Below are 72089 nucleotides of genomic sequence, written 5' to 3'. Positions count from 1 at the left end.
CCTGATCTACCATAATCGTGAGAAGAAATAGATTCCAACAACCCAAGTTTCGGCTTCCTCCACCACAGGTTTATAGATTTCGGTTTTAATAAATAAGTAAGAGAAGAGAAGTTCGGCTACCACAAGATTCGGCTCTTGGAGAATATGAAAGATGGTAACAATAATGGATGCGACAAGAAAGGGTAAGAGTTCGATTATGAGGAAAAGAGAAGATAGAAGAAGGAAAAGGATGAGAAAAGAGGTAGTATTCGGCTATGGAGAAAATGGCACAGTGAGGGGTTTCTAGGTTTGGCTAAAAGAGAAAGAAAAGATGAGCAGAGAATTCGGTTTTGTGGTTGTGAAGTCAGTACAGGTGTAGTTTTCGGTTTTAGCACAAATAAAAGGAAAGAGAAGAGAAACCTAATTTTCGGCCGAACAAACCAAATAACCTAATCCTGAAATACAAAAGAATTCGGCAGCCCTAGACCAAATGCCAAAATTCCCAACATAAGGTGCCCTAGCTGAATGTGCACTTGCAGAGTCCCCTATACGGCCAACACTGCTCTCTCTAATCAGCTCCTAAATCTTCTCCCTTATCCCCTCTTTACTCAATCTCCTGAGCAGTTCAAACACCTCCTGACAAACTTTTACTTGAGTTCCAAAACTTCCCCTTTCTAATCATAAAAAAATAATTCCCTTAATATGCTGTCATTGTGACTTGAACCTCAGCTCTCCCTAGCATCCACATGCCACTTTTATAGCCTTCCTAGTGGCATCACATGCCACTTTGCCACCTGCTTCTTTGTGTTTTATTCTACCCAATTAATACTTAAAAGCCCAGTTAACCAGAACCCCTTCTTCTTATGGAACTAAAATTAACTAAAGTTACCGAGTTTTAACTTAAGCCTGGGTCTTCTAGAGGCCCACTAACATAATTGAACCTACACCAAACAGACAGAACACAGAAATTTTAAATTTGCCAACATACACAGAATTCCCAAAAATTGGGGCGTTACAAGCTTATTCTGTAGAATGGCTAAGCAAACTGCATTCAGCTCCATATGCGATGCATCATCCAACTTCTTCTTATTTTCTAAAAGCTTCTTTAAAAATTTGATTGCATTCGGCATCTGCGAAAGAGCTTCAATAAACGATAAGTTAATATGTAATTTCTTTAATAGTTTAAGGAATTTACCAAATTGTTCATCTGTGTGGTCTTTCCTTGTCGCATTGGGATATGGCACATGAGGTTTGTACTCTTTACTTACCGGTTTTCGCTCACTGTGTTTCACTTCACCTTTATCTTTACTTACCACGGTTCCTTCCCTCGGTTCTGGATCAGGTTCAACTAACCCTTCCTTATCTTGAACGGTAATTGCATTGAGTTGTTCCATTGGGTTAGATTCAGTATTACTCGACAAGCTAACTTGTGGTCATTCAGAAATTAATTTAGCAAGCTGGCCTATCTGAGTTTCGAGCCCTTAGATCGACGCTTGTTGATTCTTTAGTGCCGTCTCGACATTTTGAAAATGGGTTTTTGACACTAAGATAAAATTTGTAAGCATCTCCTCAAGGTTCGACTTTTCTCTTGCTGGTAAGGTTATTGTTGGAAGCCTGGAAGGGGTGGTGGTCTTTGATTTCCTTAGCCTCCCCATGAAAAATTTGGGTGGTTCCTCTAACCTGTATTATAAGTGTTAGTATAATGATTATTTTGAGGTCGAGGATTATTACCCATATAATTTAGCTGCTCGTTTTCCATGTTGTGGCCATAGGGTGGGTATTCTAAATTGCTCGATCTACCTCCACTTGCTTCACATTGCATTACTGGGTGAACCTGTGAAGAACCAAGTAAACCATCAATTTTCTTATTCAAAAGTTCTACCTGAGTGGAGAGCATCGTGACTGAATCAATGTTAAAAACACCGACTGATTTTTTCGGCTTTGTTCTCATGACTTGGCACTGATAGTTATTCAGTGACATCACTTCAATTAATTCGTAAACCTTTTCAGGTATTTTGTTATTCAAAGTTCCATCAGCGGTTGCATCGATAAGTTGCCTTGTTGAGGGGTTCACACCGTTGTAAAACGTCTAAACCTGCAACCATAAGGGTAATCCATGGTGAGGGAACCTCCTCAATAGGTCATTGTATCTCTCCCATGCATCATAAAGCGTTTTTAGATCCATCTACACCAAAGAAGAGATGCCATTCCTCAACTTATCCGTTTTAGCCGGCGAAAAATATTTAAGTAAAAAAGTTTTTAGTCATTTGTTCCCAAGTAGTGATTGTCCTTTGTGGTAACGAGTTCAACCAGTGTTTAGCTTTATTCCTCAATGAAAAAGGGAATAACCGAAAGCGAATGGCATCATCAGAAATGCCATTGATTTTAAACGTGTCGCAGAGTTCCAGAAAATTCGCCAAATGATTGTTTGGATCCTCATCTTGCAAACCATCAAACTGAACAAATTGTTGTATCATTTTAATCATGTTAGGTTTCAGTTCAAAATTATTTGCAGCAATAGCAGGCCTAACTATACTTGTCTCAATTCCTGTTAAATTAGGTTTAGCATAATCATACATAGTGCGCGGAGTAGGATTCTGATTTATTGGATCAGCAGCAATCGCAGGAGGTAGTGGATTTTCTTGATCGTCAGCCATTCCTCGGTTGTGGTGTGACTATCATCCTCTTGCTCTTCCTCTGTGTATTTTAACCTTTGCCTTATTTCTCTTCGATTTTTGCGAGTTGTTCTGTTGATTTCACTATAAAAAGTAATGGTCCTGACGGGTTTCTTCTAGTCATAAACTATAAAAACATGCCAGAAGAAAAATAAAATTTTAGTAACAAAAACAAAAAATAAAAATTTAAATTGCAATAAAATAAATGGCTAAAGTAATAAAAATTAAGTGTTCCTAATATCTTAGTTCCCCGGCAATTGTGCCAAAAACTTGATCTTTCGTGATCGCAATAAGTTTTATAATTTTTATGATTGACCATTCTTAAAAGCTAACTATTACACGATGAAGGCAAGCTCACCTATCCAACAGTAGTATAGTTTATAGCAAGATCGGAATGTCGAACCCAAAGGAAAGTACTAGTATTAACTCTCTTTTTATTATCTAGCCTAAAACTAAAGGGGTTTGTTTATCTAAACTAATTAATTAAACTAAGAATGCACAGGAAGAGAATTGGGGAAATACTTTTGGAAAAACTGATTGATTTACACAATACCTAAGGGAAAAATCCACCTAGACTTCACTTGTCATTTGACTCTGAATTAGACGATTTAATCACTTGACTTGATCTGTAGAAATCCTTAATTTATATTATTATCTCTCTAGAGACTAACAACGTCTAACCCTAGGTTGATTAATTGACATCTCTTTCTAATTAAAACCCCTAGTGTCGCATTCACACGATCTATAGATTCCTTTATTAAGTTTCACCCTAATCCGGCAAAATTATGTCACTCTATCTCTAGGCGTGCAATCAACTCCGCTTAATTATGCTAGATCTACTCTTAGACAGGGACTTTTGCTCCTTTAAATAAGCACATCAATACTTGAATCGATATCCTTGAATATTAAAGCAAGAATTAAGAACACATAGTTAAGAACAAGTCAAATATTTATCATATAATTCAGAAAATAATAACAAGATCCTTCTTAGGTTTCATTCCCCTTAGGTATTTAGGGGTTTAGTTCATAATTGTAAAATAAAACATCTCAGAAGAATAATGATAACAAAACATAAAGAAAATCCAAAAACTCTTGAAGGGAATTGAAGGGAGATCTTCAGTCTTGAAGGAGGATCCAGCTTTTGAGATGGATCAATAAGCTTTTTTCGAGTAATTCCTTGCCTCCTACTCCGTGTGTGTCTTGAGTGCCTCCTCTAGGATGTTTTAAATAGGTTTTAAAGTGCTTTCAACCCTCAAAAGTGACCCTTTTTGAATAGGCTAAACTTGGGCTCGATAGGGACACGCCCATGTGCGATTGCTTCAAACCGTATTAGAGACTGTTAAATAGACACGGGCATGTGGTCTACCCGTGTGAGGAAGTCCAGGCCATGTTGATTTCCCACGTTGGCCCATTTTCTCCATTTTCAGCCCGTTTCTCACTCTTTTTACTCTCCTGTGGTCACCTAAGTATAATACATGAAATTAAAGGATTAGGAGCATCAAATTCACCAATTCTAAGGATAATTCATCCAAAAATGTGTTAAGCATGGGGTAAAAATATGTATAAATTACGGTTTATCAACTTCATATCCTCTCGTTTATTTACTCTGATCATAGAAGCTAATGTAGCCAAGGCGCCAACCATCTGGTTTTCATCTCGCGGGAGGTAATGAGAAGTGATATCATCAAACTTCTCAATTAATTTGAGAACTAGCTTTCAATAGTTGATCAACTTTAGGTTTCTTGTTTCCCATTCACCTTTGAGATGATAGATTACCAGCGCAGAATCCCCATACACCTCTAGCACCTTGATTCTGCGCTCTATGGCTGCACGGATTCCCATTATACATGCTTCGTATTCTGCCATATTGTTTGTGAAGTCAAAATCAAATTTGCAAGTGAATAAATAATGATCTCCACTTGGGGATATCAGGACTGCCCCAATTCCATTACCAACGATGTTTGATGCTCCGTCAAAATTTAGTTTCCAAGGATGATCTTTTGGAGTTTCTTCTTCGGTAGTTGCCACATACATTAGATCTTCATTAGAGAAATCAAAGTTCAAAGGCTCGTAATCTTCTAGAGTTTTATTGGCTAGAAAATCTACTATTGCACTCTCCTTCACAACTTTCTGGTTCATATAAACTATGTCAAATTCAGAGAGTAGAATTTTCCATTGCGTCATCCTTCCATTCAGAGCGGTTGACTCTATCATGAACTTAAAAGGGTCTAATTTCGAGATTAATCAAGTCGTATGGTACAATATGTACTGTCTTAATCTCTGAGTTATCCAAACCAAAGCGCAACATAGTTTCTCAATTAGCGAGTATATCATTTCACACTCAGTGAATTTCTTACTGAGGTAGTATATAACCCTTTCTTTCCTGCCTATCTTATCATGTTGGCTCAGCACACATCCCATTGAATTGTCAAATACTGTCAAATACAAAATCAGTGGCCTATCAGGACTAGGTGGCATTAGCACTAGAGGATTGGACAAATATTGTTTAACCTTGTCAAAGGTTTTTTGGCACTCATCATCCCACACACCTAGGTTGTGTTTCTTGAGAAGACGAAATATGGGGTCACATTTCTCAGTTAGTTGTGAAATGAATTGGGCGATGTAATTTATTCTTCCCAGGAAACCTCGAACTTCCTTCTGAGTGCACGGCGGAGGTAATTTTTGTATAGCCCTAACTTTGTCGGGGTCGACCTTAATTCCCTTTTTCCTGACTACGAAACCGATCAACTTTCCTGACCTAGTCTCGAAAGTACATTTTGTTAGATTGAGCTTTAGCTGAAACTTTCTCAGCCTTAAGAGCAATTTCCTCAAAACTTGTACATGCTCCTTTTCTGTTTGGGATTTTGAGATCATATCATTGACGTAAACCTCAAATTCCTATGTCGTGAAACAAGGTTACCATGGCTCTTTGATATGTTGCCCCGCATTTTTTATCCTGAATGACATCACCTTATAGCAAAATGTTCACCACAGGGTTATGAATGTAGTCTTTTCCATATCTTCAGGATGCATCTTTATCTGATTGTATCCAGAGAAACCATCCATGAAGGAGAACAGTGAGGAACCTGCTGTGTTATCCAACAAAGTGTCGATATGAGGCAATGGGAAGTTGTCCTTTGGGCTGGCCTTGTTTAAGTCTCTGTAATCTACGCACATCCGTACTTTTCCATATTTCTTAGGGACGGATACAACGTTGGATACCCATTCTGTGTAATTAACCACTTGTAAGAACCCAGCATCAAATTGCTTCTTGACCTCTTCCCTTATTTTTACTGCAACATCGGGTCTCACCTTTCGGAGCTTCTGTTGAATAGCTTCCACTTTTCTTTTATAGGGACACGATGCACCGCAATATCAGTGCTTAACCCAAGCATGTCTTGATATAACCGTGCGAAGATATCTTTGAAATGTTGCAGTAGTTTAATTAGGTCTTGCCTTGTTTCCTCGGTTATGCAAGTTATAATTTTCACCTCTTTCCCTTCTTCCAAGGTCATACCTTCAATTGTCTCTTTATGGGGTAAAATCTGTTTCTCTTTCCGTTATACCATCCTTAACAAATTCGGAGATAATCCACAGTCTTTGTCATCTTTAAAATCCTGAGATCCCTCTAAACATATGTCTCGTTCAAAAGGCAATTTTGGGTCCATAACACTATCACTTGTGTCATTGATATCTAGAGACCTATTGTAGGCACAAAAGAATATTAAAAAAAACAAATAGATCTAAGAACAACTCATTTGTACGGCATGATTATGAATGAAATGCAAGAATAAAAGAATATTTGCTTAGGATAAAAGAAATATTTGCTCATAATGAGACGTAAAAATGTATTTTTATTGAAATAAAGACGTTTTCAACATGAGCCCATTTCACAAAAGATTCTTATTGTTTCTAGGCTTTAAAGCAACCAGTGTGTTTTGAACATTACTCTGTATTAGCCCTAAAAACTATAGGAATTTCTTCCACAGTCCAGTTGTTCAGAACACTTCTAGACTTACAAGGGCGAATACTTGCTAAGTCTCCTTCCATCAATTTCTCTTCAGATATAACGTTGATGCTCAGATTTCCTATCAAATCTTCATTGGACTCTTTACTTGTCACTTTTCGTTTAGGATGAATAACTCCTCCTAACATGAACATATTGGATATATGGGGAAAAGTCATTGATTCCCACTTGACGTCTGCCCCACTCAATCGTGCCCTTCGTCTCTCTTGCCTCCTCTCCAGCTCTTTCTTCCTCTGTTTGGCGTCTGGCTTATGGCTCAAGCCAAAATGATCCCGCTTGTCAGCCAAGATTGGCACTTTGACCTATCCATGGAGGTATTTCCCGAGTCTCTTTCGAGGCAATGCTCCTTTTCCTACCGTTAGTTGTAGGCTCATCCTTGTAACCTCGGATATTTTGGGCATTGGGATCTTGCTTCTTTCGATGATGAATGTTGCATTTACAAATTCCAACGACCAGAAAGAACATTCTATTACTTCACTATCAGTTTCTACGTATGGCGTATCACTGGTAATGGATGCAATAATGTCCTCTTCCGTGTTTATCATTATCAACCGGCCTTCTATTACCAATTTTAGCTTTTGGTGTAGTGGTGATGGTACTGCCCGTACTGAATGAATCCAAGGTCTCCCCAATAAATAATTATAAGAAGACCTGATGTCTATCACTAGGAAGTCTACCTCGTACGTGTTTGGTCGGATCAGAAGAGGTACCTCAAACCTTCCCATTACTTTTCTTTTGGTGCCGTCGAATGTCCTTACTATGTTCTGGCATGTCTTCATTTGAGAGCTGTCTATAGGCAACCTATTCAATGTGGACAGGGGCAAGACATTCAGTGCCTATCCATTGTCAATTAGTACTCCCGGTAATGTGTACCCATTGCAGCAGGTGGTGATGTACAGAGCCTTAGTGGATCCAATACCCCCTGGTGGTATTTCATCGTCACTGAAAGAGATGAAGTTGTCGGCGCTTATGTTTCTGATAAGATAGTCTAGCTTGTTTACAGAAATGTTATCAGCGACATAGGTTTCGTTCAACACCTTTATTAGCATTACGGTGTACCTCTGAGCTTAAGAGTAATGCCAATACTGATATGCGTGCCGACTGCTTGTGTAATTGTTCCACAACACTATACTCACTGTGTTTTAGGAACTTCAAAAACTCCTTGGCTTCATTCTCCATTATCGGTTCATTAACCAGTAGTTCTAACCTTTCTCCCTCTTGTTCAATCATCAAGGATTTCCTTTTTACAGGTTCAACATTTGTGTTTGGCGTGATGTCCAGACTTTCCTCTCTCGGGGCTGGCATATTACAGTTATAATTTTAGGGCACCCTTTTGCTGTCCTTATAAGGAAAAGCCACGGGTTTCTGAATTACAACTCTTGGTGCCATTTCTGCTCTAGCTTCATTGATTCTTGATCGTGAGATGATCACCACCGGGCGACTAGCCTCACAGACCTTCTCTATCGACCCTCTTCCTGAGGTGCACACGTCCTCTCTTTCAGTGAATTCAAAGAACTTTAGCTCCTTGTTGTCCATTAGACCCTACACCAGGGCCCTAAATTCACTGCATCTTTGAATCTCATGATCCTCCTCCCCATGGAACTCACAATAGTTCTTCATTTCTTGAGATTTGCTCCCCAAGTTTTGCATGATTAACCCTCTTTCCACTATTTTCCCCCAAACCTCTCTCAATAGGGTTTTTACTTCTGTAACATTCAACTTGATTCTCCTTCCCAGATTCTCGACTATCGCATTTACCCTATTATCGGTATGATTGGGTAGTGGATTTCCTATATCATGTACATCATCAAATTTCACAACACCCATTTTGATGAGCCTTTCGACTAACCTTTTGAAAGAGGTACAATTCTCTATCGAATGTCTCGTGATTTTCGCATGGTATTCACATTGAGCGCTTGCATCGTACCACTTGGGGTATGGGGGTTGCATCGGTTTTAAGTAGAAAGGGGATACAACGTGTGCATCAAATAGATTTTTGTACAGCTCCCGATACGTTATTGAAATGGGAGTAAACTGGAGCTTCTCTGTGTTTTACCTTGTATTGGCCTCTTGTCTTGGCGAGGCTTGCTGGCCCGAGGCTACCATTCTCAGTTGGTTTACTGTGATTGGTTTTGCATAACCTGTACTCACATTGCTAACTTCATTTTCTCTTTTCTTCGGGGCCGACCTCTTGGTGCTTTCCTCAGCCTCTATCTTTCCACACCTTATCGTATTCTTTATCATTTCACTGGACATCACTATATCCGTGAAACTCTTAGTTGCACTTCCCAACATGTGATTAATTAAAGGTACTTTCAAGATATTAATGCAAAGCATGGTTGTTTCTTTTTCCAGTAGTGGTGGTTGGACTTGTGTAGCAAGTTCCCTCCACCCCTGAGCATATTGCCTGAAACTTTCACTCGACTTTTTCTCCATGTTCTGCAACGTGATCCTATTAGGCGCTACATCCGTCACATGACCATATTGCTTCATGAAGGCTTATGCTAAATCCTTCCATGATTTAACTTGGGTATGATTCAGCTGATTATACCATTTGGCCGCAGCCCCAGTCAAGCTATCCGAGAAATAGTGAATTAACAACTGATCGTTGTTGACATATCCTGTCATCTTTCGACAAAACATTGTAATGTAAGCTTTAGGGCAGCTGGTCCCATTATATTTTTCAAACTCTGGTATTTTGAACTTTGGAGGGAGTATCAAATCTGGTACCAGGTTGAACTCCTTAGTATCCACTCCACAATTATAATCAGTGCTTTCCAACGCTTTGAATTTCTCCTCCAGCCATTTGCATCGGTCTTCCTGTTGCTTTGGGAGTTCCGCTCCTGCTCTTCCCACTTCCGCTGCATCATCGAGGTCAGGAACTACAAGATTTGCCCAATTATCTTCAGGGTTGGAACTCGATCCCGTTGAGAAATTTATCAGTGTCGAATTACCAGTCTGACATTGGGATCTGACATTGATAGACACCCTTTGTGGTGGTACTTGGGTATTCGTTAGGGTAAAACCTAGAGGGTAAGCAAGGTCCTCGCTGTCGTCCCCAATATTGATCATGGGGCTTTTCCCTTTTTCTGGCCCTCTAATCAGTAACTGGGTCAATTGGTTCATCATATTCCTTTGAGATTCCAGCATCTGATCCCTCATATCCCGTTGGATTTTGGCCCATTGTTCTTGCACCTGTACTTGTAGCTGATTCTGCATTTTATTCTACATTTGTTCCAGTTTTTCTAACCTTTGATCCATAGCTTTGGTTTTTCTCTGTGTGTAATAGTGATTTTCCTGGGTAACTAAAATACGATTTCTAATTAATTCGGGTACTTTTGTGAAATTTAATGTACATGATGTGATATAATGCAAATGCATGAGATGAATGCAAAACTAAAAAGGCGTCGATTCTGATCCAATTCCATTTAGAATAACTTTATTAGAAAACAAAATCCTTTACATAAAACAAATTATATATACGGCTTTGCCCTGATGCTCAAAGTTTTAATTCTCTTAAGAAGCCAAGTTAGCTCTCGACCCCAGTCCGACTCTAACTCGTATTCACACTTAGCATGTCAACCTGAACTGTTAAGGTCTATAAATGATCGACCACCACTCGTATCTAAGCCACAGCCTCACCCATAACGTAATCCCTATCCCTGACCTAGTCTTGCGATCGACGAAGCTGCTCTTTCTGCTGCTCATTATTTAACTTAAGGAATTCATTTTGAAGTTCACAGTTCTGTAGCGCAGTCTCGAGTCCTTCTAATTTTCCTTTCAAATCTTCGATCCCGCTCAGGCTGGCTCTTAATTCAATGTCGGAGTTACGACCACGATACTGATATAGTGCTTTTTCTAACTCCGCTACCCGAGCTCCTAAATCTCCTTCTCATTTTGGCTTTCAACCAAGCTCTTTTTTAAAGCGTTTTCTCGTGCTCGAGTATCATGGAACCTCTTCTCCCACTGATCGACTCTTGCATTTTCCTCTTAGATTTCTTATTTCCACTGTTCTGTCGTCTTTTCCAACCCGACAGCTCTTATCGACATACGCAGTTTTTGTAATCGGCTTTTAAGCTGTCCAAATCCTCCTCGACGTTCCTCTTTCCCTTTCTTAATTTCTCAGCCTCGAGTTTTTGAACATCAGCCTCTAACCTCAAATGTATTTTTTCCTCCTTCAATTGCTCTATCTTTTTTCCTAACTCCGAATTTTTCCTTTTGAAGTCCTGTTTTATGATTTCTAGCTCGGAGGGGACTATTTACAGGTATTCTTCCATCGGTCGAGCGCCTTTTTATCTTAGCCTAGGGATATTATCATAGATTCTTCTTCTCCACCACGCATCATATTCGGGGGTCATTATCAGACCTACAGCAACTCTTTTCATCCGGCGAGTCTGATTCCAAGCATTAGAAATCTCCTTAATCATTTTCTTGTAGTTATCTCATCCATATGAAAATTCACATTGAGCTAGCCCATGCATTGCCGATATGAACTTTCTTGATCTGTATTGCTCAGCACGAGCAAATGAGCATACCCAACTGCTCTCTAAATTTCCAAGAGAGAGACCAGTCAATTTTCTTCTGATATGTCATCTCTCCTAGGCGTGGCTACTATATCCTTTAACGGGGAATAGTTATCGGAGAAAACCCGATAAGAAACTTTATCCACCTTCTAAAAATGGCTGTTCAACTAAGCTAACAATAATTAAGCACACCCTATAAATCTGCCCTCGTTGGCTCTCATGCATGCATTCAAAGATCTAAATGTCTCAGCCAAGATCGCAGGAACAGGTGTGACCCCTTTGTCAAGTCAGTCGAAGAGGTCCGAGACCGCCTCATCTACATACCCTAATGCCCTAGGGAAAATCATTAATCCATAGATGCTCAAAGAAAAAACGTCAACTCTCTTCTTCGTATCAGGATGCACTAGAATCAAATCCCTCAAATTCCTCCATGGGATGTACTTACACTCACCTTTTTGCTTGACCCTTGCCGCAATCCACTGTTTACTCATCCCTGTAATATTTATCAATTTCTTCCAAAAGGTCGGGACATAAGCGGCTCTCGAATAGGCCTTATTGACTTGGATTTTTGGACAACAAAGTAAAGCTGTATATTCTTCTATAGTGGGTACCAAATCTACCTTTCCAAATGTAAAACAACTATAGGCAGGATTCCAATATTGAGCGAGGGCCCGTAATAAATGCTCGTCTACCTTGATGTCAAATAAGTAAGGAAAATCCCCATAATTACAATAAAACAACTGCTTAGTCTCTTCATCCCACTAGTCCCATATCTCTTTTAATTCCTGAAGATTATTTTGTGTCACACTAATACGGGTGTAATCCTATAATTCTGACGTATACCTCTCGGCTAGACTATCCCCTTTCTCTAATTGCGTTTTCTTTGACCATATACGGACAACCGCATTATCTTCCACTTTATCAAGAAATTCATTCTCTATGACAAGCTCTCTAAATTAGTAATCGAACGTGAATCGACAGCTCTTAAATATGAAATGACATACAATCATAGCCAAAATAAAACACAACAAGTTAGTATCATATAAAAGCAATAAATTTTGAAGCAAATGAAAAATAAAATTCTGTACAGGGAGAAATTCGGTTTGTAGTATGCAGGGGTCAAAGTAGTCATACCCTGAAACATGGAATACTTTAACTAATAAACTGTACTAAATGGCTTGACCAAAAATTTTGAAAATTTTATGGAAGAAAGATAAATGAGTCTAATTTCAGGGAAAATTTATGGAACTTAATTCGGAGTTTCATAGCTCCAGATATAAATAATTTAGTGACTATTGTGCAGGAAGACAGCTTGTCGTAAACTTGAGAATATGTTGTAAACATTGATAAAACAAGTTAATGAGTTGCTTATTGTTTTCATATGAACTTACTAAGCGAAAGCTTACCCCCTTCTTTTCCATGTTCTCTAGGGTTTCCAGGTTTGTTCGGGTTGGAGTTCGTCGGAGATATTATCACACTGTCAAGATATTATCACACTGTAAAGCTAACGCTATTGGTGTAGTGATTTCAAGTACTTTGAGTCTATGGCATGTATATGAGTTTAAATATTAGAGTATGTGATATGGCTTTGACCATATGTGTTAGCCTATTTTGATTATGGGATTATAAATTCATTTTAATTATTTGAGATTTCATGGCCCTGTTTAGTATAGAAGTGTTAGTAAAAGTTAGGTAGCACCTCGAACCCCGTCCCGACGTCGGATGCGGGCGAGAGGTGTTACATTTAGTGGTATCAGAGCTACGGTTTAGTCGATTCTAGGACTAACGTAGCACGTGTGAGTCTAGCTATACATGCCATAAAGTGATAAAATGATAGTGTGATGATTTCTGACAGTTAAAATGTGTTTTTCGTAATATAATGAATTCCAATCTCGATCAAGCTGTAGCAGATGGTATTGAGAGGATTGAAACATGCTTATGATGTGTCAAAATTGAGAAAGGTATGGATAGAAGTATGATATACATTTGAAGTATTGAAATGCAAAGTAATTTTGCTGAATGTGTTATGAAATAAATATGGAAAAGTATATTAGGATAATAGTGATGTATATTGTATGCATGAGAAGTTATATTTTGGTTCAGGATTTTATGTAAATGGGCGAAATATATACATATATATGTCATCTATTAGAGATGGAATTGCTGTGTAGTTTATGCTTTGTTAATGTTATATATGATGTTATGTTTTAAATATGTGAATGAGAACTTTGAAGAGAAAATAATGTATTTGGAATGAGCCTACATGTAAATGATATCTATGATATAATGTCAAGGTGTATATGATATGTATATATTGAAACGAAGTAAGTGAATTACAAATATGATATGCTATATGAAATGTATTAAAATGTGAATAAATATGCATGAATCTCGGTGATGTGTATTCGGGCCTTCGTGCCTAGCAGGCTTCGTGTCGGTGATATGTATTCGGGCCTTCGTGCCTAGCAGGCTTCGTGCCGATAATGTGTATTCGGGCCTTCGTGCCTAGCAGGCTTCGTGCCAGTGATATGTATTCGGGCCTTCGTGCCTAGCAGGCTTTGTGCCGATGATGTGTATTCGGGCCTTCGTGCCTAGTAGGCTTCGTGCCGATAATGTGTATTTGGGCCTTCGTGCCTAGCAGGCTTCGTGCCGGTGATATGTATTCGGGCCTTCGTGCCTAGTAGGCTTCGTGTCGGTGATGTGTATTCAGGCTTTCGTGCCTAGCAGGCTTCATGCCGGTGATGTGTATTCGGGTTTTCGTGCCTAGCAGGCTTAATGCCGGTGATTCGAGCAAGGTTTAAATGTTCATTACTATATGAATTCAAAGTTAAATGAAAGAATACGTTTAAAGTGTACATATATGATGTTTTATAGACTTGGTTAAGTCATTTCAATGTGTAATAACGAATGAATATGGGCATTATGTGTGCGAATGATTAGAGGCACTGTGTGTGCAAATTCCTTTAACCGAGCACTATGTGTGCGAGATCAGTAATTGAGGCACTGTGTGTGCGAATTCCTTTAACCGAGCACTATGTGTGCGAGATCGGTAATTGAGGCACTGTGTGTGAGAGTTCTTCAACCAAGCACTATGTGTGCGAGATCGATCAGTGGGCACTAAGTGTGTGAAATGAGATTCATGTAAGACCTCATCTGGGACGAAGGCATTGATTTGAGATGTTGTGTAAGACCATGTCTAGGACATGGCATCGACTCGATATGTGATAACATGTAAGAACATGGTTGGACTATGGCTTTAAGTAAACGACATACTCAAACAAGTACGACGCTCTTTAAATTGACAAATGTTAGGAAGTAAAATTGAAGTTAGATGTTGAATTTTAATTAGATACTGATATTCGGTATTTGAGTTTGAATTGGGGATTAATAGATATAAATTGACGATTGATTATTATTTCGGCTGTAATTTTGTTATAAGTGGATACATAAAAAAAAGGTGGATATGTTGTTAAGGAATGGATTTACGTTATATGTACACTTAAGTGCTTAGTTGAAAATGTGTTATGGATTTAGTCTATGAGATTCTCGGTATATGAAGTTATATGTGCTATTGCTGAATGGACACTATTTTGTTAATCTTGTTCAAGAAATTATTTTGATTAAGTTTCGACATTCGAAAGTTTGTAAGAATTTTTGATGAATGCTGATAATTTTGGATATACGAGTTATGCGCTAGAATAAATCTCATGCCAGTGTATTATATTAAGCTTTATGCCTAATCAACTGTATACGGGTAACGTTAACTATGATTGAATGTGCTAAATGAACTAAATGTTCAGGTATGTAGAAGTTGACTTTTCTTTTGGAAATGAGTTAAGTTGAATATTGAGATGTGATAAAGTTATAAAAGATATTCATTGGGATGTTTGAGAATATGTGTACTTTCGGCCAGGTTACAGTTTATACATGAATGAAAATGTGGGTTATGAATATGTGAGTTGATGTTATGTATTATACATGTTAATATGTGATTTATATGTGTTTGAAATGCAAGTACAAATTCAATTAAGTGATTATTGCTTATGAGATCAAGAAAATGAGATGTATGTGTATCCTTGTAGAAATATTTATGTATTTGTTTTAAGATAAGAAAGTGATTTTGTAGATCGATGTGAAAGCAGTAATGAATTACAATTGTTATTGATGAGCTAATGTTTATATGGACATAATTCAATAAGAGGACTAACCTAGTCGCTACTAAGATTTTCGAGGACGAAAATCCCTAAAGGGGGGAAGAAATGTAACAGCCCGATTTTGGGCCTAGTCGGAACAGTGGTTTTGGGACCACTATTCTGAGGCCAGAGAAAATTATTTTAGTATTATTTTATGTGTTATAATATAGTTTTATAAGTGCATGTAAATTTTGGTAAGTTAATTTTAGCGATTTCTAGTCCAATTTCGAAAAAAGACTAAATCACGTAAAAGGTAAAAGTTGTATTTTAGTGCCTAAAGGTGGTAATAGACTAGAGAACTAAAATTGGAGGCCTTTAAAGGGCAATTGGACCCTTTTTAAGTGTGTGGCCGGCCAAGGGGAGACAAAATTTTTAAAAAAGCCAAAATTTATGGGATATTAGGTGACTTTTGACCAAATAGGTAATAAAATAAAAATAGGATGATATCATCCCCTTTTTAATCTTCTCTCCACCGATTTTTCCAGCCAAGAAATGGGTTTTGAAAGCTTCATATTTTCAGCAACTTTGAGGCTTAGCAAGTAAGTGATTTTAATGTCTTTCTTGAAGATTTTTACATTTTTGTAACCCCTAAAGCATGAGCTTTCATAAGAGGGGACTATTGTGCAAAATGATGAAGAGTCTAGGGTTTTGCCATGAGAGTAAATGTGTTGTTTGTTGTGTTTTTATGGAAGGTTATGAGTTCTAGTTGTCTAATAAACAACTTTTGTGAAAGAAATTGCATGAAAACACCTTAAAAAGGGTTAGATTGCTAAGTTGTAAAATGAGTTGTAAATGTGTGAAATAGTTGAAATTATGAGTTGCTATAGTTATGAAAATGGTTCATCTAGACTCAAGGAGTAAAGAAATGTGATAAAAATTATTTTACGAGCCTAGGGGTAATTTGGTAATTTTGTTAAAATATAAGGGCAAAATTGTAAAAATAGCCCAAGTGTGTCAATGGACTAATTTGATTAGTACATTGTTTTAATAAGTTGAATGTGATGTTTTAGATGATGAAAATCGAGATTTGGACCTAGAACGGAAAGAAATCGATTAATGGATAATTACGTCTTTTTTTTTACCTTTGTGGTATTGAGGTAAGTTCGTATGTAAACAATACCATGTTATACATGTATTTAAATGTTATCATTACATGAATTGTACAAATATTAATGTGTATGTGATTAATAGAAATATGATAAGACAAAGCCTTAATAGACGAGGAAAAATCTCGTTTGAACATTTGGAATAGAATAGGATACGAGTGACATGTCACTAGGAATTATGAGTCTAGATGACTAGCTCGAGAGTGAGCATTGAAATGTCATGAGATATGAGGTAGCTTTAGCTACAATTGAGGCACTTATGTGCAAAGGCTTTTCCGAGTATCCAATTAGTATTCCAAGTGTTCAACGGGTAATCCAAGGAAAGAGTTGATGATGGTCCCAATGAGGTAAGTCATTGGTGAGTATGCACTTGAGTTATGTTACAAGTTGTGCAAGTATGTATACTAAGCCTATGAAAATGCTTTGATATGTGATGATCTATGATGCATAATATGTGTTCTTACCATGATGGATGAAATGATGTTGTATTAATTTTGTGAACAATGATCATGAATGAGTAACTTAGCCTTGACAGATTTGCGTTACTGCAATAGTGTAACTTTGAAAATACACTAAAAATAGTGGAAAATGAGTTAGAGGCAGAATAAAATATGGGATTAAATATTAATGAGTCTATTTTCACATGAAAGAAACAGGGGAAGAAAAAGAATTCTATATTGTGTGATATTTGAATTCTTGTAAAATAGGGTCTGAATGAATTCGAGATCCCCTGTTCTGATTTTATAAATTCACCATAAATTGTACAAAAATTATTAAGAGTCATACCTTACATGCATGGATTCCTTATTGAGTCTATTTTTACGGAAAACAAACGGAATGGTCATTGGAATTCTGTACAGGAATAAATTCAGTTCGTAGTATACAGGGGTCAGAGTAGTCATACCCTGAAACATGGAATACTTTAACTAATAAACTATACTAAATGGATCGACCAAAAATTTTGAAAATTTTATGGAAGAAATATAAATGAGTCTAATTTCAGGGAAAATTTATGGAACTTAATTCAGAGTTTTGTAGCTCCAGATATAAATAATTTAGTGACTATTGTGCAGGAAGACAGCTTGTCATAAACTTGAGAATATGTTGTAAACATTGATAAAACAAGTTAATGAGTTGCTTATTGTTGTCATATGAACTTACTAAGCAAAAGCTTACCCCCTTCTTTTCCATGTTCTCTAGGGTTTCCAGGTTTGTTCTGGTTAGAGTTCGTCGGAGATATTATCACACTGTCAAGCTAACGCTATTGGTGTAGTGATTTCAAGTACTTTGAGTCTATGGCATGTATAGGAGTTTAAATATTAGAGTATGTGATATGGCTTTGACCATATGTGTTGGCCTATTTTGATTATGGGATTATAAATTATTTGAGATTTCATGGCCCTGTTTAGTATAGAAGTGTTAGTAAAAGTTAGGTAGCACCTCGAACCCCGTCCCGGCGTCGGATGCGGGCTAGAGGTGTTACAGAGTCGATTACGCACGAAGAAGGATTAGCACCTGATTGATTAATTAATGTCTTAATATCAAAAATTTGAAAATATTTTAAAATATGATCCTTTTTATTTAAGAAAACTTGAATAAATTGAGTTGGATGCTAAGACCCTCTTATTTCCAAGAAAATAAAATGTCACACCCAGTGAGTTAGGATGCAATATTTCAAACCCTCGAAACAAAGCTTGTCTTTTGATTTTCAAAACTCATGCAATTAAGTTTAAAAAGGATATTTGGTTATTTGGGTCAAATGAAAAAATCAAAACCCAGTAAGTTAGGGCACAATTTCTCAAAATTCTCAAATACAGAATATTGCCTTTATTTGGAAATCCTTACCCCGAAATAACAAAATGTCACATCTAATGAGTTAGGACACAACATCTCGAATTCCCAATAATAAGCATTATTTGAAATTTACATGTTTTGATTTAAAAAGGGTATTCGATTACTTAGACTCAACGAGAAAATTCGGAACCCAGTAAGTTAGGGCACAATCTTCTCGCAGCTCCCAAATATCGAGTATTGCCTTATTTTTTAAAAACTTCTGAAAAGATGTAGTAATTAAATGAAATGCATTTTATTTAAAAGGATAATTTGTGAATAAAATCCTTAAGTTACCGAATAATAAAAACACAAATGCACTAAAAAGCACAATAGTTACACAACATTTTAACATTTAACTCTAATATCGATAATCAAGAGGAAAGAATAACAATGTAAAGTAATTAATAACATGAACAATATAATGATAATAATAATGCTAACAAAAAAAACTAATAGTGATAATAATAATAACAAAGTTTAAATTTCACAATAATGAGAAAATAAATAAAAAAGGCATAATTAAGGGAAATATAAAAAGATCAAATATGAAAATAGAATAAATAATATAAGATAAATAATACATGAAAAATTTTAGAAAAATGATAGAACAATTTTAAAAATAAATAATATGGTACACTTTTTAAAATAAAATACAAAATAATTTAGATTTAATAATATATACAAAATAAAACAATATAATGATTTACAATGAAACAATTTTAATGTAAATAATAAAAAATGAATAAAGAATTTAAAAGTATATATAAAATATCAAAATAAATAAATAAATAACCAATTAAAAAAAGAAAAAAAAGGACTAAATCATAACAAAGAATGAAAATCAGGGGTAAAAACTCAAAGAAATAAGTGGATAAGAACCAAATTGAAACGCGCACCGCATCGTAGGGATCAACTGGGCAATTACGCCATATCGCCAAAACGATGCCGTTCCAAAATCCACATTTAAATGGCCTAAGGACTAAATCGGAACAACAACATGATTTCAGGGCCAAATTTTAAAACAAAATAAACTGATTTGAAGAGTCAAGAAAAGAGGGAGGGCCAAATGCGTAAATTTCCCATCAGAATAACAACACGCGGATCTTCTAGCGGGTCGGGTCGCGTACGTGGGTCAAATGAAACGGTGCCGTTTTGGCGCCTGGAGTTAGGGCCCAAAGCGGCGTCATTTCAAGGGTCTTTAAAAGCCAATTTTTTTTTTAAAAAAATTCATTTTCTTCATTCCTCTTTAAAATAAAAAAAAAACTCTCAACTCTCTCCCCTTTTCTTATCTCTGGCCATGGCTCCGTCCGTTGGGCCTCCGTCCTCCTGTTGTGCCGATCGCCGGTACGGCGCCACCGTCCGCGATGGCTGGAGAGCTAAAAAGTCGCCCTTCTCGAACCCCCTTCGTGTAGAAATAGATTTAAGACCTAAAAATCCCTAAACCAAACCCCGAAACCCTTAAAACAACAAGATTTTTGACCCTTGGCCTCCTCTGCCATGGCTTCAATCGGATCCCCAAGGATCGGTCAGCCTCTGGACCAGAGAAGCAAACGCTGACGATTTCGATGCCAAACAATGGGTAAAAATCTTTCCTTTTTTATGTATTTGCGTGGTAAATTCAAAATAAAAAAGAAAAATAAAAAACAGAAAAGGAACAAGTGAACCAACTTTGAAGTGTATTCGATTTCTTTGTATTAATTCTATGTATGCGTCTGTTAGTAAAAAAAAAAGTACATTAGGGCTCTTTTTATAGGCGAAAAAAATAAAAATATTTATCCTCTTGCCGCTTCTGTTGCTATTTTCTCGTCAGGTATCGTGGTGGTGTGAGCGTGTTGACGTGGAGGCACGAGTGGTGCGGGCGTTGGAGGCCCGAGTGGGGTGGGACGCGGGGGAGGCGAAGACGGCGGCGCACCTAAGGCTAGGGTTTCCAGGTGGCTGAAAACTTGTTTGAGTTTTGGGTCGTTTGGGCCTTGTAAATTTTTTTGTATTTTGGGCTTATAAAACTGGATTGCTCTTAATTTATTTGGTTTGTTTTATTGGTTGTTGGGCCCCGGGTAAATTGGGCCGACTACATTATTTTTGGATTGATTTGTTTTTCTTTTTTAATTTTATGTTTGATATTTTAATTATATATTATGTTGAATATTTGAGATTCGTGATAAATTTTTTGGTTTTGATTCTTTAAATAAAGTTTTAGGGTTTTATAAATATAATCTAGTTTAATATTTGCATATGTAAGGTTTATTTATTTATAATCAATTGATAAAAATTGATTTGTGAGATTTCTTTCTCTTCTTTTCACACAATTATTTTATAAATTTTGGTTAAAGTCATTATTAAATTAAAGTTACATACTTACAACTTTTGCAATTGAAGAATTCCAATTGGGTTGTATAATTGGTTTTGAAAGTTAATTCACTTGATAATCGAATAAATGAATGTTGGTAAGATGTTTTTTTTTCGCACTATTTGTTTTAAATTTTTTGTTTGTGGTTGAATATATATGGAATTATCATCTTTGTCTTTATTCATGATGACTTATATTCGCCATTGAATTCAATTTAAATATACAAATGATTACTTTTGGTTTCTGTTATAATTAGTTTATATAAGTTTTAGTCCTTATGGAACCTGATTAAAATTAAAATATTTAGAATTTTTTTTAAATATGGTGGCTATGAATTTTCATAAGTGTTGCGAATATAAAGCCAATATTATTTTATATTATATGCATATCAATAATTTTGAGGATTAATGCATGATTATAGTTTGTGTGAATAGGTGTTTATAACCATTATTCAATAAGATATATTTTATAGTTTAACTGGTGAAATTAAGTTTTGATGAATATCGTTGAGGTTGTTAAATTTTTTTTGTTATGGTTATATATTCAATTTTATGGGCGCTTTGGTGCAAATTCATGTCAACTATATACATATTTAAATATTTTGGTTTTAAGTTTGGTTCAATAATCTTAGGTTTTGGCATCTTATGGTTCCAAATATTTGGTTAAATTATGATGATATGGTTTATTGTATGAATTGTGGGATATGCCAACTATTATGATTTTATTTTTTTTTTAGATTTATTGGCTTGAAAATATTTTTCAAGTATTAATTTGGATATTTGTTTAATCATAAATACAACTTTGGATTTAGATGGTAAATTTAGGGTAAGTTTTTCTATTTGATTATGAATACATGTATATGCGTGAATTGCTTTGGTGTTTTTATCCATGCCAAAATTATGAATACATGTGCTTGTTAATTATTTGGTGTCGAGACCATTTTCAAATCGAGTTTTGGAAAATGGGAATCGATTTTAAAAAACAAAAACGGGAGTCGCCACCAATCTTTTTAGGTGTGATTGGATCACCTTTAAAACATTTTGTTTTAAAATCATTAGTTTTGGTCCACGAAATAAAAGAATGGGTTCGGGAGTCGGTTACGTACGAGGAAGTATTAGCACCCTCGTAACGCCCAAAAATTGGTACCTAATTGATTATCAAATGTCTTTAATGTTGCAAAATTTTAAAAATTTTAAGATATAATCCTCTTTAAAATACTTTGATTTTGAAAATTTGGGTTCACTCGTATCAAAACATTGACACTAAGTTAACCTTTTGGAAATCCCTATCTCGAAACGACAAATCGCCACATCTAATAAGTTAGGACACAACGCTTTGAAATTCCAAGACAGTTGCTCGTATTTTGAAAATCTTAAAAACTTAGAAGGGTACTTGACTATTCGAACTCAACGAGAAAAGTTGCAACCCAATAAGTTAGGGCACTAATTTTCTCGAAGCTTTCAAATACTAAGCATTGCCTTTTTTATTTTTATAAAAATTTTAAATATTGTTTTAAATGACCTTTTAGAGTGTCAATTCTATATTACGAAACATAGATATTCAAATAGCGTATATTATAAAGTATTATAACACTTTATATAAATGCAATCACTATATAGAGGGTAAAATAGAATAATAAAAATAATCATGCTAAGCAAATAGGAATATACCAAAAAGAAAGCATAATAAATGCACTAATTATATACAATATATCATAAATAAAACATTAAATAATATAAAAAACATGGTAAATATTAATGTGTAAAATATGTATGAGTAAAAATAGATGACATGCATAGCAAATGAATAAATAGAATCTACATAAAATATAAAATATACAATCCAATAATTTAATGTATGCATGAATGGATTAATAAATGAAATGACGCATTTAATACAATATATCAATGTATATAAAAATATGCATTTGAAAGTAAATTATAAAAGTCTAAGATATTACATAACATATGAAATACATAACATAACAATAATACATTAATTCCAAAGTAAAAACAAATATTGTATAATAATAATAAAACATAAGTTCTAAAAATATATGTATAATATAAACAATTGATAAATAGATTGAGCATATAAAAAAATGTGATATTTAATAATAAATTTAAAATATAATAAAAAATATAATTATAAGAATAATAATTATATAAAAAAAATATAAAATATATTGGTTTAGAAAAATAATGTATAAAATATCAAATGTGTAAAATAATTTATATTTATAATGAAATGATTATATAATATATATACATGCATAGAAAATATATATTTGAAAATAAACTATATAAAAAGGTTAAATATTATGATATATAAAATACATAATCAAATCTATAAAATATAGGAAAAAATATACATGTTTGAAAAATGAAGAAATTAAAATAAAAAGAGTTGAAAAACTAAGATAGACGAAGAATAAAATAAGAACAAACCACAAAGAGTAAGAACGCAAGAGGGTGAGAAATTTGAGTGAATGCTCTTCAAGAATTCTTATTGCTTCCCAAAACTCAAGTCCTTTACAATGAAGGGAGAGGCCTCTATTTATAGTTGAGCCTCCCCAAATCCAATGGTACAGATCAATTACATCAACGGTTAAGATTAAAGGATATCTACAAATTAAATCTCCAAGATTACAAAATCATATCTTCTAAGATTGTATATCATATCTAAGATTGCAATCATATCTAAGATTGTATCATATCTAAGATTGCAATCATATTTAAGATTGTATCATATCTAAGATTGCATATCATTGAAGATTATATTTCCATATGAGTCAAGCTTGTAGATGGACCTTAAATCTTTTCAAGTAATGGGTCATTCCGATCGGGCCAAATTATATTTGTAATTCTGGACTGAACTTGGACTTCGTTTCTTTTTTGGGGGTTTATTATTTTAAATACTGAAATGGGCCGGGCAAAATTGAGTGTCTACATTTGGCTTTGAACCACTACATTATTTCTCTTTGGTTTTGATATATATGGTTTTGGAACAAAAAAGAAATAGTTTAAGGTTTTTAGTTTTTTATTGCATTATTAAGATAACCTTATTTGGGGTTATTTCGGAGTCTATAAAGCAATAAAAAAATAGTTTTGACATTTGACTATTGGGAAAATTTTAAATTTGAATATTGATATGTTTATATATATTTTAAAATAACTTAATTGAAGCAAAAAGTCACCAAAGTGATTTTTTTTTGTATAAATTATTTTGTTTTAAAATTTAAAAGGTTGTGTGCATGTAACTTAAGTTATGTTAATCTTGATTGACCCAAATGAAAGTTAATAATATTATATGTGCAACTATGGTAATAAACATGTGACAATTATTCAAATTTACATGTGAGCAATAAATTGACCCAAAGGAAGATTTATGGATCGACACATTCTTATTGTCAATGTTTGATTATTACACTAATATATCACTTACAAGTTAATATTTTGTCCAAAGATGAAATATTAATGGAGTGTCCGATATCTTGAGATGAGGTTTACCTTTATTCAAATTATTTTTGTTTAAATTTGAAGTCTTATATGAAGTTGTTTATGGTTTATGATTTATTCAACTATTGTTATATTTGCCAACATTATTGTATGTTGTTTTGGGATAAATATACATATATATACACATTATTATCTTTTAATTTGATTGAAAGATGAAATTAAGAGAAATATTTTGAAACAAATAAATTCAGATTTTAGCTTTAGGTTTTAATTAAGGATGTCTAATATTTTAAATAGATTAGTTGAAACAAAATGCTGCCAAAGTTACCTTTTTTGTGTAGATTAGTTTATTTGAAATATTAAGATGATTATATGTTTTTGTGATTCATGCGTTTATTAACTGACCCAAATGTAAGTTAATATTTGGCAGAATTTCAACGACATCTGTGGTGATAAATGTGTGACAATTATAAGGTATTTTATGTGAGCAATAAGTTAGTCTAAAGATTAATTAATTGTTTGACATAATTTGTTGTCAATGTTTGATTGCTACAACAAGAGTATTACTTATTGTTAATATTACTGTCCAAAGACTTGATATTAATGTTGTGTTTGATATCTTGAGATGAGATTAGCCATTATCCTGAATTTATTGTTTACTTATGAATATTGATGCGAGCTTATTTTTATTTATTTTTTGTTCTATATTCAGCTAATTCATCTTCTACTGCCACAATATCTGCTAATATAAATTCTATACCAATGCTTAATGGGACTAAATGAATGGAAAAGACACTTACTTATAGTGCTTGGCTGTATGAACATAGACCTTGCACTAAGGGAAGAACAACTTGCACCTCTCACTGCGGAAAGCACCCCTATGTTAAAAGGGATTTTGAGAGGTGGGATCGTTCAAATTGCAAGAGTCTAATGATCATGAAACACATCATTTCAGAAGCCTTTAGGGGCACAGAATCTGAAAGATTACTCAGGCCAAGGTTTCTTTGACAAAATTGAGAAACGTTTTGCTAAAAACAATAAGGTTGAAATGACCACTTCTGACTTCTTTGATGTCTATAGAGTTAAGGGTTAAGGCCCTAAGAATGCCCTAAGAATGATTTTGAGATTACAAAAATGCATAAGATTTTTTTACATTTTAGCAGTGGGAAGTCTAATGTATGTTCAGGTTTGTATACATTGGAATACTGTGTACACTGTTTGGATGTTAGGCGGATATTTTAAACAACCCTGGTTTGGACCATTGGATAGCATCCAAGAGGGTTATAATATATTTTCAGAGAACAAAAGATTACATGCTCACATATCGGAGGTCTAATCAGTTAGAGATCATTAGGTATACAAACTCCGATTTTGATGGAATATGGATACAAGATTTTGTCACTAAGGTGCAAATTGTAAAAACAAATTGCAGTCTTTTATTCTAATAGCAATAGGAGCACATCAAAGTTAAAACACATAGACTTTAAGTTCCTGGTTGTTAAAGTAAAAGTTTAGAGTTGTTAGGTGTCTATAAAGCATATTAGGAAAAACTCCATGATTGCGGATCTTCTTACTAAGGGACTACACCCAAGGTTTGTCATGAGCACATTGCTCATATGGGTGTAATATCATTTAAGGATATTCGGTTTTAGTGAGAGTTTGTACTTTTAAATGCTTTTATGTTATAGACACATTTTCAGTTATTTCAGTTTACAGATATTAAGTTTATTTTCTGCATAAATAATTTTTTTTTCGGTTTATTCACATTTTGGTTTTGGTAAAGATTTGATCTCACTAAGGTTTAAGGAGGACTAGTTGGAAATAGACATGTTTAGATCATATTGCATGTAATTTCGATGTTACACATCCATACTTGATCTATGTCATTTGGTTGTGTTAATATACGTGATCAAGGATGGATTTAGTTACGATATATGTAACGAAAGTCGCCTTGGTTCTATGTTAACATAATTAATAGACGAGATTGTTCGAAATACCTTTTGGATATGATAGTAAAATTTTGAGCTCATAAGGTCATATAATGACATGTAATTATAGAGTAATTAGTATATATATGTGGTCCAAGTGGGAGATTGTTGGAAAATATGGACATCACATATATAATAAAGGTGATTACATGTTATTATTTACTATCATGATAGCTTAGCCTAAATTAAAAGTGATCTAATTTGGTTAAAATTTTATTGGGCTTTAATTATTAAATAAACTATAGGTCAAATATGTGTAGATACTCTAGTAATTGAGTTCTAATCAAATTCTAATTAATGATGGGCTAATTAGGAATTAGAACTAAATGCCAATGTTAAATATTAGGGTTATGGTCCCCAAATTACAATATATCTTTTCTAATATCCCATCCTTAGCAAAGAGAGAGCAAATATTCTCTGAATTTCTTGTGTGCTAATTTGGAATATCGAATCCCCAAGATCCGTAGATTTTAAGGAATTCATGGATTCAGGTACGCTTCCGCATCTAGTTTTGATATTAATTTATTCTTGATGATTTGACATGATAGATCCTGGTTTATTAAGTTTTTTTCAGATTTATTTTACAAATCTAACATTTAGGGGTTATAACTTACAATTAATGGCTTAACTAATTGTAAACGAGTTTCATCATTTATTTTGAGGAATGAGGGAAGTAGTTAGCCGTCAGCCTCTGACGTAATGATGAAAGGTGAGCACTAGACTTCATCATGGGTCGTGTTGATCTAAAAAGTTTAGACCCATTTTTAGGTTTCGGTCTGGCCGAAAAGATATGTCTAAAATTCTGCTCAAGGTTGGCACAAAATGCTAAACCTGAGCTTGACTCAGTCCACCCGTGTTATTATTTTTAGATTATTTTTATATAAAAATAATTTTTTTTAAAATATAATACATCAAATTAATACACTAAAAATATCAAAATAAATATTTTCCAACAAATTGAAAATATATTAAAAAAATCTTTATACTTAAATAACACTAAAATAATTGCAACTTAGCAAGCAAATTTCTCTAAAATAGTAACAAAATTAATAATAACAACAAAATAGTAACAATATAATAATGAAATTATAGCAAAACAGTAGCAAAACAACTTATTCGAGCCGGGCTGGGTTCAGGCTAAAAAAATCCTACTCAAGGCTTGGCCCATTTAGAAAACATGCTTTATTTTTTTCCAAATCTATTTTTCGAGTCTATATTTTTGCCCAAATATTTCATTTTTTTAAGTGAACCTAAACGAATAAGATCAGGTCTACTGAGCACTAACCTGTCAACCTGTAGGAGTGTTATTCATCCTTTGACCGTTGAATGCAAATGGAGATATGAGGTCCCCAGATGCCATTTGAGTCTCTCCTGAAAACTTTCTACTTCTAAATTTCATCTTCATATTTTATGAAAGTTTACAAGTTAATTATTAATAGATACTTAAACTTTATCTAATAAATTTTCTTAAATTTTACAAAGTTACTTATTTTTATTAATTTATTAGATATAAATTATTGATTTTCAATTCAACAATTTAACGGAACTTATTTATTTATGTTTACCTAATTGAATTAACTTCTCAATCATAAAGTAGAAGATGAAATTTAAATTTAAACATAAATTTCAAGTGACTTGACAAGGAATGGTATAGGATCAATACTATTGGGCAGAAAATTGGAATGGTACTGTTAACTATAATGAATCATCTCCAAATATCCCCAAAAAAGAGATTAATGCTAACAAAAGTATACAACATTAACTCACGAGTATATGCATGACTGTTATGTGATGAATTGCATAAAATATACCATTTGAATCCAAATTAAACATATACCAGTCTAAGCAACCCGTCATGCTGCTGTAGCTCTCTTAGCATCCTATCATGGTTTCTACAATGGACATCGGTGCCAAAGTCAAATCCAAATTCATTTCTTCCGCATGTGGAGCCAAGTTCAAGCTATGCCTTTGGGTACCACTTTTGCAACATGCTTCACTGGTGCCAATGCCATAGGCCGGGCCAATGAAATTTCTTTCTTTCTCTTCTTTGATCATACAGTATGATGAGTGGTGTGGTGGTTCATCACCCATGCACATGGTAATGCCACTAGACTTCATTTCAGTCTTCAATTGAGCTTCGCTACTCCCTTCCTCACTCAAGTCGATACCAAATACCCAGCACGGTGGTTTGGAAACAACGTGACTAGAGAAAGGGACTGGCGCAGCATCATAAGCTGACTCCAGGAGAGGAGCTCCCTCCTCTTCGATTGGTGCATCGGCGTCCTTAAACAATAGCTTTTTCTCACATTCGAAGTTGGGGACCTTCGTGGGGTATGTGCCACTGCCAGTGGTTCCATTATCAACTCGATGATTCAGAGAAATATCCCTAGATGGCTTGGCTGGTTTCTCCGCTTCAACCTTATAGTAACAAGAGCCCGCTTCATCAATATCATTCACTTTGTACAGCGTGAGTTTTATCTCCAACCCTGAAATTGTTGCAAATAACAAGTTTTCTCCATCCACCGGAGAAAACCGGTTTCTTGTACCCATTTTTGCGGACAAAGCAGACAATCGGCCACGCCTTTGTCCCATACATAAGGTGAAGTTTCATCGCATAGCTTCCATTAAAATCTGGCAAGACAGGCAAGATTTTTGCCAGGACCGCCAGCCTTTTTCTAGTATCAGTGTCAAGGTCTATTTGGCAATGCTTTTGAAAAATGCTTTTGAAAAGTGTTTTGAAAAAATATTTTTGAGACGTGCTTTTAAAAATTTGAGTGTTTGGTATTGCTCTTAAAAAGTGCTTTTGAGAAATAAAATGTCCATTTTAGACATGATATTATAAAGTAACAAATATATATTTAAATAATGTTCAAATTAGTTAATATTATGATATTTTAGCAATAATATAAAAATAATTTATTATAACTTATTCTTAATATTTTAATATATAATATTAATTTTAAATATTTCTAAGTAATTAATATTAATTATTTATTAAATTTAACTAGAATATATAAACTATATTTAAATATTTAAATATTTAAATATAATAATTAAATATTTATAATTAGATATTGATCCAATTATATTATTTTAAAAATAAATTTTTTTATTTTTAATTAATATTTTTAACACATTTGTATTATTTTATTTTTAAAATATATTTTGAATATATAACTCATATTAAATATTAATATAACATAAAAAATATAAACTTAAATTAAAATATTACATATATTTGGATTAAAGTTCAAACAAAAGAAAAAAAAGTGGAAAATGTATTCTAACATTAGAAAAATTGGGAAAAAAAGAAAAGAACAAATAAAGCTAAAAAAATAATATAGTCTCAAAAGCACTTTTGGGCCGAAAAAAGCACCAAAATTTTTTCTTTTTATCTAAGAAAAATGACTTTTATTAAACTAAAAAGCTTCTACTTTTTACCTCTATTCTTTATTGCTTTTTGTGTAAAAGTACTTTTTTGAGAAAAAATTCATCCCAAAAGTAATGAAGAACAAGTTTTTGAACTTGGAGAAGAGCTTTATTGCTTCAGCCATGGTGTGTGAAAATTCCAGTACTTAATATATAATGGGACGAGATTGTCTGCTCAAGGTCTTGAACTTCCTGGTACAATCAGCTTATATATATACAAGGGGTTCACGAGCTCGAGCCGATAAATCAACAATCAAGGAGATAACGCCAAGTGTACTTCATCCACCAGCCTCCAGTGTCTAGCCCACCGATTCTTAAAGCTCGCCAGGTGTGAATGTGTGTATATGTGGACTTTAAACTTTTTCTAATGTTTTTGGTACGTCATGAGACCATTGGGGATTGGTTGGTGGAGCCAAGGATCGGAGTACGTTCTCATTGGACGTTAAGAAAATGAAGGTAATCCATAAACAGTTCGCCATAAAAATATGCTTTCTATTGCCCATATAAGAATATAACACAAAATCTTACCTTACATTCATTCTTTTCTTCATTTTGCATCTCGTATGAATGATTCTGATTTAGTATTAATTTTTATGCCACCAACTAACAATTAACTCATTAAATCACATACATAACATCAACATATATAATTATATATTAAAATTTATTATTAATGTATCAGAATATATAGTATTTGATATACTTTTATTCAAACCCTCTCACTTTTTGGACAGACCTTTGGGCAGGGTCAGGTGACCGGACCCATGAATAGGTCTAGTTCCACTCAGCTGGCCTGATCTATTTTAGGACTGGACTTGACTTAAGCTTTTAATGTTAGGTTGCTTTAGACTTACCTATTTTACTATTCAAAATTAATAAAAGATGTAGAAATATATAAAAAAATTATATTAATATTTAAATATTTATAATTAAATTTGAATAAAAATATTTTTAATAATTTTTAAACAATAAAACATATCGGTGGGCTAGACCAACCCAAGCTCGATTCCAATTTTAATTCTTTTTTGAAATTAGATTTCGATCCGATTCATAAATATCTCTACTAATAATATCTTAAATAATTTTTCATATACATAATGTAAAATTAATTTAATATAAAACACTTTAACAATTTAAGGATGGGTATCCTACTCTCCCTATTTGATCTTTATATGAATTAGAAATTAGAGGGTTCAATCAGAGCATTTTAGAAATTAAATCATCATGAAAAGAAGTGTTAAGAATGGTAAGGATTAAGATAGGGGTGAGCATTGTAATGGCCTAAATTCAAGGTTATCGGAATAGTAATTTCGTAACCACAAATCCGATTTAAAGAGAAATTTATTTCAATATTTTTGCATGAAAATTGATATGATAGGAAAATCGTATGAAAATATTAATAAAAAAATTTTACCGATTTAGTGGTTAGTTAGAAAAAGAAATTATTGAAGAAATTGGGGAAAATAAGGTATCGAGACCTCTATCTCATAAGACCGAATCAAAAATAATTTTATAAATATTTATGAAATGTTAGTAATGTCGTATTAAAATTTTGTTAGGAAATTTTAATGTTTGGATAGTTAATTAAATGAAAAGGACTAAATTGTAAAAGGTGTAAAAGTGGATGAGATGATTAAATAGCTTAAGTGTCTAATGTGAGAGGATTTAAAAGGAAATTAGACCCAAAATTTATTTGGGTTGGACGGCAAGGGCATGAAATCAGCAGGAAAATTGATAATTAAATTTATTTATTTAGATCTAAAAGATTCAAATACGAAGCTAGATCGAGGAAAGGAAAAAGTTCAGGATTAGTAGATTTTTGTACACGAACAAGTATCAATGTAAGTTCGTGTAACTTGAATTATATTCTTAAATGCTTGAAATGTATGTTTTTGATATCAATATGATTTGAATGTTCATTATATGAAAATTTATGAAACATTGACATATTTGATAAAAGGGGAAGAAATCCCGGTTGAATGAAAGGAAAATTCGATGGATCTCTGAAAAATAATTGACGGTAAAAAAGATCTAGCCCGGACATGTGATCCTATCCTGATATACCCCTCCCGAAGAATATGTGGAAAATGGATTTAGTCCGGACGGGTAATCCGAATTAGGGTCTGAATTTAGCCTGGACTGGTAATTCAGATCCAAGCTCATTAGAGTAATTGTCGTTACAAGGGATTTAGCCTGAACTGATAATCCCGAAAGTACTCTATGAGTTTATATTATAGGGGATTTAGCCTGGACTGGTAATCCCGCTGTAAGGATGAGGTTTGCGGGAGTGTGCTCTCTAAAATGGAAATGTGCGCACATGAATATGAATTGACGGACCCGAAAATGTACACTAAAAGTGTACCTCTGAAAATCCATCGAAAATTCCAAAAAATTCAACGGGACAAATATGAAAAAAAAAATAAGAAAATGGAAATCATGGTTGTAATAGCCCAAATCTTCCCGGGCCTTAAAACCAAAAAAATAAAATAAAAAATATTTATTTATTTAAACAGTCTATATACAGAGCCCAAATACCTAAACCCACTACCCGTTTACATTTGACCTAACTGCCTACACCCGGTTTTAGCTTAAGCCCAGCAGACCCATTACATTCGGGGCCCAAGAGGCCCAAATGTGTTAACATATGAGGGGAGACCTAGGGTTTTTTTGGAACCCTAGGCACCGTAAACAGAAAATTCCAGAAGCCAAACCAAACGTCACGCTCCTTCGATTTCCGTCTTTCCAGCTACCCTCCATCAAAGCCACGATTCCAGGCTCCAGGTCACGCCATGATCAACGCCACCGGCAGATCTGCGTCCAGCATGATCATCGTCAGATTTTTCTCGCGAATATCTACAAAAGAGAAAGAAACAGTAGCAAACAAACAAAAATGGGAAGAAATAAAAGATTTCTTCCCAAAATATATTGTAAACAGTGGCTATAAAAGCCTGAATCAAATACGATGTAAGGGACCGATTTTTTTTTAGAAAATAAAAATAGCAGACATACAAATACATTCAGGATTGCAAACAGTTTCTTAAGGTGATTTTTTATATTTCATATTTTGTTAATTATTTTCTGACTGGTATACGAAGCATTTTTTTTAAAAATAAACTACGGAAATATTAAGAGGAAGAGAGTTACCTATAATTCGCTTGAAAGGAGGAGGGTTTTTAACCCTTCGATCACTGTGCGTGGTGGTGCTCGCGGTGGCGTGTGGGCATAGACGCCTGAGGATAGGGGCCCGACGAGGTTCTGAGGTCGACCTCGAATCCTCCTGCAGAGGATTTCTTTAAGTTTTTTTTCTAACCGGTGTAAAAATGATTTTCAAGCTTAAAATATGGCTTATATAGTCTAAAAGAAACGGTGCCGTTTTAGCTTAAGTCAATAAGTAAAAAAACGACCTCGTTTTAAAACTTGAGGACCCCCGTGTTGACCCGATTACCCGGGAAGGATCCGCATGTTTTTTATAAAATGGGTTAATTGCCCAATTGGTCCTCTTGCATTTTTTATATTTTTAATTTCATTTTATTTATTTTTTAATTTAGCTTTAATGTTTTAATTCTATTTCAATTTGGCCCTCACAGTGATTTAAAACCGTATTAGGGGAAACAGTGTCGTTTTGGGATTAGGGCAAATAGCCCAATGAGTCCCTCTTTTTTAATGTGCATTTCAATCAGGCCCAAAATTTTTATTATTTTGCTAATTAACCCCAAAATTTTTAATTGAATCCAATTTTAGTCCTTTTTTAAAAAAAACGTTAGTTATATTTAATAAAATATTGTTTTATTTGTATTATTTTTAACATTATATATACATTCATAACTTTCATTATATGTAGTATTTTTTATTTTATTATTTATTTGTTACATTATTACTATTATTATATATATACCATATTATATTTCATTATAATTATTTATATTTTATTACATACTATATCTTATTATATAACATTCCTTATAATATTTATTTTTCTTATATATTCTTTTATATATATTTTATTATGTATATATATCTTTTTTTACTAATTATGCTACCATACTTTTATATGCAAAATACTTATTATATTATTATTATTTTATATTTCCTTATTTTATTCATATTATATTATTATACATAACTTATTTTAAGCATTTTTTTAATTTATATTTTAGGTATAATTTATCAATAATTACTTACCTTATATTACATTTTAATATACATTAATTCTTTCACATATGTTGAACATATCATTTATATATTAAATACTGTTTTGTGATTATTATTAAAGGTCATATTTTAGAATTGACATGTATGTTGATATTATTTTAAGAATGTTTATGTTAAGTTGTATGCCATGCATCATCTTTTGTCTAGTAATTTATTAAAATGTATATAGAGTTATTCCGTATATGTTTATATGTTCACTTATGCATTTTTAATGTATGTCATATATTTTTTGTTTAAATTTGCCATGTTTGTTGTTTAAAATTTGTTTAAATTCATACTTTTACTTACCTATCATGATAATATGCTATCTTGTATGTTATTCTATGATGTTAACATGATTCTTCATGCATTAATCAAAAAGGAGATTCCAAAGTTTTCAAATAAAAGGCAATGCTTGGTATTTGGAAGCTTCGAGAAAAGTAGTGCCCTAACTTACTGGGTTGCAACTTTTCTCGTTGAGTTCGAATAGTCAAGCACCCTTCTAAGTTTTTTTAAGATTTTCAAAATACGAGCAACTGTCTTGGAATTTCAAAGCGTTGTGTCCTAACTTACTGGATATGGCGTTTTGTTGTTTCGAGATAGAGATTTTCAAAAAAGTTAGCTTAGCTTCGAATGTCTTAAAAATGTTGCATCCTAACTTACTGGATGTGATATTTTGATTCATTTGATACAAGTGAACCCTAATCAAAATATTCTAAAGGGGATTGCACCTTAAAATTTTTAAAATTTCCGACATTAAAGACACTTGATAATCAATTAGGTACCAATTTTTGGGCGTTACAAGGGTGCTAACCCTTCCTCATACGTAACCGACTCCCGAATCCGTTTTCTCGACTTTCGTAGACCAAAATTAATGTTTTAAAACAAAACATTTTATAAGGTGATCCAATCACACCTAAAAAGATTGGTGGCGACTCTCGTTTTCGTTTTTCTTAAAGTCGATTTCTATTTTCCAAAACTCGATTTAATAATGGTCTCAACAGCTTGGCGACTCCACTGGGGAAAAATAAGATAGTCAAGCCGTATAATTGATTACCTTTTGTCTTAATGTCAAAATTTTGAAAAATTTTAAAATTCAATCCTCTTTGCATTACATGTGTTTGTATTATTGCATATGTTATATATTCTGGTACGCGCATTTGCATGACCGTTGTGGTCACACCCTTAAGTGGGAGTGAGAAACTACGCCTTCGTGAGGTTTTCGCCTCCGTGCAGGATAGTGGATTACTTTCGGGATACATCCGTACCTATGGTTTCATGAGATTTTCATCGTCGTGTAGCCATAGGGAAATGTATTCCACTGAACTGAACTCGATTCAAATGGGCCTATAATGGGTGAGGATCGAGGAATCTGCTGGTTCGGGTACCTTAAACTTTAGAACTAAAACCTCATATAGAAAAACCGTAAGAGCTCAATTTGGATAATGGTACTCTAGATTATTACCCTTATAAGTTATTTATCATATGATACTGACAATTTGTTTTTCTTTGTTTTGTTGCATGTCATATTACATCTAAAAGGTATCGATTCACGGTCGGTTTCTAAGTTAAGAAATTTTATTATGGAAAATGGACTTCTTGATAGAGTGGAGGGCAACGCTAACGTCCATAACTGGTCTGAGCAAACTCAGCTAGGAAAAAGGGATAGCATACTGTGGGATATATGTATGAGCTGTCAGACTACACTCGCATCAGTGTCACACAGAATAATCTGCAGGAGCTTAAGGCGATTTGGGATCAGTGGAGCAATGAGACCAAGCAATCATTCTACGGTAAGTACGGAGATTTGCCCTATTTTTTTGATATTCAGATTGATGAGAACTTGTTTCGAGCTCTCGCCCGGTTCTAGAACCCAGCATACAGTTGTTTTACTTTTGGGGAGGTAGATTTAGTGCCTACTGTGGAGGAGTACGCAGCCCTGCTTCGATGTCCTAGATTTCAGTGTGATAGGATTTATTCTCGAGCTGCTTGTGTCCCAACCTTTGGTAAGAAGCTGATGACCATTACGGGGATGAGCGAGCAGTGGATCATGGCTAGAATTAAGGATAATGGTGAGAGTAAGTGCATTCCGTGGAGAGCTTTGAAAGATCTGATCCAGACATATCCAGACGAGGTGAAGAGGATAGACATTTTTGCTTTAAGCATATACAGATTGATAGTTTTCTCCAGGGCCTTGGGATATGTAGATGAGGCGACCATGGATCTTTTCCTCGACTTAGCAAACGGGTCACTTCTGTTCTTGTGATTTTGGCAGAGACATTCAAGTCCCTGAATACATATAGGAGGGCCAGTAAAGGCAGGTTTGTTGGTTGTGCTCAGTTACTTTTAGCTTGGTTCTACAGTCACTTCCGATTGATAGATAAGGTGGTTTTTCGGGTCTTCTTCGAGGATTACTCCCCGTTGAAGGACATAGCAGCTTCAACTAGGAGAGTTAATATTCCAGAAGAGAATTGGATAGTGCTACTTCAGAACCTTCAGTCGAAAGATGTTGAGTGGAGGGCTTCATGGATGATTTCTGGTGAGATTCTTTACCGATGTGGCAGTTTTGATTGGGTTCCTCTGTTGGGAATTTGAGGTGCCATCGGTTATGCCCCTTTACTGGTGTTGAGGCAGCATTGATTGAGGCAGTTCGTACCAGCAACTTATGGACTGGCTCAAAGTGAGTTCTTGTATAGAAGAGTTGATTACAAGAAGAAGGTTAGTGAGATCTCTAGTGCTTGGAACCAGATTTGTAGATTGAAAGGAGTAGCCATTAACCCTGCTACGACCCCTGAGTACATTGAGTGGAAGAGTAGAAGGATTAATGACAATATCCCTAGGCCAAGCATGGAAGGAGCTCGACCGATGGAGGAATATTTACAAGTGATGCCCTCAGAATTAGAGATCATGAAGCAATAGTTCGAGAGAAAGAACCTGGAGTTCGAGAAGAGGATAGCAAAGCTTGAAGAAGAAAAGATGTACTTGAGCTAGATGTCGACGTTCAAAAGACGGAGGTCGAGAAAGAGAGGAAAGAAAAAATGAAGATCGAGGAGGACCGAGACGATTTAAAAGAGCACTACAAAAGGGCACAAGTAGCTTTGAAAAGAACAGGGCTAGGAAGGTTTTCAGATTAGGGACAGAAAGAGGTCCAAGAGGAAAAAGCTAAGGCCGAATATTGGTAGAAGAAGTTCCAAGAGATGCAATCACGGAATTTGACCTTAGAAAAATAAAATCAGGGTTTAAATACTAAAGTAACTGAGCTCGGGCGATCCCTTCATCTGCATCGAAGTAGTGATTCTACGGTCGAAGTAAAGAAATTAAAAGACAAGGTTGAGGAGTTGGAATCAGCATTGCAGGATAGCAGGCTCCTAATCAAGCAACTTGGGGTACGAGAAGATCACTTGAAGGGGGAGCTTCATCAGTCTAGAGGACAGGTCAGAAAAAGGGATCATGTCATTGGAGAAGCTGTAGCCCAGATTCGAGAGGTCGCTGAGCACGTGCAAGACTTGGCAATACGAGCTGATGTATTGAGTTTGATGTATGAGTCATCATCGAATAAAGGACGAGAGTTAGCCCTTTTATTAGATAGAGTTAAAACTTTGGGCATTAGGGCGAAAGCGTATTTGTAATCCTCTTATATGTAAGGATATTCTTTTTCTAAATAAAGTTTTCTAAATGAGATTGAATCAGAATCGATGTCCTTTTTGCATTCATGCATTTGCATCTCATAGCATGTCATCGCATCCTTTATATTCAAAGTTATAAAGAGACCCTAATTAGTTAAAATTACCACAGAAGTAGAAAAGAAAATCTGGAAACCACGCATCAGTACAGAACTCGTGCAAAATCTAGGAATATGGATCAAAGGTTTGAACAGTTACAAAAGGACATGCAAGACCAATTGCAAGAGCAATTGACCAAGATGCAAAATGACATGAGGGAGTAGATGCTAGAGGCTTAAAGGAATATGATGACTGAGATGGCTCAGTTTTTGAGGGCCACTAATAAGGGGAAAGCCCCTATGGTAATCACTAGTGAGGAGGAAGAGGATCATCCTCCGGGCTTTACTCCACCTCACGGGCCTACACAAACCGAGACACTTCTTAGGAGGCCGTCTGTCACTATAAGACCTTAATATGGACTGGTTGATGCTGGGATTCATATGAATTGCCCAGCTAGCTCGGGATTCAATTTGGGTGACAACCCTACTAATCCTCTTATTCCTGACTTGGATGTCGCTGAAAAGGAAGATTTGAGAGCCGAAGCAGCAAAACAGTTGGAAGAACGTTGCAGATGGATGGAGGAGAAGTTTAAGGCTTTAGAGAGTGATGATGGGCATCATGGAGTTGATGCCAAGGATTTGAGTTTGGTCCCAGACTTGGTGCTTCCCCATAAGTTCAAAATGCCGGAGTTTGAAAAGTATAACGGGACTACTTGCCCAGAAGCCCACATTACGATGTTCTGTAGGAGAATGACCGGATATGTGAACAATGATCAATTGTTGATTCATTATTTCCAAGATAGCTTAGTGGGAGTAGCAGCCAGGTGGTACAATCAGTTGAGCCGGGCCAGAATAAATTCATGGAGGGATCTTGCACAAGCCTTCATGCAACAGTACAATCATGTGACTGACATGACGCCGGATAGGATCACGGTGCAAAACATGGAGAAAAAGCCTAATGAGAATTTTAGGCAATATGCTCAAAGATGGAGAGAGGTTGCTATGCAAGTTCAGCCACCATTGTTAGGGAAGGAGATCACTATGTTGTTTATCAACACTCTGAAGGCTCCATTCATTACTCACATGATTGGAAGCACCACCAAAAGTTTTGCGGACATAGTCATGGCGGGAGAGATGATTGAGAACGCCATAAGAAGGGGCAAAATTGAGGGGGAGGCAGCCAAAATATCAGCCTCAAGGAGAAAAGACAATGAGGTAAACAACACGAGTAGCTTCAACTCAAAGGTGATCACAGTTAGTCAACCCAAAGTAGCTGTGGATGGGCAACAGGGTTCTCAAAGGCAGGAATCAGGCACAAGGCACGAAAGGATGCAATTCACACCTATCTCTGTAACGTATCGTGAGCTTTATCAAAGTTTATACGATACACATGCTATTGCTCCCTTCCACTTGAAACCACTACAGCCTCCATATCCTAAATGGTATGATGCAAACGTTAGATGCGAGTACTACGTTGGAATAGCGGGGCACTCAATTGAAAATTGTACTGGATTTAAGAAGGCCGTAGAGAGGTTGATCAAGATGGGGGTTGTGAAATTTGATAGTACCCCAAATACTGAAAACCCTTTGCCAAATCATGACAATCAAGGAGTGAATGCCATTAGCGAAGCTAGTGAAAGAATGATGAAGGAAAATATTGCTGAGGTGGGGATGCCTATGAAGGTGATTTGGGAAGAAATGATAAAGAGAGGGATGATAACTTCTAAGAAAGAAAGAGAGAAAACGGGGAACTACTGTGAGTTCCATGGAGAAAAGGGTCATGAGGCCCAAAATTGTGAAGAATTCAGAGCCTTGGTGCAAGGCTTTATAGATAATAAAAAGCTACAAATTTTTGAAGGTAGCTCTTATAAAAGAGAAATAAGTGTGCTGGAAGGTGAACAAAAAGGAACCAGCCGGCCAAGGATCATTATCTCCCTGCCAGGGAATAACAAAGTAGGGATACCAGCAGTGCCCAAGGTCATTATCCATAAACCTACTCCTTTCCCTTACAAGGATAGCAAGAGAGTACCGTAGAATTATGACTGTAGTGTGACAAGGCCGGAGGAAGAGAATATAGCCAGCGCATCTAAAGACGTTCAAGCGGAAGGTTCCCACACGTGGAGTGGGAAGCGTTATGATACGGGGGGCGTCAGAGTAAAGCCCACAAAAACAAAAGATGTCGAGGTGGAGAAGGAGACCGAAGTACCCATCAATGAGCCAGTAAGGGAGGAGGAGGCTAATAAATTTCTAAAGTTCCTTAAGCATAGTGAGTATAGCGTAGTCAAGCAGTTGCATAAGCAGCCAGCTCGCATATTAGTATTGGCTCTACTTTTGAGTTTTGAGGCGTATAGGGAAGCATTGATGAAGGTGCTTAACGAAACATATGTCACTCATGACATATCCGTTAATAAGCTGGACCGATTGGTGAACAACATTAGCGCGGATAATTTCATCTACTTTAATGATGATGAAATCCCACCGGGGGGCAGAGGGTCAACTAAGGCCTTGTATATTACTACTCGATGCAAGGGGTACACACTCTCAAGTGTGCTCGTTGATAATGGATCGGCTTTAAATGTTCTACCATTGTCTACATTAAACAGATTACCCATCGCCGATTCTCACATGAAGACATGTCAGAATGTGGTAAAAGCCTTCGACGGCACAGAAAGGAAGGTAATGGGAAGAATTGACATTCCCTTGGAAATCGGGCCGAACATGTATGAAGTAGATTTCTTGGTAATGGATATCAAGCCTTCCTACAATTGCTTATTAGGCAGGCCATGGATACACTCAACAGGAGCGGTGCCCTCGTCGTTACACCAGAAATTGAAATTAGTGACCGATGAACGGTTAATAACCATCAATGCGGAGGAGGATATTACAGCCACTGTCACTAGTAAGGCCCCTTATGTCGAGACAAACGAAGAATCTATTGAGTGTTCTTTTTGCTCTTTAGAATTCGTAAATACGACTTTCATTTCGGAAGGGAGTGAGCTACCGGTGCCAAGGATAGCAAGAGTTACGAGGATGGCTCTACAAATGATAACAGGAAAGGGAGCCTTACCAGGAAGAGGTTTAGGAAAGTATCTGTAAGGAGGGACTCAGATCCCAAAGTTGATTGAGAAGAAAGACCGTTTTGGTTTGGGCTTCAAGCCAGACTATAAGCAAAGAAAGAAAGACATCGAGAAGCGCCAATAAAGGAGAAGGGCGCGTTTAGATGGAAGAGAAGTGGGGTGGGAATCAATGACGTTCCTTCTTATATCTAAAACCTTCATATCAAGAGGATTACTTGTAGAAGAGAGTTATCAGATTAATGCTGCATCCAACGAAGGATTGGAGCAAAGGAACCTTGAGGGCATTCGCCCTTATGAATCGGGAAGCTCTTTGAATAATTGGACTGTGGAGGAACTTCCTGTAGTCTTTAGGAATTCTTCAGAGTAATTCTCAAAACATTCTTGTTACTCTAGAGCCTAGGAGTAATAGGATTACATTTGTGAAAATGGGCTTACGTTCATTTATTATTATTTAAATAAAACATAACTTTTATTAATTTCAACGAGTATTGTTTCATTTTTATTAACTTTTGTTCATAGTAAATAAATAATCATTCTTCAATTCATTCATTCTTTGTATATTCTTTATACCTTACAGGTCCCTAGATATCAATGACATGAATATTGATATTACAAATCCTGATTTCTCTCGCGAGAAAGACATGTGTTTAGAGGAATCTCAAGATTTTGAAGATGTCCAGGGTTGTGATGTGTCTCCAGATCTGTTGAGAATGGTAAAACAGGAGGAGAGACAAATTATGCCCCATGAAAAAGAGGCAATAGAGAATGTATCCCTTGAGGAAGGGAAAGAGGTGAAAATTGGGACACTTATTGCCAAGGACACAAGGCAAAAACTGATTGAGTTGCTACGTGAATTCAAGGATATCTTAGCATGGTCTTATCAGGATATGCCAGGATTAAATACCGATATTGTGGTGTATCATCTTCCAATATGACAGGATTCTAAGCCAGTCCAACAGAAGTTGCGGAGAATAAGGCCAGATATTGTTTTGAAAATAAAAGACGAAGTTAAGAAGCAGTTCGATGCGGGTTTCTTACAAGAGGTAAAGTATTCAGAATGGGTAGCTAACATTGTGCCTGTTCCTAAGAAAGATGAGAAGGTACAAATATGCGTTGACTACAGAGATCTGAACAAAGCTAGCCCAAAAGACAATTTTCCTTTGCCACACATTGACACTCTAGTAGACAACACGACAGGATATTCGTTGTTCTCTTTCATGGATGGTTTCTCGGGGTACAATCAGATAAAGATGCATCCAGAGGACATGGACAAAACTACCTTTATAACCTTGTGGGGTACCTTTTGCTACAAAGTGATGCCGTTTGGGTTGAAGAATGTGGGGGCAACATACCAACGGGCCATGGTGAACTTGTTCCACGACATGATGCATAAGGATATTGAGGTGTATGTTGATGCCAAGTTGTGAACAGAAAAAGAGCACATTGAGGTCTTGAGAAGATTGTTCTTGAGATTGAGAAAGTTTCAATTGAAGCTCAATCCAGCAAAGTGTACCTTTGGAGTTAGATCGGGAAAGTTATTAGGCTTCGTTGTCAGTGATAAGGGAATTGAAGTTGACTCAGACAAGGTCAGAGCCATACGAGAATTACCTCTCCCACAAACTCAGAAGGAAGTTCGAGGATTTCTAGGAAGACTGAATTACATTGCTCGGTTTATTTCACAACTAATTGAGAAGTATGATCCCATCTTTCGTCTCCTTAGAAAGCACAATCAGGGTACTTGGGATGAGGAATGCCAGAATGCTTTTGAAAAGGTCAAACAGTACTTGTTGAATGCTCCAGTGTTATCTCTGCCTAGTCCAGATAGACCACTAATACTGTATTTATCAGTATTCAGTAATTCTATGGTATGTGTACTTGGCCAACATGATGAGTCAGGAAGAAAAGAGAAGGCGATATATTACCTCAGTAAGAAATTCACCGAATGTGAAATGAGATACTCGCCTATTGAAAAATTGTGTTGCGCTTTGATTTGGACAACTAGGAGGTTAAGGCAGTACATGCTATATCATACTACTTGGCTTATTTCGAAACTTGACCCTTTGAAGTATATGATAGAGTCAACGGCGTTGAATGGGAGAATAGCGAGATGGCAAATACTACTTTCAAAATTTGATATAGTCTATGTGAGTCAAAAGGCTATAAAATAAAGCGCGATAGCAGAATTCCTCGCTAGCAGAGCACTAGAAGACTACGAGCCATTGAATTTTGATTTCCCAAATGAGGAGTTGATGTGTGTAACAACTACAGAGGATCATCCTTGGAAGTTGAGCTTTGATGGGGCATCTAATGCAGTGGGAAATAGAATTGGGGCAGTCCTGGAATCCCCGAATGGTGATTGTTATCCATTCACATGCAAGCTAGATTTTGATTGCACAAACAATATGGCTGAGTATGAAGCATGCATCATGGGACTCCGAGCGGCTATAGAGCGAGGAATAAGAACCATGGAAGTATATGGAGACTCTGCATTGGTGATTTACCAGCTTAGAGGAGAATGAGAGACAAGGGGTCCTAAATTGATTAATTATCAAAAGGTAGTTCTAGGGTTACTTGAGGAGTTCGATGACATCACTTTCAACTATATCCCACGAGATGAAAACCAAATGGCAGATGCTCTAGCAACTTTGGCTTCAATGATTAAAGTCAATAAAGAGGAAGAAATGATACCCATTCAAATGAGTATCTTTGAGGTTCCAGCTCACTGTTGTAACATTGAGGAAGAAGAAAGGAATGATAATCCTTGGTATCAGGATATATTGCAATATGTGAGAGATCGTAAATACCCAGCACAAGCAACTGAAAATGATAAACGAACTTTAAGGAGATTAGCTTGCGATTATGTTTTGGACGGGGGCATATTGTACAAAAGAAGAAAGGACCAAGTACTGTTGAGATGCGTTGACGCCGTGGAAGCTAAGTTAATCTTGGAAAAAGTTCACGAGGGTGTTTGTGGGACACACGCTAATGGTTTCACGATGGCTAGACAAATCATGAGGTTTGGATATTATTGGTCGACCATGGAAAGGGATTGTATCAACTACGCTAAGAAATGCCATAAATGTCAGATTTATGGAGACAAGATACATGTACCACATTCACCTCTACATGCTATGACTTCTCCATGGCCCTTTTCCATGTGGGGGCATGGATGTCATTGGGCCAATATCACCGAAAGCTTCGAATGGACATCGATTTATCTTTGTAGTCCTTGACTATTTCACAAAATGGGTAGAGGCTGCTTCTTATGCAAATGTTACTAAGTCAGCTGTGAGTCGATTCTTGAAGAAAGAGATCATTTATCGATATGGGATGCCTGAGAGAATCATATCAGACAATGCATTGAACTTGAACAACAGAACGATAGCAGAAGTTTGTAGTCAGTTCAAAATTAAGCATTATAACTCTTCTCCGTATCACCCAAAAATGAATGGGGCAGTAGAAGCAGCCAACAAGAACATTAAGAGGATAGTGGGGAAGATGACTGAGACTTATAGAGATTGGCATGAAAAATTACCATTTGCACTCTTAGCTTATCGAACGTCTGTTAGAACTTCTACAGGGGTAACTCCCTTCTCATTGGTTTATGGGATGGAAGCAGTGTTAGCAATTGAAGTAGAGATATCGTCTCTCCAAGTCTTGTCAAAAATAAAGTTAGATGAGGCTGAATGGATACAATCGCGATATGATCAGTTGAACTTGATCGAAGAAAATAGGCTAAGGGCCATTCGTCATGGTCAGATGTATCAGAAGCGAATGATACGGGCTTATGACAAGAAAGTGCGACCAAGAGAATTCCGTGAGGGGAATCTTGTGTTGAAAAAGATCCTTCCCATTCAGAAGGACTTTAGAGGAAAATGGATGCCGAATTGGGAAGGGTCTTATGTTGTGAAAAAAGCTTTCTCTGGGGGTGCATTGATCTTAGCAGAAATGGATGGGAAGAGTTTGCCCAATCCAGTGAATTCAGACTCAGTCAAAAAGTACTTTGTCTAAAGGAGAATAATTCAGGGTGAAAACCCGCAAAAGGCACTTTGAGTTTTTGAAAAAAAAAAGATGGAGAGGCCAAGGTGAAAACCCGCAAAGGGCGCCCTGTGACCAAAGGGGTTTTGAGTTGAAAACCCGAAAGGGCAGCTCAAACTTTGAAGAACACACGGTAATCTTGTTATATCTGATTCAACGAAGAGTGAAACGCATTGCATATCGGGGCATCAACAAAGTACTTTGGATCTTTTAAGCACATGTTGAATTCAAGAAGGACTTTATGGAGTTGGTATATAGACGTTCAGGCGGAGATATCTAGGGCATCTAACATTTGTCCTATTTGCTATCTTTAGATTCTATTTCTTCTCAAAGATAGGCTTTCAGATTAATTTCTCTTGTATTTTTGATAAATTCATTCAAATTTAGTTATTCTCAAGAATAATTCATTTTCCATTATTCTTAAAGTATGTTGCATTGAAATAGTGATAGATGAACTAAATAATTTTCACAAATGAAGTTTTGCGCATTACTCTGGAAATTTCTAGATGATACAAGAAACTAAAACAGGACAATTGTTCGAGAAATTCACGTAAGTGAGGGTTGAAAGAACTTGAGGAATTTCTTTCTTCCAGTCCGAAATGATGATTGGACAAATCAAACGATTCGATTTTAAAAAAGATCATCTTACAGATATTCTCAGTGGGTTGTAGCATTTGAAGAATGATACAAGCCTACAGGCAGAGCAGGAATAATACTTTGAGAGAAGTAAAGATAAACGAAGGAATGAGTGGTGACGTCTGGAATAGAAGTCATATTCATAACATTTTGCATCACAACATGTCTAATTAGGAGCATTTGACTCACTTCGATTATAGTATCCTAATCATCAGGCATGAGCACATATGCATTCTACAGGTTATGTAGATCAAAGATGATGCGCCTTAACCCTCTAAGCAGTAGGGTAACAGACCAAAGCATAGCAGATCTGGCCTTCACGTGTTTACACTGAAGCAGATCCAAGATAACAAGATTTGGCTTCTCTATCGTCGACAGAGAGAAAATCGAAGACCATAGCAGATCTGACTTTCGGATGTTCTCACATCAAAGCAGATCCAAGATAACAGATCTGGCATCTTCATTTCGACAGAGAGCAGATACATAGCAGATCTAACCTTCAGATGTTTATACTGAAGCAGATCAAAGATGATTTGGCATTCTTGTGTTTACAAGGAACAAATCGAAGACATAACAGATTTGACCTAACTGCCTACACCCAGTTTTAGCTTAAGCCCAGCAGACCCATTACATTCGGGGCCCAAGAGGCCCAAATGTGTTAACAGATGAGGGGAGACCTAGGGTTTTTTTGGAACCCTAGGCGCCGTAAATAGAAAATTCCAGAAGCCAAACCAAACGTCACGCTCCTTCGATTACTGTCTTTCCAGCTACCCTCCATCAAAGCCACGATTCCAGGCTCCAGGTCACGCCATGATCAACGCCACCGGCAGATCTGTGTCCAGCACGATCATCGTCTAATTTTCCTCATGAATATCTGCAAAAGAGAAAGAAACAGTAGCAAACAAACAAAAATGGGAAGAAATAAAAGATTTCTTCCCAAAATATATTGTAAATAGTGGCTATAAAAGCCTGAATCAAATACGATGTAAGGGACCGATTTTTTTTTTTAGAAAATAAAAACAGAAGACATACGAATACATTCAGGATTGCAAACAGTTTCTTAAGGTGATTTATATTTCATATTTTGTTAATTATTTTCTGACTGGTATACGAAGCTTTTTTTTAAAAAATAAACTAAGAAAATATTAAGAGGAAGAGAGTTACCTGTAATTCGCTTGAAAGGAGGAGGGTTTTTAACCCTTCGATCACCGTGCGTGGTGGTCCGCGCGGTGGCGTGTGGGCATAGACGCTTGAGGACAAGGGCCTGACGAGTTCTGAGGCCGACCCCGAATCCTCCTGCAGAGGATTTCTTTAAGTTTTTTTTTCTAACCGGTGTAAAAATGATTTTCAAGCTTAAAATTTGGCTTATATAGTCTAAAAGAAACGGTGCCGTTTTGGCTTAAGTCAATAAGCAAAAAAACGACCTCGTTTTAAAACTTGAGGACCCGCGTGTTGACCCGATTACCCGGGGAGGATCCGCGTGTTTTTTATAGAATGGGTTAATTGCCCAATTGGTCTTCTTGCATTTTTTATATTTTTAATTTCATTTTATTTATTTTTTAATTTAGCTTTAATGTTTTAATTATGTTTCAATTTGGCCCTCACAGTGATTTAAAACCGTATTAGGGGAAACGGTGTCGTTTTGGGATTAGGGCAAATAGCCCAGTGAGTCCCTCTTTTTTAATGTGCATTTCAATCAGGCCTAGAATTTTTATTATTTCGCGAATTAACCACCAAATTTCTTAATTGAATCCAATTTTAGTCCTTTTTTTAAATAAAAAAAAACGTTAGTTATATTTAATAAAATATTGTTTTATTTGTATTATTTTTAACATTATATATACATTCATAAATTTCATTATATGTTGTATTTTTATTTTATTATTTATTTGTTACATTATTACTATTATTATATATATACCATATTATATTTCATTATAATTATTTATATTTTATTACATACTATATCTTATTATATAACATTCCTTATAATATTTATTTTCTTATATATTCTTTTATATATATTTATTATGTATATATCCTTTTTTACTAATTATGCTACCATACTTTTATATGCAAAATACTTATTATATTATTATTATTTTATATTTCCTTATTTTATTCATATTATATTATTATACATAACTTTTTTAAGCATTTTTTTAATTTATATTTTAGGTATATTTTATCAATAATTACTTACCTTATATTACATTTTAATATACATTAATTCTTTCACATATATTGAACATATCATTTATATATTAAATATTGTTTTGTGATTATTATTAAAGGTCATATTTTAGAATTGACATGTATGTTGATATTATTTTAGGAATGTTTATGTTAAGTTGTATGCCATGCATCACCTTTTGTCTATTAATTTATTAAAATGTATATAGAGTTATACCGTATATGTTTATATGTTCACTTATGCATTTTTAATGTATGTCATATATTTTTTGTATGTATGTTTTACAAGTTTTAAATTTGCCATGTTTGTTGTTTAAAATTTGTTTAAATTCATACTTTTACTTACCTATCATGATAATATGCTATCTTGTATATTATTCTATGATGTTAACATGATTCTTCATGCATTAATCAAAAAGGAGATTCCAAAGTTTTCAAATAAAAGGGAATGCTTAGTATGTGGAAGCTTCGAGAAAAGTAATGCCCTAACTTACTGGGTTGCAACTTTTCTCGTTGAGTTCGAATAGTCAAGCACCCTTCTAAGTTTTTTTAAGATTTTCAAAATACGAGCATCTGTCTTGGAATTTCAAAGCGTTGTGTCCTAACTTACTGGATATGGCGTTTTGTTGTTTCGATATAGAGATTTTCAAAAAGGTTTGCTTAGCTTCGAATGTCTTAAAAATATTGCGTCCTAACTTACTGGATGTGATATTTTGATTCATTTGATACAAGTGAAACCTAATCAAAATATTCTAAAGGGGATTGCACCTTAAAATTTTTAAAATTTTCGACATTAAAGACACTTGATAATCAATTAGGTAGCAATTTTTGGGCGTTATGAGGGTGCTAACCCTTCCTCGTACATAACCGACTCCCGAATCCGTTTTCTCGACTTTTGTAGACCAAAATTAATGTTTTAAAACAAAACATTTTATAAAGTGATCCAATCACACCTAAAAAGATTGGTGGCGACTCCCGTTTTCGTTTTTCTTAAAGTCGATTCCCATTTTCCAAAACTCGATTTAATAATGGTCTCGACAGCGGTATTGATGAGCTCATCAATCATAGTATATATTATTGGTACATGGAAATTATTGTACTAACTTGAATGTTGAGTTTGTGCATGTTAGGGTAATAATGCATTAAATGGATATATGGATGTTTATTGTATTGTATTGAAAATATTAGGTAAGTATAATTCTTGTTACATGAGCTTACTAAGCACAAAGTGCTTACCATGTTTCCTTTTCCCCTGTTTTGTAGTGTTAAGAGCTTGGAGGTCGGATTTGGTCGGAGACACATCACAATATCAACCTCAGGATTTCGGTATATAAAGAAATTTTATTTTGGAAATCAATGGCATGTATAAGCTAATAAAGTAAATGTTAACGTGAAATGAATGTAAAGTTAGCCATTAGTATGGTTAACAAACCTGGTTATGGGTATGTGATGACGTTATCTTATAAATATGCATGAATTTATCTTGAAAATATGTTGAATTGGTTTGGTTGATGTGGATTGGTCTCGATTTAATATTGCAGGGAAGGTTAGATATTTATAAAGGGGCTATATTGAATATAAAAAAATCGTAAACTCCGGTAATACCTCGTAGTGGGTAGTGGGTATTATATTTGGTGGTATCAGAGCTACGGTTTAACCGGTTCTAGGACTGATGTAACAAATACGGGATTAGCTATACATGCCATTTAAATTATTATTGATAGTGTGATATCTCCTGGCCATTTAAATGTGTTTTTCTTATAGTAAATGTCTACCGACCGAGCTCAATCCGAAGAAGCTGAGAGTCATGCTCCGGCTCCAGAACGGGCACAGAGGGAAGCCGAAGTTATTAGTAGTACAAGGCCCGTATCTGAGGGTCAAGGGGAGAAGGTAAAATGAGCCTTCTTTCAAATGATGAATGAATGGTTTAATCAATACTTAAGAACTAACCCTGTAGTGCAATAAGTTCAAGCTCCCCCTCCTGCTCCTCCATCGGTTCCTGAGATCCCACAGGGTACAGGTACTGAATCTGTCAGAAAAGGAAAAGCTCCAGTAGATAAAATTCAAAAATATGGGGCCGAAGAATTTCGAGCAGCAGTTGATGATGATTCCGAACGGGTTGAATTCTGGTTAGAAAACACTATTCAGGTTTTGGAGGAATTATCTTGTACATCAGAAGAATGTCTGGAATGTGCCGTCTCATTGCTAAAAGACATAGCTTACCATTGGTGGAATACTAAAGCTTCAGTTGTTTCGAAAGAAGAAATTATATAGGAATTCTTTCAAACCGAGTTCAGAAAGAAATATATTAGCTAGAGGTTTCTTGATCAGAAGAGAAAAGAATTTTTTGAGCTGAAACAGGGTAACAGATCAGTATCTGAGTATGAAAGAGAATTTGTTCGATTGAGTAAATATGCTCGAGAATGGGTACAGTCAGAAGCTGAAATGTGCAAACGATTTGAAGAAGGGTTGAATGAAGACATTAAGCTACTGATCGGAATTCTTGAAACTCAAGAGTTTGCTACATTGGCAGAGAGAGCTTATAAAGCAGAAGAATTGAGTAAAGAAAAGAAACAGGTTGAGAGAGAAGCTCGAATTTTTAGTAAAAGACCGATGGAAAAATCCTAGTTTTCTGCTCCAAAGAAATTGAAGAAGTACCAGGATCATTCTACCTCAGCCACTGGGTATTCGGGTAGAGAGCGAGATTCTCAAAACATTAATCTAAGACCTTCTACTCCATCAGTTACCAGTGTTAGCAGTGTTGGTATCCTTAAGCCGAGATGTCAGTACTGTAATAAAATCCATTTTGGTGAATGCCGATTTAAGAGTGGGGTTTGTTGCCGATGTGGTTCTTTCGACCATTTCTTTAGAGATTGTCCAAAAAGAGGTGAAAAAGAAGTTAAGCAGATATCGAAGCTAAGTAATCCAGTTTCGAGGGACAGACCACCTAGACCATCTAGTAATGTCAGTGGTAGCCGAGGAGCTACGAAAGATATTGCAGGCAGGTCTAAAGCACGAGCACCTGCTAGGACATATGTCATCCATGCCAAAGAAGATGCCTGAGCACCCGATGTTATTACTGGTACATTTTCTTTACTTGATACTGATATTACTACATTGATTGATCCTGGTTCTGCGCATTCATATATATGTGTTAAACTTGCAATTGTTATAAATTTATCTGTTGAACTTACTGAATTTGTGGTTAAAGTCTCGAACCCCCTGGGTCAATCTGTTTTGGTGGATAAAATTTGTAAAAATTGTCCACTGATGGTAAAAGGTTATTGTTTCCCGGCTGATTTGATGTTATTGCCATTTGATAAATTTGACGTGATATTGGGCATGGACTGGTTAACCCAGCATGATGCAGTAGTAAATTGTAGACAGAAATATATTGTGCTAAAATGTCAGAATGGTGAGTTGCTCCAGGTTAAATCTGATCAGACGGAGGGGTTATCTGATGTGATTTCAGTAATGACAGCACAGAGGTATGTCAAAAAAGGGTATGATGCTTGCTTGACTTATGTACTCGAAACCAAGGTATCTGAGTCAAGGATACAGACAGTGCCAATAGTATGTGAATTTTCTGATGTGTTTCCAGAGGAATTACCAGGGTTGCCACCAGAAAGAGAAGTGGAATTTTCTATAGATTTGATTCCGGGAACTACTCCAATCTTCATAGCTCTGTACCGGATGGCTCCTACAGAATTAAAGGAGTTAAAGACACAGTTGCAAGAACTTGTTAACAGGGGTTTTGTCCGACCGAGTCATTCACCTTGGGGTGCTCCGGTTCTGTTTGTGAAAAAGAAAGACGGGTCTTTGAAATTGTGTATCGACTACTGGCAGCTTAATAAAGTAACCATAAAGAATAAGTACTCGTTACCCCGAATTGATGATTTATTTGATCAGCTAAAAGGTGCTACTATTTTCAAAAATTGATCTTCGATCAGGTTATTATCAGTTACGGGTAAAGGAGTCAGACGTGCCAAAAACAGCCTTCAGAACCAGGTACGGGCATTATGAGTTTTTGGTTATGCCATTTGGCCTAACTAATACACCTACAATATTCATGGATTTGATGAACCGGATATTCAGACCGTACTTAGGCAGATTTGTAGTAGTATTCATTGATGATATTTTGGTTTATTCTCGGGATAAAGAAGAACATGCAGAACATTTAAGAATTATGTTGCAAATTCTGCGAGAGAAGCAGTTATATCCTAAATTCAGTAAATGTGAATTTTGGCTTCGAGAAGTGGGTTTTCTAGGACATATTATATCTGCCAAAGGCATCAGGGTAGATCCAAGTAAAATCTCAGCTATTGTTAATTGGAGTCCACCGAAAAATGTATCCGAAGTTAGACGTTTCTTGGGTTTAGCTGGTTATTATCGGAGATTTGTACAAGGATTCTCTATGATAGCTTCTCCAATAACTCGATTATTGCAGAAAGATGTAAAGTTCGAGTGGGCTGATGATAGTCAGCAAAGTTTCAACCGATTGAAAGATCTACTAACGAAAGCAACTGTATTAGTGCAGCCTGAACCGGGTAAGGAATTTGTTATTTATAGTGATGCCTCATTAAATGGTTTAGGTTGTTTCTTGATGCAAGAAGTTAAAGTAATAGCCTATGCTTCGAGACAACTTAAACCACATGAAAGAAATTACCCAGTACATGATCTTGAATTAGCTATTATTGTATTTGCACTGAAGATATGGCGGCATTACTTGTACAATGAGAAATGTCATATTTATACTGATCATAAAAGCTTGAAATATTTGATGACACAGAAAGATTTGAATTTGAGACAGCGTAGGTGGCTTAAACTGATAAAGGACTATGATTTGATTATTGATTACCATCCGGGTAAAGTTAATGTTGTAGCTGATGCTTTGAGCCAGAAATCTCTATTTGTTTTACGAGCTATGAATAACCGGTTGTCACTGACTGATGATGGTTCAATCATAGCTGAATTGAGGGCTAAACCTACATTTTTATAGCAAATATGTGAAGCTCAGAAGAATGATGAGAAGTTACAGGTTAAACAGGCACAGTGTGAGTTAGATAATGATTCTGAATTTCAGATTGGTTCTGATGGTTGTTTATTATTCAGAGGTAGGGTATGTGTACCTCAGAATTCAAAGCTCATACAGAAGATTCTACGTGAGGCTCACGGCGGTACTATGTTTGTAAATCCGGGGAGTAATAAAATGTATAATGGTCTGAAAAAGATGTACTGGTGGTCGGGAATGAAACATGATATCTCTAAGTTTGTATCAAGGTGTTTAATATGTCAGCAAGTTAAAGCTAAACATCAGGTACCTTCGGGGTTACTTCAGCCAATTACTATACCGTAATGGAAATGGGAAAGAATCACTATGGATTTTGTATCGGGGTTACCTTTGTCTCCGAGGAAAAAAGATGCTATTTGGGTGATTGTTGACCAATTGACAAAGTTAGCGCACTTTATTCCGGTACGTATGGATTATTCTTTAGATAAACTAGCTGAACTATATATATCTCAGATTGTCAGGCTACATGGAATGCTTGTCCCCATTATATCAGATAGAGATCCCCGATTTACGTCTCATTTCTAGGACAAATTGCAAGAAGCTTTGGGTACTCAGTAGTATTTCAGCACTGCATTTCATCCTCATACAAATCTGAGCGTGTAATTCAAGTATTGGAAGATATGCTTCGATGTTGTATACTAGAGTTTGAAGATAATTGGGAGACGTATCTACCTTTGATTGAATTTGCTTACAATAATAGTTATCAGTCCAGTATTAAAATGACTCCATATGAAGCTTTGTATGGTAGAAAATGTAGAACACCGTTATATTGGACAGAACTCGGTGAAAGGAAGATACATGGGGTTGATTTGATCTGGGAAACAGAAGAAAAAGTAAAGGTTATTCGGGATAGTCTAAAAGCAGCTTCTAATCGTCAAAAATCATATGCCGGCCTTAAACGAAAAGAGATTAAATTTCAAGTCGGTGATAAGGTATTCCTGAAAGTGTCTCCTTGGAAGAAAGTTCTTCGATTCGGTCGAAAGGGTAAACTGAGTCCAAGATTTATCGGGCCATATGAAATCATAGAAAGAATTGGACCGTTCGCTTATCGATTGGCATTACCACCGGAACTTGGTAGAATCCATAATGTTTTTCATGTATCTATGTTACGACGATATCGATCAGATCCTTCACATGTTATTTCTCCGACAGAAGTGGAGATTCAACCGGATATGACTTACAGTGAAGAACTGGTCAAGATATTGGCACAGGAGACAAAAGAGCTTAGAAATAAAAAGATAAATTTGGTGAAAGTATTGTGGCAAAAGCACGGGATTGAGGAAGCGACATGGGAATCGGAGGAGGCAATGAGGAAACAATACCCAAACCTCTTTGCTGGTAAGATTTTCGAGGACGAAAATCCTAAAAGGGGGGAGAGTTGTAATGCCTAAATTCAAGGTTATCGGAATAGTGGTTTCGTAACCACAAATCCGATTTAAAGAGAAATTTATTTCAATATTTTTGCATGAAAATTGATATGATAGGAAAATCGTATGAAAATATTGATAAAAAATTTTTACCGATTTAGTGGTTAGTTAGAAAAAGAAATTATTGAAAAAATTGGGTAAAATAAGGTATCGGGACCTCTATCTCGTAAGACCGAGTCAAAAATAATTTTATAAATATTTATGAAATGTTAGTAATGTGGTATTAAAATTTCGTTACGAAATTTTAATGTTTGGATAGTTAATTAAATAAAAAGGACTAAATTGTAAAAGGTGTAAAAGTGGATGGGATGATTAAATAGCTTAAGTGTCTAATGAGAGAGGATCTAAAAGGCAATTAGACCCAAAATTTATTTGGGCTGGACGGCAAGGGCATGAAAACAACAGGAAAATTGATAAATTAAGGGTAAAATTAGAATATTGCCAAAATTAACTAAATAAAGCTAGGACTAAATAGGAAATATCTAGATTTCTCTTCATTTCTCTTCAATTCCAGTAGCTAAAAATGCCATAAGAGGGTTTTATAAGCTGGTATTCCATAATTTTGGCACCAAGTGAGTTAATCATTGCCTTTTTCTTGTAATTTTTGTGTTTCTAAGACTTTTACAACTACGTCCTACTATTAAATTCATTAGTTTTTGATTTCATGGATGAAATTGAAAGTCACCATGGTTGAGTGCTGTAAGCTTATGATGAAATAGAATTAAATTAAAGCTTTAATTTGTTTATGATATGATTTTATTAGGTAATTTCAATAGAAATTGATTTTTAGGACCTAATTGTGAAAATGTTTGGAATTAAATCCTATTGCTGAAATTTTGATTCCTAAAGGTTGTAAACTAGTTTAAGGTGATAGAATAAAGTGTTAATTGAGAAAAATCAGCTCAATTGAGAGGTTAATTAAGTAGGTACGAAATTGTTATTTATTAAAAGCTTAAGGGAAAAATGGTAATAAACAGTTTGCACTAAAACAATATTGGACAGCAGCAATAGACTAAATATGAAATATCACCATAAATTGTAGGAATCTAATTAGAAGATGAAAAAAATATAAAATTAAAGCTTATTGAGTCTAGTTCTCATAGAAGAAACAGGGTAAGAAATGGATCTGTAAATCATGAGATATAATGAATTTTGTGAGACAAGGTCAGAATGAATTCGAGTTCCCCTATTTTGACTTTGAAAAATCATAAAAAATTGAATAAAAATAATTATGGACTTAAATTTATATGTATAGAATTATGAATGAGTCTATTTTCAAGAGAAACAAACAGGAACATCATCCGAATTCTGTATGAATAGATAATTAATTTTTAGTGAAGAAGGGTCAGAACTGTTAGACAGAAGAACAGGGGTGAATTTAAAGAATAAAATGTACTTATTGGCTAAACCAAGAATTCTGAAAATTTTATGGTAAGAAGATATATGAGTCTAGTTTCAGGGAAAATTAACGGATCTTAATTTGAAGTTCCGTAGCTTGAGTTATAAATAATTTAGTGACTATGACTCAAATAGACAACTTTGAATAAACTATAAATAATAATAATGAAATTATAGAAATTGTTGCATATGAACATGAAATGTATGAAATTGATAATTAAATTTATTTATTTAGATCCAAAAGATTCAAATACGAAGCTAAATCGAGGAAAGGAAAAAGTTCAGGATTAGTAGATTTTTGAACACGAACAAGTATCAAGGTAAGTTTGTGTAACTTGAATTATATTCTTAAATGCTTGAAATGTATGTTTTTGATATGAATATGATTTGAATGTTCATTATATGAAAATTTATGAAACATTGACATATTTGATAAAAGGGGAAGAAATTCCGGTTGAATGAAAGGAAAATTCGATGGATCTCTGAAAAGGAATTGACGGTAAAAAGGATCTAGCCCGGACAGGTGACCCTATCCTGATATAGCCCTCCCGAAGAATATGTGGAAAATGGATTTAGCCTGGACGGATAATTCGAATTAGGGTCTGAATTTAGCCTGGACTGGTAATTCAGATCAAAGCTCATTAGAGTAATTGTCGTTGCAGGGGATTTAGCCTGGACTGGTAATCCCGACAATACTCTATGAGTTTATATTACAGGGGATTTAGCATGGACTAGTAATCCCGCTGTAAGGATGAGGTTCGCGGGAGTGTGCTCTCTGAAATGGAAATGTGTGCACATGAATATGAATTGACGGACCCGGAAATGTACACTAAAAGTGTACCTCTGAAAATCCATCAAAAATTTCAAGAAATTCAACGGGACAAATATGAAAAAAAAATATAAGGAAATGGAAATCATGGTATTGATGAGCTCATCAATCATAGTATATATTATTGGTACATGGAAATTATTGTACTAACTTGAATGTTGAGTTTGTGCATGTTAGGGTAATAATGCATTGAATGGATATATGAATGTTTATTATATTGTATTGAAAATATTAGGTAAGTATAATTCTTGTTACATGAGCTTACTAAGCACAAAGTGCTTACCCTGTTTCCTTTCCCCTGTTTTGTAGTGTTAAGAGCTCGGAGGTCAGATTTGGTTGGAGACACATCACACTATCAACCTCAGGATTTCGGTATATAAAGAAACTTTATTTTGGAAATCAATGGCATGTATAAGCTAATAAAGTAAATGTTAACGTGAAATGAATGTAAAGTTAGCCATTAGTATGGTTAACAAACCTGGTTATGAGTATGTGATGACGTTATCTTATAAATATGCATGAATTTATCTTGAAAATATGTTGAATTGGTTTGGTTGATGTGGATTGGTCTCGATTTAATATTGCAGGGAAGGTTAGATATTTATAAAGTGGCTATATTGAATATAAAAAATATCGTAAACTCCGGTAATACCACGTACCCTATTCCTGCAATGAATACGAGTAGGGGGTATTACAAGTATTCGATCAAATCAAATGAATTTTTTTTAGTTAATTAAGTTGACGAATCTGATTTTATCATTCTAACTTGATTTGAAATTTTCTCGAATTGAGTTGAGTGAAATGGAATTCGAATCGAATATATTTGTTCGAGTTAAATTTAAAAAAATTACTTTGGGTCCTTATAACCACTGTCACCCACCATAATCAAATTTGCCCATTGTAATCAATTTTGCTATTAACTTTCATCGCCTCATAATTTATTTATTAATTTTTTATATATGGGTCAGCTTTTTTGTTTGCTTAGTTGCTTTAATTATCTTTTGATTTTTGTCACTATGTATTTTGAAATTAAAAAATAAATTAAATGAAACAAAATGTGATTTTTTAATAAAAGTTATTTTAAAAATAAAATGTGAAATTGATACCAACATAAAATTTTAACATGATATTTTATGACATCATCAATAATTCAATTTTTACAGAAATTTATAAATATTCAATAGGATTAAAACAATTCAATAATATAAATAGTACAAAATGTGAAATTAAATTTAATACTATAAATAGTAATAAATAAAATTATTATTATTTGGGTTTAGGGATTTTTTTTGGAATGATTTTTATTTTTGGTTTGGGGTAAAGGGTGAGAAGTAAAAGTTTAGGGGGAAAATAAAAAGTTTTTGGGATATTGGGAGAGTAAAATTTTGGTAAGAAAGTAAATGGAGGAGTAAAATTTTAGGGGGAAAATATTCAAAAAAATTGAGGGGAAAATGAATTTAGAGTAGATTTGAGGAAAAGTGGGAAGAAGTAAAAGTTTTGGAAGAAAGTAAAAATGTTTCAGCATTTGAGGTAAAAATGTAAAATATTATAATTTGATATTAAGTTTATTCGAGTTATTCGAATTCAAAAACTCAATTCAATTCAAACTCGAAATTCGAAAAATTCAAGTTGGCTTGAATAACTCAATTAGTTTAACTTAAAAATTAAATTTTTTCTAATTTTTTTGAATCGAATCAAATTTTGTTTACCGTAAATTAAGATAAGATGTTAATCCTTAACGAGCATAAACTTAAAAAGGAGATAATAATAAGTAAATAGTTCTACTAAATATGACTACATATAGAAATAGTCCTCTAAAACAAAAGAAAAAGTAAATTAAAGAAAAGATTGATACGTTTTTATATATTGTAGATTTTTCAAAAAAATATTTTTTCCAAAATCATAAAAAGCAAATATTTTTTAAAGTGTAACTTTATTCTTGATTTTTTATAATAAAAAAACAAAATGTTCATTATTTCTAAGGATGACAAAAAAAATCAATGAATTCTAATCTACTAAACTACCTAAAGATGATATTTAAAAAATTAAAATAAATTAAATTTCAGTATAAGTCGATTTTTTATAAAAATTTCGAGTTAAATTAAGTAAATTTAAGTCTTATCTAACCTATCCCTTCTTTTTTCTTCCTAATTTAAAAATTATATTTCATAATTTTATGATTATATAAATATATTTAATAAAATTTAAAAATGAATAAAATAGATCAAAAAATCAATTTCAATATCGGAGGTAAAAGTCAAGTGGTAATGTATAAGATAAGATTAGAGATAGGTGGGCGGCAAAATAATAGTGACAATAAAATTAAATATTATGATAATATTATAATATAAAATGAAAAATAAAATAAACGCATTGTATTCCACTTAATTGTCCACTCAAATATCACCTCATATACCGATTAAAAAATAGAGAAGAAAAAAAATCGGAAAAAAAAAAGTGGGTTGATTATGTTAGTAACATATAGATATTACAGATATAAAAAATTTATGTATGATGAAACCGAATTTTCTTCTAATCTCTTTTTTCTCCATTGATTTAACAATTCTCTTCACCACCCTAAGCTTTGATGCCATCTCCTTCATTATTACCCTTTTCCCTGAATACTCAATCACTGATCTTAGAGTTAATGCCAGTTCCACGCTTTTAGGTTTCACAAGCCTCCACCTTCTCCTCATCCTCAATGAACGTATTGCACCTGATATTTTCTTTTTATATGATTTCCAATAACCCTGGAGTTGGATATTTACTCTCCGTCACAATACATTCGCTCTCTAACTTTAACTTCAAACCTCGTATCAAATCGACAACTGCTTTACCCTGTTCTGTAATAAACCGTTTAATGCCTCGCGAGTTTTCTAATTCTTGGTGCTTGTCTGCTTTGTTGGATTGTAGTTTGCATATGGCCTGGGACACCAATTGTTTTAACTCAGGGTGTTGGGCCATGACTGTCGGAGCTGTTGTTTGAAGAGCTGTCAATGCTCCTTCTTTTATCAAAACATTGCTATTGCTGTCGTGGTTTGCAAGATAGCAGATGAGAGTTAATCTATGGCACTGTTAACTTTTTATCACCATCGTAAAGTAATAGCTTGATTAACAATGGTACGCCGTTCGATTCAATTATAGACTTCGAATGCTCGCAAAAGAGGTAATTATTTGGGCAGATAAACTTTTGCAAAGCAATAGAAGCTTCCATTGCAACTTCCCGGTCCATATCGCCTAGTCGGGCCACCAGTGGACTAATTACTTGGCACTCTTTCGCTGAAAAAGACCTTGCCAATGAACCGACTGACTTGGTTACCGGAATTCTCAGTTTCATGTTGTCGAATTCTTTGATTACCCTCAATAGCTCATCGACAACTGCCTTTGCAGCCGGAGAAGAACTCTTAAAGGTGGAATGTCTAAATTCATTATTTGATTCAGCAATGGCTGTGATTTCTCTTATAATAATTAAGCAATTGTATTGTAATTCATCTTTTTCCGTTTGCAACAACTTAGCCAAGCATAGCATTCCTTTTGCCTCCGTCAATGTCTTACAATTTGAAATGCTCCCTTGAACAAGCATCCATAAAGCCCTGGAACAACTAAGTTTCAATTTCGGATTCGGTTTAGTATCATCTGCAGGTGACAACAATGTAACCAGCCGCCGTATCACATTCTCTCTAATTAAAGCGTATTCCTTCAATTCTGGGTTATGCTCTGCAATGCCGGTAACCAAATTGGATGCTTGAATTTGATCAGACATCGCCGATGTTCTTGATAAACGACATAAGATTGTAGAAATCATTTCCTCCATAATAACCCCTTTCCTCTCCTTCTCGTTAGCCAAAAGGTAAAGTGTTATTGACGGCCGATTTGAGCATCCAAAGATATCTTCTCCTTTAAAAGCTTTTGTAAAGACGGTACCCCGTCTTCTTCATAAATAATGTTCTTATACTCATCGTTTTGCTCAGCAAGTGATGCCAGTTGTTTCACCGCCAGGACGCGATCTTCCAATGCACGCCCCATTTTGACGGCGGCGCTGCAAGACCACACCTTAACCGAAACTGTTTTCTCGTACGTCGGCGTCGAGCAACTTTGGGGCATGTAGATGGAAAGCAGCCATTTCATATCGCTGATAGAAGCATTTAAACAGTTGAAGAGCTCCACAAATTGGGTTGCATTGCTGCAGGTAGTTTCCCTGCATTTGCAGCTTACAATTTTAGACGGTTTGTCTTTGGAACGCGCTTAAGTAACAGGGGGATTTAATTTTGGCAAGCAACTACGTCTAGTTTGGCCTCTTTGGAACTTTCAAAACTTATCCTTTTCTCATATTTTATACCTAGAATTTACATTTAATCTCTTTACCATAATTTAATCATCTATTTTTCTACCAACATAAAAAAATAAATTAAAATATATCATATGTGATTATATTATTCAAAAATTTAGAATTTAGTTTTTTATGAATTTAATCATTTTATTTTTCAAAGTTTAAGTCTAATTGTTGTTGTTAAGTTTGTTAGTGTGATATTTTGAAATTAAAAAAAACTCACTTAATAGCAATATAACTAAAAAAAATGACATTATAATGAATCTAAATGCAACAAAATAATTTTAACAAGTTAACAATTGACATAAATTTTGAAAATTGAAAAGTAGAGGGACTAAACTCCTAGAAATAAAAATACAGGTACTAAATTCTAAATTTACAAAGAGTACAAGTATCACATTTTTAACAAAAAAATAAATCCAATATAATGAGTTGGAAAGGATATTTTTAGAAAAAAAAATGATAATAAAAAAATACATATTATCATTTTTTTTGGACAATAAGAAGGATAAAACACTAGACGAGGCCAAGTCATTCTAGAGCAGTCATCATGTAGCCTTTGAAGAATTTTATCTGGGCCTAGTGGTCTTGAAAATGTTGTTGTTGCCAGTACATCGATGACTCGATTACCCTATCTGAATACATGTGTAACCTGAATCATCCAAAGACTTTGAAGTATATCTTTAATTGCTCATATCACGGCTGAAGGTTGCTATAAAATTAGTCTGGTTTGATTAAATAAATTATTAAAAATTTATATAAATAAAAAAACTTAGTTTAATCAATTTTTCAACTCCATTCAATCAATACGTATTGATTTACAAGTCAATCAGTGGAACCATTTTTCCCAAATCAATGTTTTGGCCGATCCGAACTTATTCTAACAACTTTGGTTTTATGAAACATTGCTAGTTAAGACATTGACATTGGGATAGCAGAAAGGAAAAAGGATAAACAAGAGTTGCAATCAGAAACTGTAAGAAAACCGCGCTAGATACTGCCGAATGATAGATATTTTTAGTGTTTTTCTACTAAAATTTACAATTAGATTTGTGATCTTGGACTACGTAAAACAGAAATCGCAGGAAAATCGAGAAAAGAAAAACCTAGGAAACTTAGTAATTAACGCACTTATGTTTAGGCTCTAGACTAGTATATTGGGTTGAAAATCTAGGTGTTGCATATTGATCCCCATTGTTTCCTCATATTTCATCATCAACAATAATTGTCTTAAATAGACTTAGGAAGGCTGATATTATATTGAGAAACGATTGATGATCCCAAGCAAGTCTTTGAATTGTTTCCCTACTTTTTCTGCTAATTTTGATGTCAGAGATGAGTGTGGGTGTGTTTGCAAGCTTGGAATTGACACTCTTAAAAGGAACAACAAGATGTACCTGAAGAAGCCACTTCTTACTAAAGGAATAGGGTGGAGAAAGATCTTAGTGTCAGTGATAGAGTTGCGTTTTTACATGGAGAAATAAGTAGTTGGAAGCAGTGTTAAGTATCATGTCAAATAATTAGTTCCTTTTTTCATACTACGCATCATCCCAAAGTTACATTAATTTAATACCAAATAGAATGAAAATAGAGTAGAACAAAACCTTAGTGTCTTGTGTTGGGTTAATTAAGTATTAATCAAAAGCTTATTATGCTCCTGATGTGGAACTATTTGTACCTTAAGGTCATACCTCAGACCTTTCAGAAAACAAAAACTCTTTTCCTGTTCAGATGCCACCATATTAGGTGCATAATGGCTCAACCTTAAAAATTTTGCCTCATACTCAAAAACAGTCATATTACCTTGTTTCAACTCTATAAATTCCAATCGTTGAGCCTCCACAAAGCAATGACCCAAAAACTTACCCTAAAAGGCATCCTGAAAATAGGCTCAATCAATGCGCTTTGGCAACGTACCCCTAATCATTGATTGCCACCACTTGTATGCCTCATCATTCAATAAGGACACGAAACCCTTAAGTTTTTTCTTAGGAGTGCAGTTCAAATCATCCAAAATATGTTCAATGGACTCCATCCAGTACTCGACCACTGTAAGAGTAGTTCCAGCAATACCCCTGAACAACTCTACCCCATTTGAGTGGAGCTTCTTAACAATCGTCCCTCGACTAACACTACCAACTGGGGCCCCAACAACTTGATTTATAGCCCTTAACAAAGGTTTTGTTACTGGATCATCCTCATCATATTCATTATCATAATTCTTACTACTCCTATTTCCACCCTCAGTAGTGGGTTCATTAATGGCCTCATTGGCCTCAACATTCTGAATGGGCTCTTGTGATGCAGACGACTTAGCCGAAGCTATTGGAGGTCACCTTCTACGACCCTTCCTACCACGAGTTATCATTCTACGGGTATTCATTTCAATGTTTTATGAAATCAACAAGTTACAAGTAAGAATATCTTCAATATTTTTGTTCAATTTTTTATCACACTTTTAACTAAGTTCTTTCTTTTAAAATTTTATGCAATAGTCTTTAGTGTCTTTCTAAAGTTTCAATATTGTTTCTATAAGCATTGCATCGGACCTTCGGACTTCGTAGTTCTTGAAAGAAACACTTTCTCAAAATACTGTGGTTTGTTTATTTTTCTCGAAAATTCCACTTTATGGATACATGCATGCAGACTTGTTTTTGAAAAGAATAAAAATTTAGTCTGAGGTTTTGAACCTAGGCTCTAGTACCACTAAATGTAGCCTCTCAAGCCCGACCTAGATGTTATGGTCAAATCGTGTAGGTCACGTTGGACACCTAAGCTACTAATCTATCCTATCACTGGTTGAAGACCTTAGAAACACTCTATTTTAAATAGAACCATGGTTACCTTTGTTAATGGGGGAAACATTCATTTAATAAATTCAACTTTTATTAAATCAAGATAGTAATTATTGGCGTAGTTTTAAGAAAAACACATTGCTCGTCATTGCTTTTGAAAAAACTATTAAACTTAGTTACATCGAAAAACCAATTAAAGATCCAATTATTTATTAAGCCAAGTAACATGCTCAGTCCAATTTTAGAATATACTTATAAATCAATTTAAAGCATGTAAATTATACATGCATGAAAAACCCCAAAATAGAATTAAACCAAAACCATAATTCAAATAGCTTTACAGTTCAAAAACAAAATAAATTTAGGGAACTTTAAATCAAATCTAAACTAAGTCTGAAGTTTATCATATGTCGTTCATTACTTGAGAAGGTTTTCAATTATGGGGTTAGCTAACTAACTCGGTGTGAGTCTAATCAATAAGTACATTTAACATAAGTTTAAGATCAATCACACAAGAATCCATGTATCATAGTCATAGCAACAATATCACATTAGAACGAGCCATGAACATAACATTATGCAAAAATGATTTCCTACCCTAACCATCCGCTACACACCACGAGTTCCCCCATGACTCATCTGCCAAACTCCAAACAGTGCGAGCAGTGCTCAATATTGTTAAACCACCATATTCTGCCATTTAACATAAAATGAGATAAAATCACCAGCCTCTACAATACTCTCGGTGCAGTGCATTGGCTACATATAAATGTGGACTTAATTTGCCACTAGTACTCCATGGAACTCCTCCATCAACCACAATATCTCACCTTATGCACATGCGATATGTCATACAATATTTCAACCAAATGCACGTTCAATACGTTTTCTTTCAGTAGCATGGTTTACATGTCATCATTATAGCGTTCACATACCAATTACTCAATTTCAACACCAATACAATGACATTTTATCATTCCATCACTTGTTAACACTTTAGGAAAATATTTCAAGTGCATGTTGTAACATCTGTATTTTAACTCGGGGTTAGGTACAATGATGGATTGGATCAAGAAATGGTGCAAAATTTTTGAAATAAAATAAATAGGAATTTTTAGTATTAAATTAGGAAGTATTTAGATCCAATAAGAAATTAGAAAATACTCCTTAGGTAGGAAAATTTTAAATAGATACATTGACTTAATTGAAAGAATAGAGAATTTGTTGTGGCCAAAGTATGAAAAATAATAGGTTAGGAGATATATAGTAGTAGAGGAAAGAAAGGAAGGATCAAGAAGAAATTTAACCAAAGTGTTGTATGAGTCATCCTAGGAAATATGAAAGATGAGGAAGGACAAAGTGGTAATTAGCCAAGTAAATATTTATTAGGTGTAATGATGATGGGTAAAAGTAAAAAGATGGATGGCTTAAGGACTTATTAGTAATTTGACCATTTTAATTAAAAATGTGAGTTATTTTAGTAGAATGGTGTAGAAAGTAGGAGAGAAGATAGAAATATATCATCTTTTCACCAAGCCAAACTGTCACTTCTCCCCCCTCCCCAATTTCCATCCAATTTTTCTTTTAATTCCCTTCATGTCCTTCCTCCATTGATAAACCATCCAAGCTTCAAACCTTTATTTTATTTGAAATTTCTTTAGTAAAAACCAAAGAGAAGGCTAGTGAACAGCTTTATTTCATGAGAAAATTTCCGTAGAAGGGTTAAAAGAAAAAAAAGCATGAGTTAGAGTTTTGGGTGTTCAAAGAACTAAGGTAAGAGATGATGAATTATCATGTCATAGATGTTTATTTTCATTAACTAGCATAAAAAAGTTATACAATTTTAGTTTTAACTTATAAATGATATATGTTTTACATGAAATTGAAGAGAAAGAAAAGAAGGGAGAGGACAAAATTGAAGGAAAAGGAAAGGAGAAGGCCAAGAAGTGAAGGAAGAAGAAAGTACAACATCTCAACCTTTTTGTTGTAAGTACTACAACATTTTTAAATTATTTTTATTTAAATGCTTATATTGTAATATGGAATTACTTAGAATAACAATGTAGAATATATATATATATATATTTGTAAATAGATAATAAAAAGGGAATTAGATTATGAAGTTATGAAATTTGTGAAGAAAATTATTGGTGGAGAGTATGAAATGGTATATTTGTTTGAGCATTGAGTAATGATGTTGTAGTAAAAGTATGTGTGAAAAAGATGTGATATTTGTGATTTATGAAATTGAGACTAAATTGTAGATGATGGAGAAATGTGAAATCTTTTCTGAAATATTTATGTAAAGTATTTAAATGTATGAAATTCAACTTTTACAACCAGGTAGACAAAATTAGAACTACTAGGATAGTAGTGGCATGCCATTAAGGGACCTTAGCGTGCTCTCTGATTATTAGTACATTAGTGCTCTCTGTTTAACATATTTATGCTCTCTGTATAACACTTTAGTGCTCTCTGTTTAATAGTGCATAATAATGCACCTTTGTATTTGTAATGACCCAAAATTCACAGGCACCGGAAAAAGTACATTATCGGGCCTCCGTCTTAGTAAATCGAGTTCGAAATAATTACTAGAAATATTTATGAGTCTAGAGATGTGTTTAATTAGGTTTAAATTCGGTGAATTTAGCTTAATTTAGAGTAATTAGTAAAAATGACTAAATTGAATAAAGGGCAAATGTTCAATTATAGATCAATAGAAAATAAAAAGGACCAAACTAGCAATTTTACCAATTAGCATAGATGAGGCGGCATAAACTGTAAAAAAATCTAAGACTTTTCTTAGATATTTGTTATTGATTGATTAAATTAAATTATAATATATTATTAGCAACTAAAACAAATAAAAGAAAGAAAATAAAGTAAAGAACAAAGAAAGAAGAAAGAAAAGAAAAAGGGAGAATTAGGGTTTGAAGGTTTGAAAGTTTAATAGGTAAGTTAATTAGCCCTTTTTACTTAATTTTAATGTTTTAAAAGCTTTAGAACAAAGTTTTGATGAAATTAAATTAATATTTTGAAAGTTATTAGAATTCTAAATATTGTTCATGTTGAATAAAAAAATGAAATAGGGGTTTAATTGAATGAAATTCAAGTTAAAATAGATATAAGGATCGAATTGCAAAGTAAGCTATAAGTTTTGTGTTTTAGGGACTAAATTGAGGAAAATTTTGGAATTAAGAAAATATGTTGAAAATTTAATAGTTAAATTTCAGTTTAAATGAAATTTAAATAGACATAAGGTGTGAATTGGTGTTATAAATTTGGTTATTAACATTTTACATCAAAACAGTTTTGGGAAGTAGCAATGGTCTGACTTTGAAAATTCACTAAAAATTGTATAAATTGAACTAGAGGATGAACAAAATATGTAATTAAATATTGTTGAGTCTAGTTTCTTATAGTATAAATATTGTAAGCAATGAATTGATGAATCAAGAGAAATTTGAAATTTTGTAAGACTGGTTTGGGGTGATTTCGAGATGCCCTGTTTTAACTTTGGAAAATCATTATAAATTGTACAAAAATTATTATGGAGTGTAATTTATATGTGTGAACTCCTTAATGAATCTAGTTTCAAAATAAGTAAACAAGAACCTTATTCGAGTTCTGTACAATGAGATAATTTATTTTTAGTAGAGAGAGGTCAGAACTGTCAAATGAAATAACAGAGGAGTATTTAATGAATAAACTGTACTAATTGGCTAGACCAAAAATTCTGAAAATCTTATGGTGAGAAGATATATGAGTCTAGTTTTAAGGAAAATTTATGGATATTAATTTGGAGTTTTGTAGCTCAAGATATAAATAATTTAGTAACAATGACTCAAGTAGACAGCTTAATGGTGAAATTATATATATACATTAAAAATGGTTAAATTTGCATGTTTAGGCTCATGGATTAAATTGAATTGTGTTATATTGATGATTATAAATTATTATTATTTTCGTAGTTAACAAAGAACCCAAGACATTGGCGCACAAAGGAAAGGAGAAAGCTATCGAGGATTAAAATGAGAAATTCACGGTTTGTATTACTATAATTCAAATTACTTTTTATTAAATGCTATATATCAATTCTATATTTAATAAGTGAATTATAAGGTAAGTATTGATATTTGAGTTGAATGAGAATTGAATTGAATGGTGAATGTGTATGTATAATTGAATTGTAAATTGATTTGAATGTGAAAATTTTAATTGAAAAGTAATCTTGGAATGGAAATGAAAGTGAATTGAGAATTGAAATACCCTATTAACTAGTCGGGCTAAGTCGGATATAATTGGCATGCCATAGGATATGGAAGTGTACGGGATTTTCCGGTTTTACTGATCAGGCACTTTATGTGTCGTATTTCAGGCACCTCGTGTGTCGTATCAGGCACCTCGTGTGTCGTATCAGCCACCTCGTGTGTCATTTTAGGCACTTTATGTGTCGTATACTGATCAGGTACTATGTACCGTTTTAGGCACAATGTGCCGTAATGGTGTGTTGGGTTGGAATCCGTGTATCCGTCAAAGTCCGGATTTGTTAATAGGGTGAATATCTAAGATGAGAAATTTAAAATAAATTGATTGATTATATTATTGAAATATTGAAAGAAACGAAAAAGTTGAATAGTGGATTGAAATTGAGATTGAAAATGAAAGGCATGAACTTAATGTTCATGTAGTGATTGAAATTGTTACATGTAATATGTGATGGAAACTGAAGAATAGATAAAAATTGTATCGTTATTATTAATTAATGAAAGTTTAAGAATGAATTGATATTTGTGAAATTAGATAGTTACATGTTTGGTAATTAAAATTTTTTATTGCTATTATAATTTGAATTATGGTAATACCACTGAGTACGGAATACTCAGCGTGCGGTTGTTTCCGTACGCAGGTTAATAGGAGTCTGGTACCCCGGTCCAGCATCTGAACGATCCCGACTCCAGCAAATTTTGGGTGATGTTTTCTTTCTTAATTGAAAGTGGCATGTACTAGGTGATTTATAAGTTATATAGATATACTTGTAAAGTTAGTTATAAGAATGGTATATCATATTTTGTTATTAGTTTGATAAAATGGTAAATATTATATTATATAATTTGGTATAAGTTGGAATGAAAAAAAATGAATGAAGTTATATGAATGTTTAGTTATTAAATGACTATGTTAATGAATTGGTTATGATTTAGATATATTTAGGTTTAAATTGTTTTTGATTGTGCCATTGGTTTTGGATTAGGTGGTTTTTGGTTTGAATTTGCAGGGGGTTTTATGTAAAAATTAAGAAGAAATGCTGTCGAAATTTTTGTAAAAAAATATATATATATTTCCCTAAATACTCGAACAAGTCCCGTTTCATTCCACTTTAATACTTGTGTTGGGCTTCGAAAGTCCATTATAGGGACATAATTCTTCAATTATACTATGAATGTTATAATAATTGTAAAATATCCATAAGTTGTCTGATATATCCGGTAATGCCTCGTAGCCCTGTTCCGGCGACGGTTTGGGGTTAGGGGGTGTTACAGTATTTGTTCCGTATATCTGATGTGTTCTATAAAGTCTACTCTGGGCTAAGAATATGAGTTGTGAATAAAAGTGAAACATCAATGTGTTGAGGTAAGTTTGATAACTTACAAAAGGTAAGTTAAAATTTATTAAAGTATGGTATAGTTAAAGAAACTTGTATGTGTGTAAATATGTATTAATTGAATAACATCACCAACTTAACGTGTTTATTTTAACGCATAGGTATAGTTAGACTCGAAGAGATAGAGTTGGACTAGGAGATCTCTCATCTCATCACATCCTCAAGAGCTTCAAGAGTAAGTACCATATTTTGAATTAAAATGGCATGTACATAGGTAGACCAAATGTGTTCCCATGAGTTAGGGACTACAATGCAAACTCTTGAAACTTTATAAATTTTGGTTTTACTTGAAGTATTTTGATTATATATGAAATGAATTTTTGAAACTATAAATATGTTTGTAAATTTGGTTTGTTAATATGATGATTATGATTGATTTGGAGTGGTTTTAAGTAATTTTAATATATTTTGAAGTGGTCTTAAGTGTTAAGAAGAATATATATATTGCAGGGGGTTTTAGTGAACTTTAAACTGATTTTTGCCAAATTTTACCCAAGGTATCGATATCAAGGGTACAAGTATTGATACCTAGGCTTTAAAATACAAAATTGCCAAAATAGTATGTGATTTTGGTATCGTTTTTGTTTTGGTATCGATAATTTTCCCCTGTTTTGAGTAGAAATAGTGTTAAAATCATTTCCAAACATAATCTAACATCCAATAATGACCCCACACGTTTATATTAATAATTTTTGAGTTAAATAAGTTTAAATACTATGTATAAATATTTAAATTAAATAGTGTCTAGCCAAAACCATTTTGGCACCAAATGTAATAGTCTTATACTGAGTCCGTACGATCGGATCGGGTATAGGGGTGTTACACATGTATAGTAGGTTTTCATTCAATACTTTTCATGGCATTCAATACTTATTTCCAAAATAACACATGCTATACATACATCAATCGCACATTACAACAACAAGCCTTTTATTTCAGTACCAAACAATCAGCTATTCGGTCAACCAAACAATTTTGCAAACATGCCATTTAGTTAAGGCCAGTAACGTACCTAATTTAGCCACTTTAACACATTCACTTAGTCAATTACCAAGCCCGACCAACAAGTTTATTTTTTGGCACAAGTTAAAAATTATTAAAAACTTCAGGTTAACAAGTTAGGACCCACACCTTATTTTTTCGCACTATTGTAGCACACTGACGAAACTTGTTGTTTAAGACCTTAAATCGAGCCTAAATTAAAAATCAATATTTTATAAAATTAATATGTCACCTAAATATACCTAAAACACCCTCTTATGGGTTCAATCCAAAAAATATAAACCATAACGATTTATCATATCTAAATTAGCTAGGTTTCTTACACTGGTTTGATGCGAAACGTACACGTGAACGTCTAACGGCTTCACTGTTGGTTTGGAGCGTTTAAGTTGACACCTAACACCATTAAATACTGAAAAATCAGTAGCTATACAATCATCAAATCCTTTAATCCAATCAATTATCAATTTCCCTATCAAGTAAATCAAAACTACGCACTAGCCCACAATCAACCACACTCACACTTCTTGAATTGTTAGATCTGAGTTGTCGAATGATCAAGATTGAATTTCCTTAAATCACACATGATTAAAGACTGATTAGGAGAGATTATTGGGACCAAGATATTGCAGTAAATATGTGGGAAAAATTAAAGAAAACAATAGCCCCCTTTTGGTGCCTCTAGGCGCGGTGCACCACCTCCAACGGTGGCAAATCAGGTTTGTTTTAAAAAGCCAATTGAAATCACTTTTTAAGGCTGAAAAAAAATCCATAATAAATAAAAATCTCCCCAATTCCAGATCAATAAATTTTGGCATTCCCTTGAAAGATTCATCAAGAAAATTAAAGAAAATAGACACTTACACAAGCTAGAAGAGAGGGGTGGCAATGGAGCTTCTTAGGTAGCAATAGGGATAGTTCTTGGAGGTCAAAGATTTCAGATTTATGGTTGGAAAAATAAGAAAAAATGGCAACAAGAAAAAGAGGAGAATGGTGCAAAAACTTGTGGCAAAAGAAAAGAAAAAGAGATAGTGGTTTTTGGTGATTTGGGCGGCGGCAACAAGAGAAAAAGACTGAAAAACTAAAGACAAGAGAGAAAAAAGAGAAGGAGGGGCGGACATAAAAGAAAAAGAGGGATTTTTGCAAAATTATTTTATTTTGCAAGGGGAGGATTGAACTTGGAACCTTAATCTAATTTTCATGTTTTCTCATTTTTCATTTATTCATTAGGCTATTTTCTCATTGTTGAAATGATTTTGCATTCCTATTAAATTAAAACTCGGGATGTTACAATATATAACTCACACGGCCGTGTGATCCTTGTTTTCTATATTTACCCTGATTTTGTGTTATGTATTGATTTAGTCCCTACTTATTTCTAAATTGATTTTAGAGTTTCATAACCTCGATTTAAGCTCCGTTCTTTTACAAATAGTATGATTATTGACTGATTATATATCAATGATTGTTTTAAGATAAAATTTGAATTGAAATAGCATGTGTTTGTCTTGATAATTGCTGTAGCATCTCGTAACCCTAATTTTTTCCGTACAAACAATACATAATTAAAAAAATGTTATAATAATAATGATAGTAAAGATAATAATGAAAAGGGTAAGCTACAAAAATAGTCACAATTGTTTGCATCATATTGCATTTTAGTCACTTATATTTGAAATATTATGTAGTGGTCACTCTACTGTTAAACTCTGTTACCTCCGTAACGGTAGTCCTATGTGACAATCCAAATAGGTTTTAAATGTCAACTTGGATGTTTAGTTGCTGGGATGAAAATAGGTTTTTAATTAAATAAATTTAATTTAGACTGCCACATAGGACATCTAAGTTGGCATTTAAAACCCAATTGGACTGCAACGTAAGACCGTTGTTAAGGAGATAATGGAGCTTAATGGTAGAGTGACCACTTCGTAACAAAACGATAATGTAAGTGAATAAAACGTAGCATTTCAAACATAAATGACTAAAATATAATCTGAGACAAATAAGAGTGACTATTTTTATAGTTTACCCTGATGAAAAAGGGGACAATAAGCCTAATTAGATATCAAATGCTCCAGAATCCAAACAAAGCATGGGCATATCCACAGTTTCGATTATCTAGCCCAAAAGGTTAAAAATAAGATATAGCAATATAAAC

General features: G+C 34.3%; 1 protein-coding gene and 1 long non-coding RNA gene across 2 annotated transcripts; both read left to right on the top strand.

The window, feature by feature from the left end:
- The first annotated feature begins 38592 nt into the window (after positions 1-38592).
- Positions 38593-40566, top strand: LOC107925386 (uncharacterized). The gene is made up of 3 exons (XM_016856049.2): positions 38593-39447; positions 39505-40190; positions 40251-40566. The coding sequence occupies exons 1-3, from the start codon at positions 38593-38595 to the stop codon at positions 40564-40566; spliced, it is 1857 nt and encodes a 618-aa protein (XP_016711538.2).
- A 25586-nt stretch (positions 40567-66152) lies between these two features.
- Positions 66153-68399, top strand: LOC121229314 (uncharacterized). Its single transcript, XR_005927054.1, has 3 exons — positions 66153-66217; positions 67236-67309; positions 68174-68399. It is a non-coding gene; the product is annotated as an uncharacterized lncRNA (long non-coding RNA).
- The last annotated feature ends 3690 nt before the right edge of the window (positions 68400-72089 follow it).

This window comes from Gossypium hirsutum, chromosome A01, assembly GCF_007990345.1.
Source record: "Gossypium hirsutum isolate 1008001.06 chromosome A01, Gossypium_hirsutum_v2.1, whole genome shotgun sequence".
NCBI classification, from domain to species: domain Eukaryota; kingdom Viridiplantae; phylum Streptophyta; class Magnoliopsida; order Malvales; family Malvaceae; genus Gossypium; species Gossypium hirsutum.
Note: the sequence above shows the minus strand (reverse complement) of the source record. Positions and strands in the feature narration are given on the sequence as shown.

Coding starts and splice junctions, on each gene's coding strand:
- LOC107925386 (XM_016856049.2), top strand. CDS start 38,593: ATGGCGGGAGAGATGATTGAGAACGCCATAAGAAGGGGCAAAATTGAG. Junction 39,448..39,504: donor GGATACCAGCAGTGCCCAAG/GTCATTATCCAT, acceptor AGAGTACCGTAG/AATTATGACTGTAGTGTGAC. Junction 40,191..40,250: donor TTGGAAATCGGGCCGAACAT/GTATGAAGTAGA, acceptor CTTATTAGGCAG/GCCATGGATACACTCAACAG.